General features: G+C 50.2%; 3 protein-coding genes across 3 annotated transcripts; all 3 read left to right on the top strand.

Annotated features, from left to right (window-relative positions):
- Positions 1–39,932: 39,932 nt before the first annotated feature.
- FHAD1 (forkhead associated phosphopeptide binding domain 1) lies at positions 39,933–59,079 on the top strand. The gene is made up of 28 exons (XM_059487627.1): positions 39,933–40,028; positions 40,239–40,445; positions 42,473–42,743; positions 43,763–43,854; positions 44,121–44,345; positions 46,051–46,174; positions 46,531–46,661; positions 47,383–47,448; positions 47,847–47,939; positions 48,349–48,456; positions 48,839–48,922; positions 49,636–49,788; positions 50,121–50,316; positions 50,635–50,705; positions 51,006–51,143; positions 51,966–52,073; positions 52,263–52,352; positions 52,531–52,756; positions 53,244–53,325; positions 53,724–53,839; positions 54,469–54,628; positions 54,956–55,064; positions 56,248–56,383; positions 56,652–56,779; positions 57,107–57,202; positions 57,799–58,019; positions 58,425–58,590; positions 58,867–59,079. The coding sequence occupies exons 1-28, from the start codon at positions 39,933–39,935 to the stop codon at positions 58,975–58,977; spliced, it is 3,804 nt and encodes a 1,267-aa protein (XP_059343610.1). The 3' UTR covers positions 58,978–59,079.
- A 1,482-nt stretch (positions 59,080–60,561) lies between these two features.
- EFHD2 (EF-hand domain family member D2) lies at positions 60,562–65,168 on the top strand. Its single transcript, XM_059487480.1, has 4 exons — positions 60,562–60,758; positions 63,613–63,760; positions 63,892–64,026; positions 64,165–65,168. The coding sequence occupies exons 1-4, from the start codon at positions 60,562–60,564 to the stop codon at positions 64,297–64,299; spliced, it is 615 nt and encodes a 204-aa protein (XP_059343463.1). The 3' UTR covers positions 64,300–65,168.
- A 688-nt stretch (positions 65,169–65,856) lies between these two features.
- On the top strand, positions 65,857–67,413 carry LOC132083024 (chymotrypsin-C-like). Its single transcript, XM_059487533.1, has 8 exons — positions 65,857–65,896; positions 66,006–66,097; positions 66,186–66,283; positions 66,366–66,491; positions 66,608–66,744; positions 66,828–66,973; positions 67,133–67,285; positions 67,380–67,413. The coding sequence occupies exons 1-8, from the start codon at positions 65,857–65,859 to the stop codon at positions 67,395–67,397; spliced, it is 810 nt and encodes a 269-aa protein (XP_059343516.1). The 3' UTR covers positions 67,398–67,413.
- Positions 67,414–69,167: the final 1,754 nt, after the last annotated feature.

Genomic DNA, 69,167 nt, shown 5'->3' with positions numbered 1-69,167 from the left:
ACCCCTCTGGGGATGGCGACTCCACCACCTCCCTGGGCAGCCCCTTCCAGGGCCCAGTCACTCTTTCTGTGAAGAATTTCTCCCTAATGCCCAGCCCAAACCTCCCCTGCTGCAGCTTTAAGGCTTTGTCCTCTGGATTTCCCAAGTGAGGATCTTCTGCTGCCCACAAAGACACAGATCTGCAGTCAGGGTGTGCTGGGCAGGGATGCAGGGTCAGCATCTCACCTCTCCGTGTTCTCCTGCTCCAGGAATGTCTGGCTGGAGGCTTCCAGAGCACTCAGGGGTCTAAAAAGGAGCAGCAACTCCAAGTCTGTGCTGTCCAGGGTCTGGGAGGGATCAGCAGATGAGACTGGGCAGCTTTCCACCAGAGAGCTGGGATGCAGCTGCACCTCAAATCCTGGAGCAGTTTTAGGATCCTCAGGACAAGAAAGACATGGAGAATGTCCAGGGAAGGGAATGGAGCTGGGGCAGGGTTTGGAGCCCCAGGAGAGGCTGAGGGAGCTGGGCAGGGGCTGAGCCTGGAGCAAAGGAGGCTCAGGGGGCCCTTGTGGCTCTGCACAGCTCCTGACAGGAGGGGACAGCCCAGGGGTCGGGCTGTGCTCCAGGGAACAGGGACAGGAGGAGAGGAACAGCCTCAGACTGGGCCAGGGGAGCTCAGGGTGGGCATCAGGGAAAGCTTCTCCACAGAAAGGGTTGGGCAGGCACTGGCACAGTCTGCCCAGGGCAGTGGTGGTGTCACCATCCCTGAGAGGGCTCAAAAACATCTGGGTGTGGCACTTGGGGACAGGGGTTAAGGGTGGACCTGGTACTGCTGAGTCAATGGCTGGACCTGATGATCTTGGAGGTCTTTTCCAACCTCAGAGATTCCTTGATTCTATTTAGGCCGGACACGTGAGGGGAAGGTCTTTTTTGGCAGCACATGACTGATGAAGATGATGAGTGAGATCCGTGAGGAAAGGATTCCAGAACCCGGATCATGGGAGGGCCCATCTGCCATTGAGTTGGGTGGGTCGTTATTCCAGAGCTCCTGCAGGACACGCCTGGAGATGGTTTTGTGATGTTCTCTTCCTTGATGAGGAGTGCCCACAAAGTGCAGAGAGGTTTCTGTTCGTTTGTTTTGCTTCCAGCAGGTGCCAGGGTGCTTTTGGCAAAGGTCAGCTAAAAAGCAGACACATAATTCCATAATGGCATAAAGAGGCACTGCTTGTGTTTTGCACGATTTTGATTTTTGAAAAATCCACAGTGGAGCTAAAAATCTCATTTTCCCAAAGACAGAGCAAGAACAAAATGTCATGTTTTCAACACCATTTCATTTTAAGTGGTCCCACTGAAAATTAAATATAGATTAATTTTTCCCTTTAACAAAGTAATTTTCAACATTAGTGGGACAGGTAGAACAAATAATTCTGCTTTCACATGTCTGCCCACGATGTGAGTCTGCAGCTCCTCTCTGCTGTTTCAGGAAGCTGAAATTATTTTTTCTTACCCCATTTTCAGTTGCACTGCATTGCACAGGGGGTTGGATCTCATTTTGTCCTGGACAGTTTGAGAGTTTTCACATCAATTTCTTCCTGCTGATCCACCCACAACCACTCCACCTGTGACAATCACCTATAATTGTACTCCTGTGTATGGTACAAAACAGGCTCACAATCTTCGTGACATTTTTTCATTTATTTGAGAGTTGCCCAATAAAAATAATAATTCTTTCAATAACTAATGAATATTATGGGTAACCAAATGGGTAACCAAAACCATCCAGTGAAACACAAGGCATGTGTTTATGCAGGTGCATTTATGTTTTGAATCCCCAAATATAAATTTATTTACTCCATCAAATCAAGTATGGAAATTCCTGAAAATCCTGAAAATCGCTTTTGTGGTAGTGCTAATGATAAGTATAAATTTCCTGGGATTTTGATCACTTGATGAACAGTTTATATCCAGAGTGGGACCACTATGGCTAACCTGGTGTGCACACAGACACTGGAACCATTTTCACTCCGTGGGTTTTCCACAATAACTGATTCCAAGTGAATTAGCACACAGATCTTTAGTCCTTCCCAGAAACAAACAACAAAAATGAAAGTGACATTGGAATTAAGGATTCTGCACTATGACAGAGGGAGGGGGTTTAGCACAGTGAGATGAACGAGCTGCTTGTGCAGGTGTTTCCATGGGATCCCAGACCTGCTCTACCCCAGGTTCCTGCTGGGGAGAATGTCATTAACCCCAGCTCCAGCAGAGGCTGATTCCTGCTGAAGGGAGAACCAGTTCCTGCCAATTGTCCTGCCAGACCTTTTTCCTGACCTTTGTTCCACATTTTCCCCTTCCACAACCCCATCAGCTGAGCTCAGGCTCCTCCCCGTGCGCATTTTATCTCCTCTGAAGGGAGGATGCTCTTCCACTCCACAGCAATTACATGAAGCCTCAGAGAATCCCGTGGCACATCCCCCCCCTGCACGCAGCTTTGACCTCTTACTCCAAGAAAATTGAAAGAATTTTAAGCTAAAAAAAAAAAAAATCTCCAAATTAAATCTAGAAACTTGTTTTTCTAAGCAGAAAATCCAAGTGACTGGTGACAGCAAGAGACAGAGATGGGCTCACAGGGAAAGATTTGACAAAATACTTCGATTCTGGTTTCTGAACACCACTTTCTGCTCCCTGCTGAACTGTTTCCAGTGAAAGTCTCCCCTAACAGGGACAGCAGCCAGGAAAAAAATAGCAAAAATTAATCAAAACATGTTTTAAAAGGGTCTATAAGCACATACAGAAAGAGGGTTTTCATTTCTAAGAGAAAACTATTATTTTTTATATATTAAGCAGTTTATATTTCAGTTGTCTTTGTTCCCCACTCAAAGATTCTCTTCACTGAGGTCTTTGGCTGATTGTTTCTCAGTAGGGATGCTGAGCCAGATGAACACAATTGTATTTTAAATTTCTTTACACTTAAGAACATTTTTAGCAGAGATTGATCTAGTTGTTGGTAAATTCTGTTAAATTCATGGTGCCTGTGGATGCTAATCATGTTCTGGAAGAAATATTCCGATGCAAAAGCCACACTCAATTGCACCTGAATCACGCAAATTGCAGCTTGAAAATACCAGAAATCTCTTTCTTCTCTTGGTTTTGGGTGTTGCTTTGATCTGGGAAAGGGTTTGTGGAGGTAACTTCATGGCTTATTCACCCTCACAGGCAATTAATGTTGAATTCCTAAATGCTTGAAGAAATTCCTAGGCAGAGCTAATGGGTAACTACAAAAATCCTTCACTACAGCATTTCAGGGTCAGAGACAGATTAATGTCCTTTTAGTAGTAATTTGGTTTCCACGGTAATCTTGGAAACAGTTACATAGTTTAGATTCTTGATCTGGCAAGTGAGATTTTTTTCCACACATGATCTTTATTTGCAGTGGTGTTATACTTCTCTATGACAAATGAGATGGAAGGTCTTTGTTAAAATGAAAGGGCAGCTGTTTATATACCTTGAAAGAAAAGAAATATTTTTGTATCATTCAGTGTGTGCCTTTTGCCTCTGATGTTCTGGAAAACTCTTGAATTCGTTAAATTCAGGCTCCAAGCAGAGGAAGGTATGCAAAGACCTCGGGGATGAAACAAAAGAAACATTTTTTTAAACAATAATGCAGCAGATAAGGTAACCTGGTTAAACCTTGACTTTTTAAAACAAAGAAACCACAGAGCAACTCCTGGGAGTGCAGATTTTATAGTGTGGGATAAAGGTTGGGTTGGCTCTTCCTCCATCACAGCCCCAGGGCAGGGCAGGGTTAAGGTCACAGGTGCCTGCTGAACTCTGCACTGGTCTAAAACATGCCCTTGGTGTTTGGGCTCCTAATTTTTGTTGGGGGTGTGTGAAATATCTGTAAGATCTGCAATATCAGGCTGAGCTCACTTTGGAAACTGCACAAGACAATTAAGTTGTTCAGATTCAGTCTTTGCTCCCCTGCACAAACCCCTTGAACAGCAGATCTAAGGCCTCTTACCATGAGCCTTTTCCTCTCCTGCCTCTTAAAGTTATTCAGCTTCCTATGAAGTAGTTAAATATTCATGGAGCTAAAGACTGCTCAGGCTGGTAGATCAGGAGCAACTTGCTGGGAAACAGCCTTGAGTTGCAGAGTGTGTGTGAGCAGGAAGGGGGACAGCTGGCTGAGGACACAGGGGGGATTGGATGAATCTCTTGCAGCAGAAAGGCTGCAGAAAAACACCCCAGAAAAGGGGGATGTCCCTGCCCGTGGTGTTGGCCATATAAAACACCTTTGGGTTATTGGCCATGTCACAGCTCCAGGGCTGGGCACGATGCTCTGCCACAGCTCCCTGGTGGATGAGGGAGGGCAGGGTTAGATGGGATTTTGGGAATGAATTCCTCCCTGTGAGGCTGGTGAGGCCCTGGCACAGGGTGCCCAGAGCAGCTGTGGCTGCCCCTGGATCCCTGGCAGTGCCCAAGGCCAGGCTGGATGGGGCTGGGAGCAGCCTGGGACAGTGGAAGGTGTCCCTGCCATGGCAGGGGGGGGCACTGGATGAGCTTTAAGGTTCCTTCCAACCCAAACCATTCTGGCACTCCATGAGCAGGCAGCCTGACGGCTGCCAGGTCCCTCCACGTCACATTCCAGGTGTCAGACCCGAGCTGGAGCAGCTCCAGCTCTCTCTCAGCCAGTCCAACACTCTGCCAGTGCTGCTGCCTGAAATCCCTGCTGTGCTCCACAGCCCCACCCCACACACAGCCAGGTGCAGGAGCTCTGTGGCTCCCTCCATCCCAGTTTCCACCCTCTCCCACCTACAGACTTATAAAATGTTATTATGGTGATCTCATTTTGAGGAATTCCGTCCTCCAGTCCCAGGCCTAACCTCAAACCTGACACTGCCATCCCATCACTCCTGCCCAGCATCTCCCCAGCAGTCACTGCAGCCCTTTCCACCCTCCTCTGCTTTCCCTTTGCTTCAGCCACAGGGACATGTGACACGAAACCCAGCCCTGACACATCAATGCGTGCAGAGCAGGAGAATTTACAGACAGCAGGAAAGGCCTTGGCTGTAAATCTGTAAGATTTTGATCATTTGGATCGGAGCTCAACAGCTCCCAGATTTTTCCCAGTGTTTAAACATCCATCATGCAGCAGTGCCTGTCCCTGGCCATCACTGGGGCTCTTCTGCCATCTCCTGGGAGAGGAGGATTTTTACATCAGTAAACCCAGAGTCACTAAAGGGAATTTGAATCTTCATTTCTGCCCTTTTCTTAAAATAAATAAATAGACCCACAAAACCACCACCAAAAAAAAAACAGGCAAAGTGCTCCTTAGTCTCTCTTCAAAGGGGTTCTAACACTTAAATAATTTATTTGTGCTTCTTGGGCTCAAGGAATTTGTTAGGTTTTGTTACTTTTGAGCACAAACCAATGCTTAGCTGTGCACCAAGTCCGGTCCAAACGTGTGAGCCACTCAGCAAGACAAAGAAAGTAAAATATGCTGGGAATTTTGTGGTTTTTCCTTTACCCCAAACCCATGGTAACAGCATGCCCATCACTGGCATAATGACTGCCAGGATGTCTTTAAGAAAACGAGTGAATTTCTTACAAATGAGTGAATTTCTTACATTTGAATCAATCTGCACTGAGAGCACAGTGGATTTTGGGCTCTCACCTCCAGGTTCCCAGCCTGGCATCTCCCAGGCTGCCCCGATGAGGAGGAAGGTTTGCAAAGCCATTAAACAGAAATAAGTGTTTGCTCCCAGGCAGTTCCTCCAGCTCCTGCTCAGGCACAGTGAGAAATTTGTGGCTGAGATGAAATTTCACACTTGTGCTGTAGAATCATGTCAGAGAATTATAAAGTGGTTTGGGTTGGGAGAGACCTTAAAGCTCACCCAGTGCCACCCCTGCCATGGCAGGGACACCTTCCACTGTCCCAGGCTGCTCCCAGCCCTGTCCAGCCTGGCCTTGGACACTGCCAGGCACAAACCCTTTATTGCTTCTGCCTTTCTGGCCAGTGCAGCAGTGACCAAACCCCACTTGCTGATCTTTGAGACCCCTTCCAACCCAAACAATTTGATGATTCCATGCAAAGGTCATTGACATCTCTTTTCCTGGTCCTTCCTTAGCTCTGTGATGCCCCAAAGCACCTTCCTGTAGGATCTGATGCCTCACTTCCATCTCCTGCTTCAGGCTGAAGGTGAAAAGGTTCCTGATCCAGCAAGTTAAAGGCAGGTCCTGCTTAGCCAGGCTATGATGACTCTGCATTCCCAGGACATCCTTGGCTTGGTGTCCATTTCATTGTTTTTCAAACAGGGATACATATCCATTCACAGAATCACAGAATCCCCAGGTTGGAAGAGACCTACAAGATCATGGAGTCCAACCCAGCCCCAACACCTCAACTAAACCCTGGCACCCAGTGCCACATCCAGGCTTTGTTAAACACATCCAGGGATGGTGACTCCACCACCTCCCCAGGCAGCCATTCCAGAACCTTAACACTCTTTGTGTGAAAAACTTTCTCCTAATATCCAACCTATATTTCCCTGATGCAGCTTGAGGCTGTGTCCTCTGGTTCTGTCAGTGCTGCTGGAGAAAGAGACCAACCCCACCTGAGCACAGGCACCTTTCAGGGAGTTATAGAGAGTGATAAGGTCACTCCTGAGTCTCCTTTTCTCCAGGCTGAGCACCCCCAGCTCCCTCAGTTGTTCCTCACAGGGCTTCTATCTATGGTCCATAGGATAAAAATGTGGTGATCACAGCAGAGCAGCACTTGCAAACCAAGGATTTTGGGATGTGTTTCCATGTTTATGAAGTGCAGAAGGGAAATAAAAAGGCTGATGGAAGTGGAGTTTATTTAAGCCAAAGGGCTTTGTTCAGAGATATCCCATTCCAGGAGTTTGTGAGCTCAGGGGCTGCTGCAGCAAAGAAAACTCCATCATACCTAGTCCCCAAACTTCAGACAGTCTCATAAGCAAACAGGGGTGCAAATATTCCTTAGATAGCAGGGACACACACAGGGGATGTCTGGGACATCCTGAGCACAGCACTGTTAATATTTAATGGCTTTAAATTGTATTTGCTCTATTGATCTGACTAACTGCCCGTCTGTACCCTCACATCCATCTGGGTGACTGAGCTCTGTGTGGAACCCACAGATAAAAACCTGCCTGGACATGGGTGTCATTGTCCAGAGGTGTTTCAGCCAAAGGAGAATCTCCCTGGGAATTTCCAGCTCTGGCAAAGTCAGGGCTTTCCAGCAGGGACTGGACAATTTCACAGCAAATGCAGCAACTTGTAACAGCCTGGGTCAGTGCTTACCCAAAGGGTTTGAAGAGTTATGGAATTCAACATTTAACCCCCTTCCATTAGGCACAGGAAGAGATCGTTAAAATGTCCAAATATCTCTTCCCATCTGCTTCTGCCTTTCCATAGACTTTCTTCAGCAAAACCCGTAATTAATGTGTGGAAAGGGAGTTTGTTCATGGGTTCACAGGCAGTGGAGCATCCTGTAGCACTCCCAGAGCTTCTCCAAGCTCCAGAAAATCTTCTGGAGCCCCGGACAGATGCAGCAGAGATGCTCCTTTCAGAGCACGGACAATTCCCTTGGGATGGAAGTGAAAGGAGGTGTGGGCTCGAGCTGCTGATGGGCAATGGATCCCCAAGGTCAACCTGCAGCTAATTCAGAGACCAACTCTGGATTCCCACTCTTCCTCCTGGCTCCAGCCATTTCTTTTACTCCACAATAATTATCACATTCCACATTTCCACCAACCATCCTTTAATTCCAAACTGATTTAAAAAATTAAGTGAAACTCAGCACAGCTATTTTCAGCCAGAACTTGGCAAGAAATTTGCAGTTTCTGGTTAAGACTCAAAGATGGTGAATTTTCAAAGCATTTCTCTTCTTTTTTCCAGTTTTATCAGTTGGTTTAATAAAATTACCTCACTCTGCAAATCTTCACTTACTGGCATGGGAATAGAGAAAGTGTAAAACTTCTCAGGGTATATGATATTTTTCCAAATACCATTAATCATTAAACACCTTCTATATGATCCATTGCTAAATATTATTGAGTGCCAGAGGGTCTCTGAAGGAATTCTGGGGCACTGAGCTTGCAGGAGAAGAGTCAGGTGTGAGCACCCATTTATGGAATCACAGATTCATGGAATACCCTGAGCTGAGGGGGCCCCCATGGATCGAGTTCCACTCCTGGATGCTACAGTTGCATTGAACAGAAGCAGGAAAATCGAGTCAAATTAGGGGGAGAAAGGGAAATGATTAATCCAGAGCTCAAGGCAGCATCTGGGAAGCTCTGAACATGTCACAGGACCCCTTTCTGGCACATCCACAGGGCTGTCTGGGGAATGTTGTTAAAAATGGGCTAAAATAACATTTCAGGGGTTGTTTGGCGTTCATTTGCTTTGTGATAGGAAATCTTTACCCTGGGCCCAGATAAGATGATGTTTAATGGCTTATTAACTAATAACTCCACAACTTCCTGGCAGGCTCTGCTTCCAGGGAACAAGGGGGATGAGAGGAAACACCCTCAAGCTGTGCCAGGGGAGGTTTAGGTTGGGTATTGGGAAAGTTTCATCACAGAACAGCTGGTCAGGCACTGGCAGAGGCTGCCCAGGGCAGGGGTGGAGTCACCATCCCTGGAAGTGTTCATAAATCATGTGGATGTGGCACCTGGGGACAGGGGTCAGGGTGAACATGACAGAGGCGCTGGGTGATGGCTGGACTTGATGATCTGAGAGGTTTTCCAGCCTAAATCACCCCATGATTCTGTGAGAAACACACTTCTGTGGACTAACCTGCCTGGTGTGAGGGCACAAACAATGCCAGGGGAATTCCTCACCCTTCCCTGCCAGAGATGGAAACCCTGCCTGGCTCTGGAGCTGCTGCTGCCCCTTCCCCATGCCCAGGGCAGCCACATGGATCATCCCTGCAGTGCCAGCCCAGCCTGCAGCTTTGCTTTGCCACATTCCCAGCAGTCTGGGGACATTCCCAGCAGTGTGGGGAGTGCCTCTCCAGGCACAGCTCCTCCACCCCAAAGTGCCACCGCTCCTCTCTCCCGGCCTCAGCCATGGCTTTGCCCTTTGCCACCATCCTCCATCCCCAGGTAGGAAGGATGCCACCCTGTCCCTTCCCACTGCTGCTCCACTGGAGAGGCTGCCCAGGGTGTGCAGGACACGGCTGGAGGGGAAATGTTTGGCCACTGCAGAAACTGAGAGAGGACAGGGAAGTGCCACAGCAGGGACCCCAAAGCTGCTGAGGGAGTGACTGCAATTGTGCCCTGGAGGGCTGCAGCAAAGGTCCCACCACTGCTGAGGGGGAGGGAAAGTGTCTCCCCCCTTATTCCAAGGCTGCCAGAACTCTACAGGGTAAATAGAAGGTTCAAACCTGCTGTCAGGTGGTTGTTGGAATGCAAAGGGGTTGATCCCAGATTTTGAAAGGGAACATAAAAAGCTGTGAATGTGATGCAGCAGCTTCTGAGGGTGATCAGGCTGGAGAAGACCGACGCAAGACTCACCTAAAGGTAAAAAAATAAAACACAAATTCAGAAATCCTGGTTAATGTGAAAACTGACCTCAGTGATGAATAAAAGAGCTTTGTAGAGATTTCAGCTGCCAAATCTGCTAGGTGCAGGGAGATCACCTTGAATGCACCTGCAGAACATTCTGATACTTCTGTAACCCTAACATTAACACAAAAGAAGCATTAACCTTAAACCTAATGTTGATCCTCACCAGAAAAATACCCCATAATGTAACCCATGAAAAAAATCCTAACCCAAACATTCGCCCAGACCTTGGCAGAAGCACAACCCTAATACCAACCTAGCTCCACCCCTAACCATAACCTTAACTCCACTCCTAACCCTCACTTGTCCTCCCAGAGGATGAGGGAGATGCCTGGGTTTAAGTTTGCAGAGTCCAAACCTCAGGTTACACTGAATGTTCACAGAAATCCTTTGGGGGACACGTCAGCAAAAATCCACCGAGCTGCCCATTAACCTCAAAAGCCAGGGGAAAAAAGGATTATCCAGCCAGAATATTAAAATCTGCTGTAATGGCATGGATCACTGTGCTATGAACCCTAAAAAAAATGCTTCATCTCATGAAACATAAGGGAAAAAAAATTAGAACTTTAACAATTGGAATAAGGCAAAGAAATTTAAGGTGTGGACTAGGTTAGACAGTCCCAAAGCAGGTTTTGGGATCACTGAGATGCAGTTGATGGGCTTTTTATAACAAGCACAAAATAAGGAATACTAATAATGACCTTGGGCTAAAATTACATTTCACTTTTATTTAGAAAGATGTTCCACTCTGGGCACATGAATAAATCAATGTGCAGCACATCTGCTTCACGTAAGTGTAACCTGACAGTTTGGAGTGGCAGCTCCCCCCAAATTAAGAGTTACTCCAAGCCCTGGTAATGGGTTCATCAACAGCCCATCGCCAGGTTGTGCATATTCAACCCACTGATTTTATGACAAACCATTTGTCAAGGTCTCCGAAGGTGAGAACAGATTCTGAGTTCTCAGCATTTCTGAAAATGTACACAGATGTCTTTTTTTTTTTTTTTAATAAGAAGAGTCTACTGGGGATGGTAATGATGTCACGGAAGTCAAAAAACAGTGAGCTGACAAGAGATGTTTAAAATTATTTTATCATGTGAATAACAACAAGCTCTGCCTCCAGAACTGGCAGCTGTGGAGTGGGTAAGCAGAGCAGGCACCACTGCCCTGCTCCCCAACACCCCCAGGGTCCCACGGCAGCAGTGGCTGGGTGCAATGGGAACCTTCCCCTCAGGGAGGACAAAAAGAGTTAAATTAATCCATTATCTCTCTGTGCCCAGCTGTAATGGGGCTGCATTCCAGGCACCCACCAAAGCCTCTCCATCACTGCCCTCCACAGCTGGACAGGGCAGAGAAAATAGGATGGAGGATTCCTGGGTTGAGATAAGGGCCAGGACAGACCCCTCAACCAACACCCTCATGGGCAGAACAGGCTGGAATTAGGGACATTAACTGAATGTATTTCTAACAAAATCAGAGCAGGATAATGACAAGAATAAGCTGACCTTAAAAACACCTTTCTCCCACCCCTCCCTCCTTACCAGTTCTGCCTCCTCCCTCCATCAGCACAGGGAATGGAGGTTATGTTCAGTTCATTGCATGTTATTCCACTGCTGCTCTACCACAAGGACCCTCCCAGGGGAGACAGTTCTCCATGGACTCCTCCAGCTTGAGTCTACCCCATGGGCAACAGCCCTCCACAAACTGCTGCAACGTGGGTCATTGCCACAGGGTCAGTCCTTCAGGAGCTGCTCCACTCCGGGTCCCCTGTGGGGTCACAGAAACCCAGGTACCAGGGCCACAGGTACTACCAGGAGCCTCCCCCAGCATGGGCTGCCCTCTCCATGGGTCTGCAGGTCCCTGCCAGGACCCAGCTCAGCACGGGTTTCCCACGGGCTCACAGCCCCTCTCAGGCACCCCCTGCTCGGGCCTGGGCTCCTCCAGTGGCTGCAGGTGCATCTCTGCTCCCCACAAGCCCTCCCCTGCAGGACGCGGACGTTCAGGGCCAACACACCATGACCAACATGATCCAGTGAAGCCAAATTTATTATCCTTAAAAAGACTATATTTATAATAAATCTCTACTGTCCACGTGTCTCTAGCTAATACATGATTGGCTAATCCTGGCTGTTCACGTGTCTAAATTAGAATGCTGATTGGATCGCCTAATTTTTCACGCATCTTGCTGTGCTTGTCAGGCCCACCCATGATTTACTTTTTTTTCCTGACTTTCCCAAACTTGCTGACAAACTTGCTGAGTCCTGATGATTCTTCTTCTTGTATCTCTTTCAAGGATATACCGATCCCATTTCTGAATATGTCCATTATTCATTGTTTGTGAATGTATCCATTGCCCATTAGTACAAGCAGGTTGGATTGTGCATTGGCTGAATATGGCCATTGTCTAACAAAAACTCCTCAATCTGCAAAAAACTCTCAACACCCCATGGGCTGCAGGGGCACAGCTGGCTCCCCATGGGCTTCCCCAGGGAATCCCAGAGCAATCTCTGCCTAGAGCAGCTCCTGCCCTCCTCCTGCCCTGCTCTGGTGTCTGCAGAGCTGTTCCCCTCCCATGGTTTCACCCTGCTCTTCTCTGGCCACAATTCCAGCTGTGCAATAACCTGGGGGCTTTTTACTCTCTGCTCAGTTATCCCCAGGGTGTCCCCACCATTTGTGCTGCCCTCTGCCTTGGTCAGTGGTGGCTCTGTCCTGGACACAGCTGGAATTGGCTCTGCCAGGCACGGGGGGAGCTTCTGGCAGCTGCTCACAGGAGCCACCTCTGCCACCGCCCTGGTACCCAAACCCAGCCAGGCCATCCCAACACCCCCTCACACACAGATGGCTGCAGAGTGACAGCTGAAGGGGCATGGAAAAGCCCAGGTGGCAACCAAGCACAAGACACGCATTCACTCACTCCTCTCCCTGGGGAGATGGGGGAGACAATGAAGAAATAAGGGTAAATCTCATGAGCTGAGATGAGAGCAGTTTAATGTCTGGAAGAAATAATAATAACAACAATAACAACAACAGCAACAAGAGACAGATAAATAAGCCCCAAATTAGATGTAATTTCAGCCCAATAAAGTTGCTCACCACCCATTAACTGTTGCCCAGCTAATCCTCAAGCAACAATGGATTCAATGGATCAGTGGATTCCAGCCCACTCTTCCCAGTTTATGTACTGGACATGACATTCTGTGCTCTGGAATATCCTTTGGCAGTTCAGGCAGCTGTCCTGGCCATGCCCCATCCCAGCTTCTTGTGCAGAGTATGGGACCCTGAAAAGTCCTTGAATTTAGGGAGCACAACTCAGCACCCACTGACACATCTGTGTGTGACCAACACTATTAGAGAGTCCCAGACTGGGCTTGAAGGAACCTTAAAGATCCCCTGGTCCAAGCTGCTGCCAAATGCTGGGACACTGCTCCCAGTCCCTGAGCCCTGTACCAGCTGCTCAGGAGAGGATTTAAACTCTACCCCAGCTGAAATCAGGGCTTAGTGTGAGTGGAATTCAGCTGTAGTGACCGCCCTGATCCCTTGCTGTGACAGCAAAATGTCCCAGCTGAAGGATCTCAGGCAGCTCTTGAGGGGCTCCTGGTGGAAAGGCGGTGATTGGAGCAGATCCCAGTGGAGCTGGTGCAGCCCTGGTGGCCCTGACACGGCACAGGGGCAGCCCTGCCCTGCTGAAACCTGTCCTCTGCCTGCAGGGAAGGCAGCCTGGCACTCCAGGAGCGTCCTCTGAAGGGATTGGGAACTATTGATGACTTCAGAACACAACTGAAGGGTTTTTCCTATCAATTCAGGTTCCCTCCAAATGAGAGAAAGACAATGTGTTGAACAAATACCTGTGAAAGCAGCTGAGCTTACAGCTACAACATTCCCTGCTCTTACAAGGGAAAATTCTGGTGGAGTTAAAACAACCTTAAGCATAAGGTTTGTGTTTCCCACCACCCACGGCAGCTTCTGCTCCTGTTCCCACATCACTGTGCAGGGTCCTTGGGCTTGTACTGACTCAGCCACCCCCTGAACTGGAACAGGAACTTTTCCTAAGATATTCAGACATATAAAGAGACATTTTGGACACAAAGTGTTCTCCAGCATGGACAGAGCACTGTGAGGCCCCACACCCACCATGTACCTTTGCTCCTGAGGCTTCTTCCCTGGCTTGTCAGGAAAACTGTCAGGTATTTATGGGGGGGTGTTCTGTTCTTTAGTCTTTGCCCAGTTACGACTAAAATACTTTCAAAGTGTCCTACATATATTACTATATTTTAAAACTTTAAATTCTAATGGTTTTTTTTTATTATGTAATACTACACATTTTAAATTAAATTACATATTTATATTTATAATTTAATTTTATTATTTAATTTTAAATGTTTTCTCCACAAGTTAAATGTAGTGGTTTTTTGAGAGTCTGTACCTTTCAGTATAGAAAGTCTAAAATTCTTAGTATCTAGAATTCTAACAGAAGTGTTTTAAAAGATTCTTCTTAGAAGTTGGTTCATCACTGGCCCTTGTGTGGTTAGTTTGTTCTATGCAAAACTTCATTTAGTGGGAAAGTCTCCTGTTCTAGGTCATTAGATGGTGATTTTTGGTTACCAGTTTAGTCCCTGGGGTTTTTTGCTTGTGTGGGTGGGCTTTTAGTTTGAGGCTTCTGTCCTTTTTGCCTTTTGGGTTTTTTGGGGGGTTGGAGCTTTTTCTTTTTGTTTTGGGGTCTGGGTTTTGTTTTGTGGAAAAGTTTTTTTTGTGCCTGAATCACTTATGGATCTAAAGCTTTTGCTTTCGTTACTCATATATACATTAAAAATGTGTGTGTGCATGTGAGTATTCCCACACACACACATATATAGAGTTCTTATATATATATAAAGTTATAGAATAAGTTATTCTCTTGTAACTTCCTCTCAACCACTGCAGTAATGGGCAGAAACTCTCATCCTTGGGCCCTGCACTCTGCAGGATGAGCTGTTTTTCTGATACTGCTCTGCTGTTCCCTATTCCCTGGTATCAGTCCCCATTCAGTGCCATTGGAATGATGGTGGCTGATGTCTCAGCTGGTAGAAATACGGTTTGTGAAGGTTCAGCATGTTGGGAAACATTATTGAGGTGGGGCTGGAAACCATCTGATGCATCAAGAAAAGATAAAGAACAGTACAAATGTATGGAGTTGATCCTGAGATCATTCTGACCATGGAATGTGCATTTTTCTCAGTGGCCTTTCAAGGACTGGTCTTCCATGAGCTCTTTCATTCCTTTTTTAAACCCCTACAAATATCTGCCATCTGACCCTGCACATGACAGATCCACAGCTAATTATCATTTGTGGGAAGAGAAAAATTCTTTAGTGTGTTCTGAACACACAGGTTTGTGTGGTGCTCTCCCATTCTTGTGTTAGAATTGAGACATCACATCCCATCAACCTTCCCCAAACTGGTTTTTCTGCCTCTTTCCCAGACCCTCTGGCCTTCTCTGTTCCAGTGAGTTTGTGCATGCCCAAAGCCCCACACAAAAATGCCATTTCATCTGTCAGTGTTTCATCTCCTGCTTGTTTTGTGAACCCTGGTTCCTCTGTTCTCTCAGTGCTTCTGGGTTAATGGCTGGACCCGATGATCTGAGAGGTCTTTCCAGCCTCAGAGATTCCATGATTCCTGCACAGCACAGTCACCTTGTGCTCAGGAGTCTAAGCAAATCCTTTCTAACCGGTTGTAGTTTTTTCCCCCCTCTTCTAGTAGTTTTTCTTTTTCTTATCCCATCAAAACTAGGTCTTAACCAATTTCCCACACTTTCTGAAGGGCCTCTGGATCAGGAGGGGCAGTTCCTCACTGAACTGATTTTCCCTCTGGGACCAGAGATCTGGCAGAACATCTTTTTAAAAGCCTTGAGCTACATTCTGAGGACATAGCTCCTTCTTTGCCTGTGGGATTTCTCCTACAGAAAGAACAACACCCCAGTGCTGCCTCCCCTGCATGTGGGAGCTGAGCTCTCCTTGCTGCTCTAACGATTCAGCAAGGTGCCAGTATTTTTGCAGTGATATTAATTAGAGCCCCTCAAATGATATCAGTGCCCAGGGCTCAGTGAACAGCAGTTTAAGCTGTGGGTGCTCAGAACCAGGTGCTCAAGTGCTCCTGGAGGTTTTACATCTGCAGGTGCTCAACATCAGCCCCTGAGCTCTTTCTTGAGCACTTTGATGGCCTCAGGAGCCTGTGCTGAGCTTCTGCTTTAGATCCCTGCTATCATATCCCAGTTTCCTTCTTTATCCCAGCAGTTCTGCCTGTCAGAGCTGCTTTCTCAGCAGTGGCTGGGACTGGCACTTGACTGTCAATCTCCAGTGCAAGCAGACCTTACTTCAGTCACAAAGCTCTACGTGGCACTGTTCAGTCTGGGCTGGAACTGGCCAAAAAACTCCTCCTGTGGGCACTGGATGCTGGGCAGGCACTGCCCAGGCTCCCCAGGGAATGAGCACAGCCCTGAGGCTGCCAGAGCTCCAGGAGCGCTCAGACAATGCTCCCAGGGATGCCCAGGGTGGGATTGTTGGGGTGTCTGTGTAGGCCCAGGAGCTGGGCTCTGATCCTTGTGGGTCCCTTCCAGCTCAGGATATTCCATGATTCTAATTCCTTCCCATGAGTGAATCTCCTTCACTGCACATGGGGAGAAGGATCCACTACCCAACTCAGTGCTTACACCTGAAAAAGTTTGTCCAGCTGCTCCTCAGTGAGGTTTGTGGAATGAAGGAAGACACTGATTGCATTTTCTTGCTGGCAGTGGACTATTATGGGCTGCATTTGCTGTCACAGAGGCTGGAAAGTTTCATTTGTTAAAGGATTGTTCACCCCTTTCACTCCTGTGAACAAATCTGGTCCCAGGAAAGGATGGGCTGAAGAGCAACACAAGTACAACACCTCATGGAATCATGGAATCATGGAACCATGGAACCATGGAATCATGGAATGGTTTGGGCTGGGAGGGTCCTTAAAGCTCATCCAGTTCCACCCTGGGGACACCTTCCACTAGACCAAGTTGCTCCACCCTGGCCTTGGACACTCCCAGGAAAAATGGATTCTAAGGCTGCTCTAATAAAAGACAACCTCATTTAAGAGGAGGAGGCACTGAAAAATTCCTTTCTAAATCCAGACCAGAAGTGAGGCTCCTTCATACTCAGATCCCAGCAGATTTAGGCTCCATTGGCACCTTCCTCTGGGCATGGAATCATTGTGCTGCATCATCCAGTGGCCTCTGGAAATAAAACGAGCCTGTGTGTGAAACCACTTATTCCACAGTGTCACAGGACATGGGGAAGGGTGAGGTGCTCCATGTGCTGGGCCCAGCTTTGCTGCTGAGCCTGCCCTGAACACTCCTGGCAGGATCTGTGGGAGTGCATCCCACAGTGGGGGAAGGCACAGCTGGGGATCTCTGGTGCCTGTGGGACACACAAGGCGCCGTGGGATGGACACACAGCTCCATGGGATGGACACACAGCTCCATGGGATGGGACAGGATGGACACACAGCTCCATGGGATGGACAAACAGCTCCATGGGATGGGACAGGATGGACACACAGCTCCATGGGATGGACACACAGCTCCGTGAGATGGGACAGGATGGACACACAGCTCCATGGGATGGACACACAGCTCCGTGAGATGGGACAGGATGGACACACAGCTCCATGGGATGGACACACAGCTCCGTGAGATGGGACAGACACATCCCAAGGCACAGGGAGAACCAGCTGGAATCATTGCAAGAATCTTTTCTGTCATTTTTGAAAGGTCACGGTGAAAAAGGAAGTTCCTGAAAAATGAACCGCAGCATCTCACTCATCTTCCAGAGGAAACTCAAGAGGAAGTCTGGGGACTACAAACAATTCAGCCTCACCTCAGTTTCTGGGAAAGTCCTGGAAAAGGATCCCCATGGAAGAATTTATAGCCATATACAGGAAAAGAAGGGGACTGGGGCAGCCAGCAGGGCTTTGTTAAGGAAACATGCAAGGGAAAGTGTAAAAAAAATCTTTTTTAATTATTTTCCTTTCAATTTTGAGTTCTGTTCTGCCCTTAAATGCATCTTAAGTCCAAGAGGAATGTTTCTGATTGCACTCTCTGGTAGGAAATAGCTCTTGAGAGCCTCTTTAACCTTTGTCTGGGAATTTCAGCTCATTTCCTACAAATGACAGGATAAGACTGCCCTCGTGTGGCTTACAAGAAAAAGAAAGGAACGGAAAAAATAAAATTAAAATTAAATAAAAGGCAATAAAATAAAATATTTATTAAATTAAATTAAATAGTTTGGCAAACTCTGGTTCCTGCTGTCCTTCTCACAGACATTACCCCTTCCATCATCTTATCCTTTTGTATTCATCAAGAGAGCTGCACCTCAGGGAAGACATACAACAGCTGCTGTAATTCCAGAGAGGACAAGTGTCCCTGGAGGGACAGACAAATAAGAAAGGACCAAAAAAAAAAGCAGAAAATAGATATGATTGAGGTAAGGATGAAAGCAGTCCTTGGGTTTTAGGGAGCTGATAAAAGATAACACAGCTGCCCCATCCCTGAGGGTGTCCAGGGCCAGGTTTGGACGGGGCTTGGAGCAGCCTGGGACAGTGGAAGGTGTCCCTGCCCAGGACAGGGGTAGAACAAGATGGGCTTTAAGGTGTTCCTTTCTACCCACCCATTCTGGGATTCTATGAACTGCAGTAAAGGGTTGATTCAAAGAGAAAATGTTTCAATAACAGACATGGTGAAGCTTTGGACATTTATGAGGAAATTGAAGAATTTCCCAGGTCTGTCAGCCTTAAGAATGAGTCAGACAAGCACCTCCCAGGAATGACCTGGAAAGAATTGCTTCTTCTTTTATAGAAAATGTAAATCTGTAGTTCAGTGTAAATCTGTGTGGATCAAAAGAGCACACAGACCTATCAATGGATGGATCTACCTACCCATAGACAGATCTGTAGATCACCACAAATCTGGATCAATAGATCTGCAGCTCACCAAATGTGAATCATTAGGTCTTTATCTCACTATAAATCTGCTTGGATCAATAGATTTGCAGCTCACTATGGATCTGTCTGGATCAGATGTGTGGCCCAGCAGCAGTGTGAGCTGCTCTGGTTTCCTAGGGACACATCTCCTGTGGCTCCTGGTGGCACCTGCACCCTCTGTTTCTGCCCTTTCACTTCTAACGCACTGAACCAAGAAAGCAAAACCCATCCACAGAGCTGCACATTCCAAATGTGAGCTCTGGAGTCAGAGCAGAGGATCCCAGTCCACAGCAGGGGCAGGAATGAGAGGGTCTTTAAGGTCCCTTCCAACCCAAAGCATTCCATGATTCTGTCTCTGCGTCCAGTGTACAAAGAATCACAGAATATCCTGAGCTGGAAGGGACCCACCAGGACCATCCAATCCCACTCCTGGCCCTGCACAGACACCCCAACAATCCCATCCTGTGCCTGAGAGCAGTGTCCAAACACTCCTGGAGCTCTGGCAGCCTTGGGGCCGTGCCCATTCCCTGGGGAGCCTGGGCAGTGCCTGCACCCTCTGGGGGAAGAACCTTGCCCTGATCTCCAGCCTAAACCCCCCTGGCAGAGCTCCAGCCGTTCCCTGGGAGCTGTCCCTGGTCACAGAGTAGAGACTGGAGCTGCCCCTCTCCACACTCCAATCTTTAATCTCACTGTACAAATCTCTTCTTTCACTTTCCTCTGCCTTAGGTGCCTCTGTCACCAACCCAGGGATTTTCTCTCTCCCAAGACTCCTTCTAGCTAGAGGTTCTTCTGATCCTCCCCTGACTTGTGTCCTGGAGAGACCCCTGTGACCCAGGTGTGGGACATGCCCTCCCACAGCAGGGAGGGATGGTGTCCATGGACTGCTGTGACCCACCTGGGGCAGCAGCGCAGCTTCTGGAACACCCAGAGAGTATGTCACAGTCCTGTGCAGAGCTTTATCAGGCAATAAACATTAACATTCCCCAGCCCAACTGCCAGAGTGTTGCTGGAATGGATCTGTTATTTTTATGAAGGAGAAGATGAAAGGCTGGTGGGAGAGAAGGCCCCAATAACCTGGATGCCACCTGACTGTACACCCATAAAACTTCACCACAAAGGAGAGTGTTTTGTACCTGGCCCTATGTTGGTTTTGAATGACACAGTCTCAGTAACCAGGATCTGCAATTGCCCCTATTTCACAGAGAACAAACATCATTCCTGCCATAAACTCTTTGAGGCAGGGCTCCTGTTTCATTTGCATTCATTTGCCCAGGCTCTTTTCCAAGCCAGCTCCTGCCATCCTGTACTCACAAACCCCACAAGTGACTCTCAGAGACAGTCCCTGACTAATTTAACTGAGGGCTCTTTTCTGATGCTGCTTCTCATGGGGAGCTGCAAATCTGGGACCCCAACAGAGGCAAGGCTGCCACAGGCCCACCAGGCTCAGCAACACAGAGTGTGTGTCTCCAGTAGCTGCACATGAACCCAGCAGCTGCTCCTGGATCTTCCCCACTGACCCCTCCAGACCCAAGACCTCTCCAACAATTGGCCAGAGCCCTCTGAGCCTCTGGCAGCCAAATCCCCTGGTTTTCACACCCTCACACACCTGCAGACTGCTGACCCCCAGGGCTCTTACCCAGCTGGTCACTCCCTGGGATCACATCCCCACACACCCACACAGCTCCAGCCCCTGGCACAGCAGCCCTGCAGCCACTGGCCCACTCCAGGGGGCTCTCAGACCTCCCTGCAGAGGGAATAAACAGTCCCTGACCCAGGGAAGGATTTAGGAATGGAGGTTAATGAGAAGCCACGTCACAGTGGCTGATCAGGATCAGAATCACACTACCCAGTAAGCTCTTTACACAGCACTGGCCACTCTTGTCCCCTTGGCCTTATTTTTCTTCCCTGTGTTTGTTTCTCTCCAAATTCCATCAACCCCTCCATTTCCCCACCTTTGCTTCCTCCCCTGAACATCCTCCAGTAAATCAAAAGGGATCCTGAACTTGCCTTCCCATGAACTTCAGAATGTTTCCTACATCTCTACACAGGGAGAGAGAGAAGAGAGAAAATTCTGTTGGACTCATGGCGATGAATTTCACACCTGGACTACAGAATAGTGGAATATCCTGAGCTGGAAGGGACACACAGGGACCATCCAGGCCATCTCCTGGTCCTGCACAGACCCCCCAGCAATCCCACCCTGTGTCTGAGAGCATTGTGCAAAGGATCTTACAGCTCATCCCATTCCACCCCTGCCATGGCAGGGACACCTTCCACTGTCCCAGGATGCTCTGAGCCCCATCCAGCCTGGCCTTGGGCACTGCCAGGGATCCAGGGGCAGCCACAGCTGCTCTGGGCACCCTGTGCCAGGGCCTGCCCACCCTCACAGGGAACAATTCCTGCCCAATGTCCCATCCATCCCTGCCCTCTGGCAGTGGAAGCCATTCCCTGTGTCCTGTCCTTACATCCCCTGTCCCCAGTCCCTCTCCAGCTCTCCTGGAGCCCCTTTAGGCCCTGGAAGAGGCTTTGAGCTCTCCCTGGAGCCTTCTCCTCTCCAGGTGAGCACCCCCAGCTCTCCCAGCCTGGCTCCAGAGCAGAGGGGCTCCAGCCCATGGAACATCCCCATGTCCCTCATGTCCCTCAGAGGCCTTTGTTGACTGGCAGTGACAAACAAGGTTTTGGTCACATCATCCACATGACACACCTGAGATGCCCAGAGTTACCATGTGACAGTCCCCTGGCACAATCTATTTTCTTCCTGGAACAAAGAAGATAATTCTCCATGTCATGTTCTGTGAATTCACCGCTCTCTGTGATGTTATCTCTGCTGTTGACTTATGAGGGTTCAGACCTTCCACCCTCCCCAAAATCAATCTGTTGGATCGCTGGAGTGGCGCCTTTGTTATTCCTGCAAGTTCCGTGTTGTTCTCTGTGCCTTTGTGTGCTCACTCAGCCACATCTGCTCCTGCTGACCTCATTCAGAGCCAGCACAAGAGCTCTATCAAGGTCTGAGTCAACAAGAGATCAAAGAGAAGGAGCAGCTTTAGAGCACACAAAGGCAAATTACACCAGACAGGGGGAAATTAGCAAAATGATTGCGCAGCAGGTTCAGAATAATCATAAATATTTCTTTTTCACCTACAAATACGCACCATACTTGGTACAAACTTTTTACTTTTTCTTAAATCTTCCAGAAGTATTAATAACCAAGCAGTTCATAAGCAAACTGAGACATGGATCCTTGAAGGTGTCAGAGAAGTGTCACTGGATGTGCCTTTCTGAAGGATCTGGAAAAACCAGACCCTCCCATGATTAACCTGTCCCTCACAGTTGTCCTCTTCACCCTTTTCTTCTCCCCTTTCCCAGATTAAAGAAGTTCATCTCCCTCCACTGATGTGCCACAGTCCCCTCACCACCTCAGTCACTCTGCATTGGATTTTCCAGGTTTTTTCCCCAGGTATCTCCCAGGAGAGGGGTTGGACTTCTATCATGAGTTACCAAAACTCAAAACTGCCTGGGCTAAATCACCTGAGTGACACTTCAGGCCCCTGCTGGGACACACCAAACTGTAGGGTATTTGCTATTTCAAGCAGCTGAATGCTAACAGGAATATTGGGATTCACTGTGTCACCTCATCCACTGGGAGAGCAAAGCAGAATATTTACTGATCTGGTCAAACAGGGTCTTATCATGACAGGACTGAAAACAGCAATAAAATACCTTTATCATTAATTCTGGTTAGTGAAATAGAGTGGAATATCCTTGACAGTGAAATATCCCAGGCAGAGGAGAACATAGGATTAGTCTCTCAGACTCATGGGAAAATTAAAAAAATTAAGATCCTGGAAAGATCTAAGAGTATTCCAATCCCATAATAGATATCCCTATCCTGTGATGATAGCTTTTATCAGAACATGGCAGAGATGCAAATTATTTAATGCAGATTTTCCTTGGCTCTGCTGTTGCTTTTATGGCCTTTTTATTGCTTTTAAACCAAATCACATAATCACTGGTACCTTCCCTGACCTTTTGGTTAAATGTTACCCCAAGGACAATCTCATCTTTGTGTGCTCAGTGCTTGCTGAGCACTCCAGGATCCCTGGATTTGCATGGGGTGGGAGCAGAGCCCCACCCAGGGGTGACACCAACCACATTAACAGGGCCTCTAATCCTGCTGCATTTTTTCCATGAAAAGCACTGAAATTTCCTGAAAATGAAAATAATAAAAAAAGCTTCATTTGAAATAGCAAAAGCTTCTGTTCTTCTGTCTCCTATGTGGGGGCAAGTCAGAAATTTACTGATATTGAACAAAAAGACAAAAAGAAGGGTGAGTGAGTGAGTGAGTGAGTGAGTGAGTGAGTGAGTGAGTGAGTGAGTGAGTACTGAAATGGGCTGCTCAGAGAGGTGGTGGAGTCTACATCCCTGGAGACATCCAAAAGTCATCTGGAAACAGCCCTGGGCACTCAGGTCACAGAGAGGTGGGACAGGATCACCCCCAGTGTCCCTTCCAACCTCAACCACTCCAGGATTCTGTGAAGAAATGGGTTTGAGCCTCCACATTTTTGAGCATTTTAAAGGAGGGAAATGTTTTTGATGGTAAAACAAGTTCTTCTCCTGCTTGCCTCAAATTCTGGATTTTTCAATCTAGGGAAAACAAAAAAGACAAAAAAAGAGGGGGGAAAATTAAGACTATGACCAAAAAAGAAAATTTCTGGATAGAAGGGATACAGGAATGGGACTAGAGGGTAATGTGGGTGGGAATTGGAAAGAAACTATGGAGTTAGGATTTTAAAAGGATCTAAAGCTGGTTGGTTGACAACACTGGTGACTAGAAGAGGAAGTCAAAACACAAAATATGAGAAATATGTAGAAATTATAACTTTTAAACTAAGAAAGAATTGTCAGTCCAGGGAATTTCGAGCTTCAGCAGAATAGAGGGAGATATGGGCATGGAAATCCCAAAAGGACCAAGAGAGTCATTGGGCAGGAATGAAAGAATAATGAAAGCTGGGGAAAGAGCCACATTATAGAATTAAGGAGGGGAAGAAAAGGCAGCCCAAACTCCAAAATTAAAGGAAAGAATCTGGGAGTGGTCACAGTAGGAAGGACCAGAACTGGCAGACAATAACTGAATACAAGGATGCATCAGGCAAGGCCTGGATGAGGCAGAAATTAGGAAGAGCTTAGCAGAGTGAGGAGAAAGGGAAGAGAAATCTGGGGGGAAAGATGAGGCAAATTTAAGGGAGAACAGGCACAAAAGTCTGTGCATCCAAAATAAGTGAGAAAAGGGGAAATCCCACCTTCCTGATGACTGTGGACATCAAAACACAGAATGACACAAAGGGACAAGGGGAATCAGGGGCTGGAAGTGTCCAGTGCTGGACAGAGGGAAGAGCTGTCAGTCTCTGCATTATCCAGCATTTCAAGAAGGTCTTGGAATTACAGAACTGATGGAATTTGTCATCTCAGTGCTCAACGGCTGGGGAAAAACTCCAGTGTTGGGAGTTGGTAATAAAGGAGTGTTATTTCTGCTGAGGTTCAGGCCTGGAGGTGTCAGGGCAGTATAGACCACACTGCTGTTCCTATGGGTCAGAAGGAAAGAGGGAATGATTCAGAAAGAATCCATAGATTATAAAGGCTAAAAACACCCTCTGCATGTGCCCAGTGTGAACTGGGATTTGCCATGTGCTAGAGAAAGCTGTGCATGTGTTAAGGAGGAATTCATGTGTGGTTAAAGGATGTGGATGTTAAGAAAGATAATTCAGGCAATATTTAATCAGCAGGTGTTCAATCTCCCTTCCAAGCTGCTCATTATTTAATCACACACTCTGAAAGGAAATGGTGTCTAAAACTCTGAATCTACCCACCTACCATTTTGTTACACCCCTGACATAAAATCCCCCTTCTTATCAATCAGCTTTCCCTCTGTGCATACTTCCCCCTGTGTCAGGGAGTTCTCTTGTCCTGGCTGAAGTAACTTGTGTAATTCCCACACACATTTCATGGGCAGGATCACCCAAGGAAGAGCAGCTTTGGGCAGAGCTGCCAGCTGTGGCTGCTGTCCTCTTGGACAGCCTCTTGCTCCTACCTCTGCTCAGTGCTTCTACTCCAGAATTTCCTCCAAAGATCCACTCTAAATTGCTGAAGTCATCCCCCCTCACCCTGTCACCACCTGCTCTTGTAAAAAGTTCAAGCTCTTCATCAGAAGAGCAAAAGGCTTTGTTCCAAAAATTAATATTTGCCACCATGATCACAAAAAGCCTTTGAAATCTCTAAGCCATTGTTTTCTTTGGAAGTCTGTGGAAACCCAGGGCACTGGGAATATTTCTGTGTCTGCTCTGGGGTGTCCTGACCCCTAGGGGAGCACTGACTGTGACCCTCATTCAGGGAGAAAGTTTCCCAGACTTCGAGATAGACTGGAATCCACAAAAGTGTGAAATAGACTATAGGGAGTAGTGTGGGTGTATCACTGGGTGAGAAATTGAGGTTTTGGGATTTTTAGTATGTTGTGGATGGAGGCAAGATAGAGGGCCCAGGGTGTTGTCCTGGGTTTCTTCTTCATGCTTCTTCTTCCTCCTTCTCCGTGGGTTTGGGTGGCATTTTGTAATTGGGCAGAAAAGTCTGCATTGGGGGCTCTGTGGGATCAGTTATTGGGTTAAAAGGGGAAAATAATCCAAGTGTCAGTTCTTAATTAGCAGCTTAGTCTTAAAAGACCTTGCAACAATAGATAATTAGCCATTTGTGCCTTGCTGCTGAACTCATGGCTGTGAGACTGTTTTACTGATAAGAAATAATAAACACCCGAGTCTGACAGGAACTACTGTCTCAAGTGCCTTCAATTCAGACCCAGAGAAACTGACAGAAATCTAAATCTCCTAAATCTCCTTTTAATTCCCCACCACACCTCACTGCTGTACCCAGGAATGGGGCAGTTTTAGTACACAGCAGCAGGAGAGCAGAAAGTTTCTTTTTCTCCCTTGCCAGCTGTACAATCTCTCTCCTGCAGCCCTGAGTTATCACCTCATATCAACAGAACTGGTTTGCACATGTTCTCATGAGCAAAGGTACAGATAAATTTGTGCTGCTCAGTAGGGGCACTGTTGTGCTACCAGAAGTACCCTATAAATTTCAGCAAATTCTCCCAAATAATTTAAAAAGACATCACAGAAAATTATACATTAGTGTTCTTTGTGGTTTTTCCCTATTAAAACCACGTTAGTCCCTTAAAGGAACAGAAATGTACAGAATAACAGGTATGGGCATGAACACAGGCAAGTCCCAAACTCCAAAATTACACTAAAACTGTCCTGGGTCAGCACAGCCTGTATGTGCTTAAAACCTGATTATGGAACTGCACACCTGGGCATTCCAGGACATTGGAAGAGAATTCAGAACCAAGGCCAGGACAGCTGGAGTGGTCAACAGACTCATGCAAGGAATCCCCTTCTACACCCTCACAGCTGTCCTGTCAAGTGAAATAGGGGTTTACACATTTAATGTTACTTTTCTAACATCAGTTCTGGATTTAGGCACCAGAGTCCTGGGATAAGGGTGCAGATTTGGAGCATTGGCAGCCTTGTAGAACTTGGTTGCTGAGTTGAGGGCCTCAGATGAAGATAATATTTCAAGAGTTACAAGTAGGAGGGGAAAACTTAAAATCTCTGATACAGACTTGTGTTCCTTACAGGGAGCTGGGAAGGGGCTGAGCCTGGAGCAAAGGAGGCTCAGGGGGCCCTTGTGGCTCTGCACAGCTCCTGACAGGAGGGGACAGCCCAGGGGTCGGGCTGTGCTCCAGGGAACAGGGACAGGAGGAGAGGGAACGGCCTCAGGCTGGGCCAGGGGAGCTCAGGGTGGATATCAGGAGGAATTTTCCCGTGGAAAGGGTGCTCAGGGCTTGGAACTGCTCAGGGAGGTTTGGAGTGCCCATCCCTGGAGGTGTCCAAGGAACACCTGGAGGTGGCACTCAGTGCTCTGGGCTGGGGACAAAGTGGGAATCAGACAGAGGGTGAACTCGATGTTCCTGAGGGGCTTTTCCAGCCTCAGTAATTCTGGGATTCTGTGACCAAAAACTGGTTTTAGTTCAGGACACTATTAAATGATATCTTTTATTCAAGGAAGCCCCAGACATGAAATAGCTTATATGAGCAAAAAGCAAGTAAGCAAGAAGAGTATCCTAAAACCAAATCTACCACAAAACCCAGCAATAACATAAAAAAAAATCCACATTATTCCTAGCTTTTATTTCCTATCCAGTATGTAAACATGTGCAGATTCTTTCTTCATATTCTTGCCACCAAAAAATAAAAAAAATAGGCAATGCTTTCATTTCAACATGATCCCAGCACTGCAGTTTGGAATTCCTTCCTCCTAAAGAGAGTTTAAAGAATCTCAATGCACAATGAGGGAAGACTTCCTTTGCTCCACTACATCCATTCCCTAATCAGTACAAGGAACAGGCTGGTTTCTGGCTGTCAAAGTGTCCCTGAACATCAGGAATTCATCTTGAGTTACTTGCTGCAGTTCTGCTGCAAACTCAGAGGTGCCACCTGCAGACAGGTGGAGGGGAAAGGAATCCAACCCACTGGGAATGAGGGCTGAAAAAGGGGATAACCTGGTGCTGCTTTTGTATGTATGGGAGGCCAAATCACAGACCGGTATTAAATATTAATTCTTAATTGCTAGACATTAAATATTAAATATTAATTATTAGATATTAAATATTAGGTATTAATATTGCCTACTAAAAGGCTGCAGGAGGTACTGAGTTTCACCCAGTGTGTTCAAACCCAGGCAAAATAGTGGGAAATGAAACCCAGGGCATTTCCATTCCAGTGTCACCTACCTCCTGCAGCACTGGAACCTCTCAGAGGAGTCCCAGCCTCCTTGCTGGCAGATCTGCTCTGCTGGTGGCACCTGACCCAGGTGCTCAGGACTGCAGGAATGTCCCCATGAGCTGGCAGCTGCAGTTTGGCTGCAGTAGGAGATGGAGCCCAGAAAAACTGATGGGTGCAAGTACATGATCCTGCTATAGAAATGCACAAACTTCCCAGCTGGACGTGCCTTGCGTGGGTTTTCCCACCTTCTCAGAAGCAGATGGTGCAGGCAGCATTGGCACAGATCTCACAAAGGTTGTCCTCAGCAGCCAGGCCTGTCTGGGAGGAAGGAGGGATTCAGTCAGATGCCAGGAGAGCAAAGCCACCTGCCAAAGCATTTGGACACCCCTTTCCACTCCTGTTTTATTATTTTGAAGTCCCTTGAAGGTACCTCTGCTCTAAGTAAAATTAGCTTGTGCTAAAACTGGCTGAAGGAATTAAATCAAAGCTGAATTCATTAGGATGGGAACATTTGAAGGCAAGAGGACAAGAGGACAGGGAGAATTTATTCCTAAATTGTCCCTTATACTGGACAATAGATAAATGCAATATAATAACATAAAAAGCAAATACTGCAGCAGCAACAGGCCATGGCACTTTGGACAAGGGGGAATGTCTTCAGCTGAAGGAATGTAAATTTAGATGGGATATTGGGAGGAAATTCCTCCCTGTGAGGGTGGTGAGGCCCAGAGCAGCTCCCAAAATCTGCTTCCAAGTGCATAAAATCTGCACCTACAAAAAGGTGCCAAGCACACTGCAGTTAAAGGTGCCAAGCACACTGCAGTTAAAGGTGCTTCAGGCACAGGCTCCCTGAGCTGCAGGGTAACTCTCCCAAGCCTGGCTTTGGGCTGCTCCCCCTGCACACTCTCCTGCACCCCAGCCATGCTGTGGGAAGGGTTTGGGAGCCCCCCTGGGACCCCCAGCCCCAGTGCCAGCGAGCAATGACACTGCCAGTGCCTGCAGCCCCCACACCAATCCGTGTCACTCAGCAGGTGGTTCCTGAAGTGGCACTTGGGGACATTCAGGGGTGGCCTCGCCTGTGCTGGGGCAGCAGCTGGATGTGATGGTCTCAAAGGGCTTTTCCAACCTCAGGGATTCCATGGGGCATTCAGGGACTGACCCAGCCATCCAGACAGGCATGAGAAGCAGTTACACATTGTGAAAAACACATTCACTCTCCTGTGAAAATTTAAAAAGTTTAATAAAGGACAATAGGAGACAAGGACCACAGAGTAAAGGTTATTATGGCCAGGTGCATCTTAGCACTCAGCCAAGAGCACACCTTCACCTTCAGGGATACCCCTTAAATACCTGTTCCCTTACATCAGCCTGTTGCATATAGACCCTTATGCATATGCATAAACTAGTTTACATATTCCAGGACCTCTTTTACATGGCCTTTCCTTGGGTCTGCACTTTTAGATCATGTGTGTGTCTTGGCTGTGGTTTTGGCTTCTTCTCCTTCTCACTTCCAGTTTAGGCCTTGGTCCACACTGTCTTCAGACAGTGAGTGCTGATAGTTGGCAGATCTGTACAGGTGTCCTCATCCTGTGTGCATTGGATGTTATCCCATCCAAGCAGGTATTTTAACACAAGCATAGCTATTTCACTACTATGTCTAAGCTTAATTAACAACAGAAATAAAAATTATATCTTTATAGCAAAGGTATTTTAACACCATACCTATAAAATCCATTTTAATATTTGCAAAAAGCCAGTATTATAATATGTATCTATGACACACATAGATTATACTGCCATGACCCAGAGCACCTCAGGGCATCATTAAGAGGGCACATAAAGCAGGAAAAACACACCCAGTTACACCACTCTGTGGCTTGCAAGTGGGGCATGAACACCACTTCATCCTGATCTTGGCAGCCCCAAGAAAAGCAACTAGTAAAGAGGCACTGACAATGCCATTTGTCTGACACGCCTGCCCCAGAGCCACAGCCCAGCAAGTCTCTGGTAGTCTGAAGTATTTATGTCATTCAGAAGCTGCACGCCCCTAAAGCAGTGCCTTGGGAACACACAGTTTCCCACGTGCCTTTTATAGTCCAAGCTGTACTTCCAGCACATTCCAAGATGGTTTAAATCAGAATGAGGTCACTGGGAGACAGCACAGCATTGGATCAGGCACATCAGGAGACTTGCCAGCCAACATTCTCTTGTGGGCCCTTGATGCCCAAAATCTAGGCAAGAACACAGTAGCCCAGAGGAGGCCTACAGAGCAGGTATTTGTTTACTGGACACTGGGAGTGACAGGGATGGCTCCACCACAAACTCACTCCTCCGTTCTTCGCACAGCACTAGCTTTTATACTTTTTTACTTATGTGCACATTATACTTTCCTAACCTTCATGATGTAACATATTTTCTGATCACATGAATATTATGTAAGTCCTTGCAGCACATGAGCAGTTTCTGCACGAGATGGTTGTCAGCCTTCTGTCGTTGTTTTTGATGAAGGCTCAGAAGTCTTCCTTGGGCTTGAACTTTTCACCTCTGTTTCTATACATGCTCTATAAGATTGTCTGTTCAGATGGCCAGTGGTTAGCTTTTTGTAATTAGCTTGTTCTGCTAAATTTGCTGATTTCTAAAAGTGCTTCATTCACATACCCATTGTTATAAATACATATCATGTTGTCAGCTTTTTGCAAATATTAGGAGGAATGTTATATGCATAATGTTAAAATAACTTTGCTTTTATTTCTGCTATTAACAAAAACTTAGACATAGTAGTAGTGGTAGCTGACATAGTTCTGAGTGAACTGTCTGTGGTCAGGATAACATCCAGCAAACATGTAATGAGAACCCTGCTATTGATATGCCAACTGTCAGCATCTGCCATCTGAAGACAGTGCGGACCAAGGCCTAAACTGGAAATGATAAAGAGACCAAAACCACAGCCAGGAAACACGCAAGCTCTAAAAAAGCAGACCCAAGGAGAGGCCAGGTAAAAGAGGTCCTGGAATATGTAAACTAGTTTATGAACATGCATAAGGGTCTATGAATATGCAACAGGCTGATGGATTAGAAAAGGTATTTAAGGGGTATCCCTAAAGGTGAAGGTGTGCTCTTGGCTGAGTGACAAGATGCACCTGGCCATAATCTTTGCTTTTACAGTCTTTGTTTCCTATTATCCTTTATTAAACTGTTTAAATTTTCACAGGAAAGTGGACATGTTTTATAGACCTGTTACAAAATAACTTCTTTCTGCATAGCTACAGCTTTTTGCATAGCTCAAGCATTATCTTGTTGCCTCGACATCGCTCTCCATTCCCATCACTCTGTCTGCAGAACCCTTGTTTCTTGCAAGCCTCGGTCTGTTCCATTTCTGCTCCCGTTAGAAATGGATCGCTGTGCCCAGGATAAATCCCATTCGCCTTTGGCCTGCAGGCCACACCACCGAGCAGCAGGGCTGTGGCCCTGCCACTGCCTGTCACGGCGTGTCACCCCCTGCCACTGGCTGAGCCATCGCCCTTAGCCCCAGGTCGGGAAGCACAGCAGCAAGACTGCGCTCCAAGATGGGGTCGGGGCTAGGTTCAAGGGAAAAGACGCCTTTCTGAGGAGACAGGCTCCTTTCTGAGGAGAGAGGGTCCTTTCTGAGGAGAGAAACTCCCTTCTGAGGAGAGAAACTCCCTTCTGAGGAGAGATGCTCCCTTCTGAGGAAACAGGCTCCTTTCTGAGGAGAGAGGCTCCTTTCTGAGAGGGTCCCTTCTGAGGAGACAGGCTCCTTTCTGAGGAGAGAAGCTCCTTTCTGAGGAGAGAGGCTCCTTTCTGAGGAGGCAGGTTCTACCGCGATTCTTTCGCCTCCCCGAAGAGCAAGCCTTCCCGCCATCTTGGGAAGGACGGCTTGGTTCGGCCGCCCGGGCCGCCATCCTGAGAGTGGTGTGGCGTCATTTCCTGTACACTGTCACCATCTTGAGTGTGGCGCCGCGAGGACTTTGGTTTGGTTTTTTTCTTTTCTGATCCGCCATCTTGAGTGCTGTGACATGTGATTGGTCTCGGGGTCGCCATTTTGAGAGTGGAATGACGCCAGTTCCATCCTGAGTGACTTTTCACGTGACTTCTGGCAGCCGCAGCCCAATGCCACCTTGCAACCGCGGCTCCGTGGGCTCCCTGCAATCCTCGCCCGACACTGCCACCACAGCCGGAACCCGCGCCTGGTGCTCCCCGGGGAGAGGCGGCGGCAGGCACGGAAAGCGCCACGGCGGCGGCCCGACGAGTCACTGCGCGTGCGCGCGTTTCGGAGTTGCTGTGCCGCTTTTGATCTGCGGGTGGGGCCAGAGAGCCGTTTGAGGCAGTGCGCATGCGCGCCGGCCTTGCGGCAATACGGATTTTGGCCTGCAGGTGGCGCCCCCCAACCGTCGAACGCGCCGCGCATGCGCAATGGCCCGCGCCCGGCGCAGGCGGCCGCGCTCCAGGCCCAGCCGAGATCCCAGAGCTGGTGATGCACAAAAAACTTCTGAGCACACAGAGCTGCTTCTGTTGCCTTCATAGAAGTCATCTTTTCTCCTTTTTCAGTCCCTTTAGTGTTTCATTCATATATACAAAGGTTATATTTGTATTTTCAAATCTTAAGTCTATCCGTGTTCAGAATGCCTTATGCTCTGAGATCCGTCATATAAAACGGCAGATACAGGATTGTTAAAAATAGGTTAGAAACTTTGATAGGTTGTTAAGTATGTACTGTTAGTTCGGTTGTTCTATTGTAAAAGGAGTTAAAATGGTAATTATAGGAAATCCAGTACTTAATGTACCATAACACACCTCAGTAAAGTGCACCACGAGCCAGCCTGGACAGAACTGTCATGGCCAACCAAGCACCTTAAACCCTCATGCAAATGAAGGATATAAAAATAAACCAATCCAAAGGGACTAAAAACAGGATAAAAAGGGGCATCTGACCCAGGGAAGCTGTGCTGTTCCCCTGGAGCATCGGGCACATCACTGCTGAGCAGCCCCAGCACCAGTGCTGCTCCATCCTCCATGGGAATGCTCCTGCTTGGCCCGGGCCCCCTTGCTTTGGGCCTTTCTTTTTCTTATAATAAATGCTGAAATCACTTTAGTACCAGGAGCCTGCTCTTGTTTTTAACAGGATTGTACCTGGAAATCAATTTTTATACTTTTTTTTTTCTGCATATATATAAAGAGATAAGAAAAGTTACCACTTTTATTATTTTTTGCGCAGAATTTGAGACAAACACCCACAGACAAACACGCTGTGCACAGACAAAACCAGTGGTGTGACCCAGAGACATAAAACCCCTGTCTGAACTGTGAGGGCAGCACTAGAGATGCCACTGGGGCCAGCAGGGGCTGGGATCACCCATCTCTGCTGGGCAAAGGCTGCCAGGAAGGATTAATTCTGTCACACGGGAGAAGTTCCTGCTGCTCTGTCACCTGGGGACACTGCAACTGGGACAAAGGAGAAGGAGAAGGAGAAGGAGAAGGAGAAGGAGAAGGAGAAGGAGAAGGAGAAGGAGAAGGAGAAGGAGAAGGAGAAGGAGAAGGAGAAGGAGAAGGAGAAGGAGAAGGAGAAGGAGAAGGAGAAGGAGAAGGAGAAGGAGAAGGAGAAGGAGAAGGAGAAGGAGAAGGAGAAGGAGAAGGAGAAGGAGAAGGAGAAGGAGAGAGAGGAAGGGAAGGGAAGGGAAGGGAAGGGAAGGGAAGGGAAGGGAAGGGAAGGGAAGGGAAGGGAAGGGAAGGGAAGGGAAGGGAAGGGAAGGGAAGGGAAGGGAAGGGAAGGGAAGGGAAGGGAAGGGAAGGGAAGGGAAGGGAAGGGAAGGGAAGGGAAGGGAAGGGAAGGGAAGGGAAGGGAAGGGAAGGGAAGGGAAGGGAAGGGAAGGGAAGGGAAGGGAAGGGAAGGGAAGGGAAGGGAAGGGAAGGGAAGGGAAGGGAAGGGAAGGGAAGGGAAGGGAAGGGGGATGCCAGCTGGATAAGAAGGTGCAGTGAGAAATCACAAGGCTGGGAATGAGACAGAGAAAGGTAGAAAAGACAAGGACAAGAAAAAGGAGAGAGGAACAGCAGTGAAAGGGAAGGGAAGGGAGTAGGAATGAGATAAAGAACCACAGAACCATTTAGGTTGAGGAAGACCTCTGAGATGATCCAAGTCCAAGCATTAACTCAGCACTGCCAAGTCCACCACCAAACCAGCTCACATGAAGGCAGCACCACCTGCCCCGCCTGTGGAATTGTGCCTGGAAGCACAGGAGGGAGCAGGAAAGGCAGAAAGAGGGAGTGGGAGCAGGCCAGAGAAAGGAAAATGAGGACAGGCTGCCAGGATGGAGATTAAGAAAATAAAATGAATGGGCAGCACAACAGAGAGATTAAAAATAATAGGGGCAGGGAACAGGACAGAAAGATACAGTAAGAAACAATGGTACAGAGAGCAGGACAGAGCAACAGAGAATAAAAAAGAGGGATCATGAAAGGGGCATGGAGGACAGGCAAAAGGGCAGAGCAGAAAAGAAGGACAGACAGATAAAAGGACAGAGCAACAGGGAGAGGGTGTCAGGGAGGAGGACCCTGAGCCAGAATGAGAACGTCAGGGGCAGTGAGCAGGACAGAGTGGTAAACACACACTATTTTTATTTCCTTCATATAGGTTATCTCTTACATTTTCAAGGCTTTTATTATTTAGTTTATATAAAGAAAAGTTATGTTTATATTTCCAAACCCTATCTAATCACATTGATAATTTCCTATATTCTAAAATATTGTATATAGTAGACATATTCTTATTTTGAAATCAATTAGTATATAAATTAATGGTACTTTTCTCTATATACAAAAATGAGAAACTTTACAGTTTTTAATGCATAAATTAATATGAGAAGAAATTTCATATTTTTTTAGGGCCTGATGATGTCCACAGCTACACAAGCATAGTGTGACAGTAGTATTTCATACTAGGTATTTATTACTAGTAAGTATTTAATACTAGGGAATTAGTAGTATTAGTATTTAATTAGTGTTAGTAATTCACATTAACTAGTATTAATTTCTTAGTTATTTTGTATTAAATACTAAATATTGAATATATATTGAATATTAAATTAATAATAAATTATTTAATTATTTTTGAATTTAATTAAATTTAGTATTAGTATTAAATACCCTAGTATTTAATACTAGGTATTAACAGTAGTAGTATTTAATACTAGGATTCTCTAAATGGCAACATGCACCAAACCAAGTGTGTCTCATAATCTGCTATTCAAAGATCAATATGAAGCCTATAACATGCAGTCTGGGATCTATCTGTGGTTAGCATACTCCTGGTTAAATTGCAGCTCTAAAACCTCTGATAAATCACAGCCTTAAAGAAATTATTCCTCAGGCTGAAATAATTGTGGCAACATAATAGCAGTCTCATTAAAATTATGTCCTTGCATATAGATGACACAGAACATTTTCAAATACCAAAATGTCTTGAAAAATCTATTTAGCTTGGTTTTGGGTATTCTGTGAAGTTACCATACTGTACTGGTGCTAAAATATAATTTTAATGTGTCCAGTTTCTAGAGAATATTTATGGGATAAGAACAAATACTTGCAAAGGTCTGGTTTCACTTCTGACCTCTTGCAAACAGTTGTCTCTGCTCAACTGCCTGTATTTTATTATTTTGAAGTGCTCATGTAAAAGTACATTTTTATTTGTACCTGCAGATTACTTGCTTCAATAAAATATTAAAAAAACTTTGCTTTTAATTCCTCAGAAAAAGGATTTTGTGAAGAACAGCTGTGTTACTTTCATATGACTGTGAGACATAGGGTTAGGAATTACAGGGGTATTGATTAAAAATAGATATTTAGATGAAATATTGTTTAATCAACTGCTCTGTATGATAATGTGTGTTTCAAGTGATTACAGAAGAATTTGTCTGTATTTATTGCAAGGCTGAGAGTTTCACACATATCTTGCATATCTTTAGTAAATGTATTTCCACAATTTTTTTTGATAGTTTTGAAATGGGTCTGTAATTCAGCACCAAAGAAAATTTGAGGGAGCACCTGCAAAGTTTTCAGCACACACCATCACTATTTTCAGGTCTCATTGTTATAAATCACAAAACATCCTACAACTTCAAAAAGCAACAAGTAACACGTATTAGTTCATTGTCTCTAATAATGCAGCACATAAAAACTCTCTGAGGGTCAATGCCATGATTGGGACTGTAAGTGCTGTTTACTTCTTTTTTTTTCTTTTTTGGTGTTGAGAGATTAGGAAAAATGGCTTTCCTACAGAAGAAAAAAACAAAAAAGAAAACAAAACCAGCCCTAGGCCATAGTAAACACACCACAATGCACACAAAGAACTGTACTGTTGAGACATAAACTTTAAGGAATTTAGAGATTTTAGAGGAGCTAAGATTTTAGTTAGAGATAAGCTTTATTGGAGTTAATTAAAATAAATGGGTAGGCCTTGATGAAGTTAAGAGTTAGTAGTTAAATAATAATTGATTGCTTGTCAGCACAATGTTTGGTTAGCTGGGTTTATAATGAAGAATATAGAAACTGATAAGTAGCTTTTAGGAACATAAGAATTATAGGACTCTTCTGTTCTGAAATCAATTGAAAATGGGGAATGACAGTTATACAAAGGGCTCATTTGTCATATTTGCATTGAAAAGGCAGAAAGGTCAGAATGAGGAAGACTTCATATACTTCCTCATTTTGGGACTCCTCCCCATGAAAGGGACCACCGACCCATTTCAAGGAACAAACTACCCATGCTTAATGGCTTTTGAACTAATTACCATGGGAAGTGGGGAATGGGATGTACCAAAATTATGAATATGCATTTGTATTTTATATATATAATATAGTATTTAATAATACATTTATATATACAATAGTACAGTATTCAATACTTGTATAGATAAAAGGACTCTGTAATCACCTGTAAATCACAGGGTGTATTTGGGAGCTATCCCACAATAAACATTCCCTTTCTGACTTTAAACTGTTAGAGAGTTTTTGTCCATCACAGTTGAATATTGGTACTAGATCAATATCCATATTTTTAATAGATCACTGTGACAAGGCAACACAAACCATGCTTCCATTTCAGGGTAAAAAATGTAACATAGCTGCATGTGGGCAGCACAGTGGGGTCCAAGCTGGTTTCTTGTCAAAATTTTTGCTGCAATATTTCCTATGCATCACGTGCCTGGGAGAAAAATGTCCATAATACAAGAAGTAATTATTTTTTTAAGTTAACAACAGAAAAGCAAATTCAAAGGCTCTAAAGATGCAGATAACCTCTAATTTTAGACATAGCAATGCATGTAATATCAATTTAAATCTTCTCCCTACTTATCCTACCTTCTAATTAACATCTCTTCTTGTCTTAATGTAGATTTTTAGGAAGGGTACTGTTGCTTGTGTGAAGTCAGAAGCCTTTTTGGAGTTGTATAAATGGAACACATTTTAAATCTTAGATTTATAATTTAATGTCAATAGACATCAAAAACAATCAAAATTTAGTACAGCTACTTGGGTGCTCTTGTCAATGTGAGGGGAAGGACAACAAACAATTTAAGGGAGGGAACACCTCTGCTATAGAAGCAGGACCAGAGAGTTGGTGTTGTTTAGCCTGGAGAAGGGAGCACTCCAGGACTTCTAATTGTGGCCTTCAAGTGCCCCATGGGGCTGTGAGAGAGTTGGAGAAGAGCTTCCAACGAGGGCAGGTAGTGATAAAACAAGGGAAATGGCTTTGGGATAGAAGAGGATTGGTTTCCATTAGATATTGGGAAGAAATCCTTTGGTGTGGTAGTGGTGAGGCACTGGCACAGGCTACCCAGGGAAGTGTGGCAAGAGAAACCCTGGAAGAGTTCAAGGCAAGGTTAGATGGGGCTTTGAGCAGCGTGGTCTAGTGGAAGCTGGAAATAGGCATAGTTCAGGTCCCTTCCAACCCAGGGATTCTCATGTGAAAAACACATTCGCTCTCCTCTGAAAATTTTAAAAGTTTAATAAAGGCCAACAGGAGACAAAGATAGTAAAGCAAGGATTATGGCCCAAGAGCACACTGTTATCTTTGGGGATACCCCTTAAATACCTTTTCCCTTACATCAGCCTGTTGCATATTCATAGACCCTTATGCATAATAAACTTTTTCCCAAACTAGTTTACATGTTCAAGAATTGTTTAGCATGGGTCCTCCTTGGATCCACTTTTTTAGAGCATGGGTATTCCTTGGGTGTGGTTTTAGTCCATTCTTATCACCTCCAGCTTTTGGGCCTTGCTCCACTCTGCCTTCAGACAGTGAGTGCTGATGGGTGGCAGATCTGTACACGTGTCCTCATCGTGTGTGCATTGGATATTATCCCATCCAGGCAGGCAGTTTAACACAAGCAGCTATTTCACTGAGCTTAATTAACAACAGAAATAAACACTATATCTTTATAGCAAAGTTACTTTAACACTACACATATAAAATAAATTTTAATATTTGCGAAAAGCCAATATTAAAATATGTATCTATAATACAGAATTTGCTGAACCTCTGACTGCCACCTGATGCTTAGATGCTGTCCAGGTGCACTACACACCTGCAGCTGGTGGCAAGCCTCTACTTCTGTGTGTGTGGATTTAACATTTGGAAAAGGTACAGGACAGAGTATCTGAGAGGGAGGGAAGAGAGCAAATGAGCAGAGAGACAAGAAAGAAGAGACAAAAGGGAGAGTAAAAGGGGAAAAGCAAAGAAGAAAGAGAAGAAAAGAGAGAGAGGTGGAGAGAGAGCCGGACAAAGATGGCCAAGAGAGAGGGAGAGAGACTGAGAGGCAGGGGAGTGAGCAAAAGAGAGACAAGGAGAGACCCAGACAAAGTCAAAACAAACAAAAAAGAGTAAATCACACCAAAGAAAGAAGGAACAAAAGGAAAAATATTACAACTTCACAGCATTACTTACTTTGTTACACTTCCTCAGATACACTTCTGTGCAGCTTAGTCACGTGAGGAACAGTTCACCATTTAAAAATTTTGTAGAAGTTTATTAAGGGATAAAAGGGATAAAATCCAATGCTGGGGTGCTTGGCTATTTGCCAAATACATATGGTTAACTTAGCACCATGTTCTCTATGTACTGTTACATTGCAATAATATTCATTAAAGAATTTATACCTATTCAAATATTCTTTTGAGTTTAGATGTTCTTCTGCTTGGTTTTAACCTTTGACTTGTCTTCATGCCATTTTGGAGATTAAACCAATATATTTTATTTCTTCTTGTGGTTCCGTCCTGTTGTATTTTCACTGCCTGATAACAAGGGTCAATAAGTTCTTTTTTTCAGTGCTCTGGTTTCTGTTATCTTGTCTTTTAGATTTCCTGAATGTGAGAAATCACCTAATTATTTCACACGATATTCTGAGTTAGTTACATGGAAAAGCATTTTAACATTTCACAGTCTTTATTATACTACAGTCTAAGATAGTACATATTACACTACTATTTATAAAAGCTATACAGTGTAAACATAAACTGACAGATTGTACTATATCGAAAGCAGTAATTACAAGTTGTACTATATCAGGATTTTTATGATCAATAATACCTTGCAAAAGTTGATACATAAATGAGAAAGCCAATAACTATATTTGTTATTTATATCAGTCATTTGAGAGTAAAATTTGACATCAGTTTCAACACAGATTAATACAAGAGCACAGAGTGACAGGACAAAAGGGAATGGCTTCAAACTGGTAGAAGTTTTCAGGGAAGCTCTGATTTGCCAAATGTGCCACTTCTACCTCAAAAAGGAGCACAATGAAATCTTGCAGGACTGGTGGGGGCAAACTGGGGGGAATTGGTGAGAAGTGGGGTTTTTTTCCTTTCTGCTCTGTTGAAAAGGGGAGTGTGGCAGCCTGGGACCAAGGAATATTGATGGCAAAGTGCTGGAGGGTGACAGCATCCACCTGACAGCAATGTTTATCCCCTTCCCTCAGGTTGCAAGTCCTGTTTCTGTGTGTGTGTTAGCATGACATGAAATAAAATATAAGGAAAATTAGGGCAAAAGGTTCTAGCAGGTGTGTGTGTGTGTGTGTGTGTGTGTGTGTGTGTGTGTGTGTGTGTTAACATGACATGAAATAAAATATGAGTAAAATGAGGGCAAAAGGTCCTAGCAGGTGGCCGGGCCCGTGTGGGGTTTGGGATACACATTCCCACGTGTGTCCCCAGCTGATGGGATCGGTGGCCACGCCGGCGCAGAGCTGTGTTGTGCTGCCGGGACAGTTGCTTGGAAAAAGAAGGAAAAAAAAAAAAACCTAAACAAATCGAAGAGGAAAAACTCACCCAGGCAGGCAGCAGCAGGCTCCGGCGTGGCCGAGGTTTCCAAGGCTACTGCAGCACACTGCCAGCTGGGGCACGGCCGCTTTTGGAGTCATTTTGTACAATTTTTACTGTTTGAGTTGGTGGAGCGACTCGTGGCTCAGGTTGTGTGTTGGGGGGGAAATTGCTGAGTGAGGATTTATTTGTTTGGTGCAAGCCTTTGCTAGGGGGGTTGGGCCATGCGAGCTTTCCTAAAGAGCTCTGAGGGGTGTTTCCAGCTGAAATCCTACACCACGACCGTCGGGAGCCGCAGAGGGGCCGACATCGTCCTGCAGGTAGGGCTGAGGCAGCTGAGCATCCTAAAATGGGAAGGGGAAGGGGAAGGGGAAGGGGAAGGGGAAGGGGAGGTGATGGAGCCCTCCATGCAAAGTGTGGAGGTACCAGTTTGTGCTGGAATTGATGGCCAGAAAAGGGGCTTGGCAAAGCAGGGATGAACCTGGAGCCACCTCCAGCAGCATTCCCTGTCTGTCCCTTGCCTGTCCCAGTCTGCAGGGGTAGCAGAGCGCCATGCAGCCCTGGAATTCTCCGCGTCAGACAACAGCTTCATCCTTCAGGACTTCAACTCCCCCCACGGCACCTTTGTCAACAGCTGCCAGGTGCAGAACGCGGCTGTCAGGGTGAGGCCGGGGGACATCCTGAGCTTCGGCACTGCCGGAGCCTCCTTCGAACTGGTGCTGGATGGGGCTGCCCAGGTAGGGCTGGGGGTGCCCGGGGAAGGGTGGGTGCTATGGCCCATGGAAGGATGCCCATGGGCAAGGGTGGGTGGGGATGTCCAGGGAAAGGTGCCCGGGGAAATTGGTTGGGTAGGTGCTGCTGTCCAGGGAAGGCTTCAGAAGCAGGAACTCACTCCCAGCTCATCTGGAGATCCTGAGGAAAGGTGCCAAAGCTGAGTGTCAGGAAAATCCACAAACGCCAGAGGTTTATGTCCAAAAAGGAGACAGAGGAGTCCTTCACCTTTATTCAGGTAAATAATTCTCCCAATTTATCTCCCAGATAAATTATTCTCCCAGTAAAGGGAGAGAGTCCACTGGGGCACATGCCCCTGGGGTTTTCTCTCTCTCAGGGTTTCAGAGGGCACAGCCTCCTCTTATCCTCACTCCTGGCCACATGGTGCCTGTTTCCTTTTCCCCCTGGCCGAGCTCCTAGGAAGGTACAGCCTTCCCGAACCACCTACCACATATTCCCCCCTTGAACCTACTGTTTTACCCCAAAGTTCAGGAGTTCAGGCTTATGCAGACCCTTGCCTATCTCAGGAGCCAAGCTATCTGGGCTCTACAACAAACCTGCTGCCCAAAGTCAGTAGAGACATTAAGACCCCTTTCAAAGACATCAACACCCATACCTTGACCCATCAAATTATTTGTAAAGACAGTAGCTCACATCTTTCCTATCACGGGGGAGGAGGAAATGAAAAGCTGGAGCTCCCTCTGCTGAAGAAACTCAGGCAGTTCGGTAGGAAAATGGAAAAGCGCAGGACAGAGATGCATTAGCAAAGGAAGACCTGGAAAATGTCCTTTCCCTCTGTTTGCATTTTATGTTTCCTCCCAAGCCACTTAACAAGAGAGAAGCTGGGTTTCAAATAAAGCATAGAGCAACTGATAATCCTCAGTAATATTTTTATTATTTTGGCTCTTGAAGAATCCAAGATGCTGCCTAGGTAAAGCTAGATTGTGCTGGAGCAGTGAGCAGTTGAATTCCCAAGGACAGGTGAGCAGTTGGATTCCCAAGGACAGGTGAGGGGCTCAATTCCCAAGGACAGGTGAGGGGCTCAATTCCCAAGGGCAGGTGAGCACAGGACCGGATCTGCACAGCCTTGCAGAGCCTGTCCATGGGGTGCCTTTTCCTCACTCTGGGATCCTCCTTTGGAGGGGCAGCTTTGGAGCCTGACCCTGCTGCCTGCAGGGAGGGAACCCCTTGCTGTGAAGTGTCTGACGAGGGAAGGGATCTCTGCTCTGAGTCTGAGAGGAGGTGCTGTGCAGAGGAGCACACCTGATGGGAATCATGTCCTGCCATGCCCACACAGGGACCCTGTCAGGTTTTTGTGCCATCTCGCTGGGAGCCAGCGCTGTGGGCAGCAGCAGGAGCAAAGCAGCAGGGCTGGGATGTGCCCTGGGAGAAGGGAAAGTGCTGGAGGTGCAGGGAGCCTGCACTGGGTTCTGGGGCTCTGTTAACAGCTGGGGGTTGAAAGACCCACACCCAGGTCTGACCCCCTGGCAGATGTTTAATGCAGCCCTTGTCACTGAGACCTTAGTGGTGGCTTGTCCCCACTGCCCTGGAAAGCTCTGCTCTTTAGGAGAGCAGCACACAGTGTCCTAATTCCCAGTCTGACAGGCCCAGCTGATAGGAAAGCAGGAACACAATGAGGGGCTTTGGTTTGCCTGGGAGAATGGGAGAAACAAATGGGATAGGACCATGTGTGAGCCAGGAGAGCTGTGAAAGGAGTGCTCCTCGATTGTGCAAATGATGTGCAGAATTAGGGCAGTCAGATGCAGAGGGAAAAGCTCAAAAAGCAGAAAACCCCAATAATTTCCTTCTGTTTCAGCAAAGCATCTGGATGCCCTGATTAAAATCTGATCCTCGCATAATGGAAATGGGAAAAAACTAAAATTGTGCTTCTGCTTAGATCTGTGCCTGGGTTTTCCATGACACAGTGCATGTGAATCCAGGGCTAAAATACTTCCTAAAATCTTGCAGATAACTTGGTGCTTTCCCACTGTAGATGTCCTGCCCCCCCTTGAAACGTCACGTGGGGTGGAGTGGGCAGCTCCAGGCTGTTGCAGAGCCCAAACTCCAGACTCCTGTATCTCCTCTGTGCCTGCCCTCGCTGCAGGGGCAGCTTCCCCCCGACTCCCTGGGCAGAGGGGCCCCCAGAGCCCCTGGCCATGTGCCCCATCTGGTGCTGCCAAGGCGACCTGCAAGTGCCCGGGACAGGAGCGCAGCCAGTGCCACCTCTATGGACACCTCCAGCAGGACCTCTGCCCTGAGGCCAGGTACTCCATCGTGCCAAAAACAGCCATTTCTGTCCTGGTGGCCTCACAGAGCCACTTGATTGATTGGAGCAGAGCAGTGACAAGCGTTGAGCAACTGGGTGTGAGTCATTGTCCCCTGGAGCTGATCAAAATCCATGTGTGGTGCTGGGTGGCATTTGGGTCAGGGAAGAAATGAGCTGTGCCATCACAAGGGGAATGCTGTTGCCCTTGCAGAGAGACATTTCCTCTTCCTTTTTCCTGGTGTGGGACCCAGAAGGGCCATGACTGACTTTATCTGCACTACCAACTCCTGTGCCTGTTTCTGACTCCTGTGTAAAGTGGGTTTTTTTCCACCCTTGAAGTGGCTGTCTCAAGTGAAAACACTTGAAAATAGGTCTGTATCCAGTGCACCTCTGGAAATAAAGTATGTGATAGAGCAGGGCAGAGGTGAGGGTTTGGGCTGGAGAAGGTGACATTTGCCATGGATGTTGTGGCCTGGTGCACAGTGCTGGCTTTTCCTGCTGTGGGCTTGGGATTTTTGAGCTGTCATAAGCAACACAAAGTGAGCAGTGAGGCAGCACCATGCAGTCCCAGTGAGCAGGAAACCTCAATGTGGGCAAAAGCAGGGACAAACACAGCCAGGGTAGCACAAACTCCTTTTTTTGAGAACAACCCAAAGGATCTCCATGCCCTAATGGCAGTGAGCAGCGCTGATCCCATGAGGAAAGACAAAAAAGCAGAGCTTTCTGGGGGGCTGGCCAGTGCTGAAAAATACGGGCAGCCTCTCTCTGCTGTGTCTCTGCTGCTTTTAGGCTGTTTTGGTTCCCAGAGGTGAATTAACTCTCTCTTCTGTGCAGACTGTTTGCAGTCTAAGTTTTTTGCAGTTGGTTTTCTTTTTCTCTGCTGGTTGTGAGGTGAGCTCATGCCCTGAATAGTGGCCACTGCCTTGGAGTAGTTTTGGGACAAGGGAAAAGGGTGCTGCAGGGAGCATTTTTTCTGCCTGCAGCCACCTCTCGTGCTGATGATTTGCTCTCTTCCAGTCTCAGCCAGCTTCTCAGGTGATGGTGCAAGCAGTGTGGGGAGAGCCCCTTCCCTGGGGCCTCACAAGGTGGATCTCCTACTGCAGAGGAAGGTAATGCTGGGGAAGGAGCAGGGAGGGAGGACCCTGTCCTGGTCCTTGGAGGAGCAGATGAATCCTGCCCAATGTCTGTGTCCCACCAGGAGTACCAGCAGGGTGTGGGGGCTGCCACCAGAGTGGGTGGATGGGGACAGGGGGTGGCTGGAGGATGTGCCAAGCCAGGGACAGAGGGTCCCTTGCTGATGGTTGGTACCCCTGGGCAGGGGGTCTGGAGCTTCTGTGGCTGCAGAGTGACCAGTGGAACCTGGATCTGCCAGCAGGGTGAGAAGCTACTGGAGAAGGAAGTGGGCCACCTTTTTGGTTTGGAAACAGAGTTAAAGGGGAAGGATGTGGTGATGAGAGACCTACAGGAGGAGATCGCAGCCATGGCAAAGAAACTGGCCCAGGCAGCCATGAGGAACGAGGCCGAGCTGACCCAGAAGCTGCTCACCTTCAACCAAGAGCTGGGAGCCCAAACAGAGGAGATCAAAGCCCTGAGGGAACAGGTACTGGAGGCACCAAGCAGGGAAAACACCTCTCAGGTACAGGTGTGTTTGTGGGCTAACAGCCATGTTTGAGCAGGAGAGGTTTGTGGGTCTGAAATCAAGGGAAATGAGGGGGAGAGCCTTCCTTCCTTCCTTCCTTCCTTCCTTCCTTCCTTCCTTCCTTCCTTCCTTCCTTCCTTCCTTCCTTCCTTCCGCCACTTCCTTCCTTCCGCCACTTCCTTCCTTCCTTCCTTCCTTCCTTCCTTCCTTCCTTCCTTCCTTCCTTCCTTCCTTCCTTCCTTCCGCCACTTCCTTCCTTCCTTCCGCCACTTCCTTCCGCCACTTCCTTCCGCCACTTCCTTCCGCCACTTCCTTCCGCCACTTCCTTCCTTCCGCCACTTCCTTCCTTCCTTCCGCCACTTCCTTCCTTCCGCCACTTCCTTCCTTCCGCCACTTCCTTCCTTCCTTCCTTCCTTCCTTCCTTCCTTCCTTCCTTCCTTCCTTCCTTCCTTCCTTCCTTCCGCCACTTCCTTCCGCCACTTCCTTCCGCCACTTCCTTCCGCCACTTCCTTCCTTCCGCCACTTCCTTCCTTCCTTCCTTCCTTCCTTCCTTCCTTCCTTCCTTCCTTCCTTCCTTCCTTCCTTCCGCCACTTCCTTCCTTCCGCCACTTCCTTCCTTCCGCCACTTCCTTCCTTCCGCCACTTCCTTCCTTCCTTCCACCACTTCCTTCTTCCTTCCTTCCTTCCTTCCTTCCTTCCTTCCTTCCTTCCTTCCTTCCTTCCGCCACTTCCTTCCTTCCTTCCGCCACTTCCTTCCTTCCTTCCTTCCTTCCTTCCTTCCTTCCTTCCTTCCTTCCTTCCTTCCTTCCTTCCTTCCTTCCTTCCTTCCTTCCTTCCTTCCTTCCGCCACTTCCTTCCGCCACTTCCTTCCGCCACTTCCTTCCGCCACTTCCTTCCGCCACTTCCTTCCGCCACTTCCTTCCTTCCTTCCGCCACTTCCTTACTTCCTTCCGCCACTTCCTTCCGCCACTTCCTTCCGCCACTTCCTTCCGCCACTTCCTTCCTTCCTTCCTTCCTTCCTTCCTTCCTTCCTTCCTTCCTTCCTTCCTTCCGCCACTTCCTTCCTTCCTTCCTTCCGCCACTTCCTTCCTTCCGCCACTTCCTTCCTTCCGCCACTTCCTTCCTTCCGCCACTTCCTTCCTTCCGCCACTTCCTTCCTTCCGCCACTTCCTTCCTTCCGCCACTTCCTTCCGCCACTTCCTTCCTTCCTTCCGCCACTTCCTTCCTTCCTTCCTTGCTTCCTTCCTTCCTTCCTTCCTTCCTTCCTTCCTTCCTTCCTTCCTTCCTTCCTTCCTTCCGCCACTTCCTTCCTTCCTTCCTTCCTTCCTTCCTTCCTTCCTTCCTTCCTTCCGCCACTTCCTTCCGCCACTTCCTTCCGCCACTTCCTTCCGCCACTTCCTTCCGCCACTTCCTTCCTTCCGCCACTTCCTTCCTTCCGCCACTTCCTTCCTTCCCTCCCTCCCTCCCTCCCCTGGCATTAGATTTCAGCAGGAACAGCCAGATGCTGTTCCTGCTCTTTAGCATCTTCAAATACCACATTTAGGATGGTATTTGAAGTTGCTAAAGAGCAGTCCAGCCAAACCACAAGTGCCAGCTGACCCTCCCTGAAGGGGTAGCAGTCAGTGAACGTTCTGCTGAGGAGCACAGGTAAATCTGTGTTTTGCAGATCAATGACCTGCAGAAAGGCTCAAACCAAGTTTTCAGCCATTCCCTCCACGAGAGAGACCTGGAGATCGGGAGGCTGCAGAGGGAAAGTGAGAAGTTGAAGAAGGACCAGGCTTTGACTGCAGGTGTTGTATCCCTGGAGCTTTGGGACAGGGCATGAAGCAGATTGGGACTGGCTCTGGATAAGGAGCAAGCATTGGCCAAACTGTACAGGCAACAAATTATTCCTAGTGCCTTGTGGGAAGGGACCCTAAAGAGCACCTCATTCCACCCCTGCCATGGGCAGGAACTCCTTCCACTGTCCCAGGTTTCTCCAAGCCCTGTCCAACCTGGCCTTGGGCATTTCCAGAGATGGGGCAGCCACAGCTGCTCTGGGCACACTGTGCCAGAACCTCCCCACCCTCACATGGAAAATTTTCTTCCCAATATCTCATCCAAATGTCACACCTGGGTGACCTCTGACCAGAGTTGTTTTCCTCAGGTCTAGTGAGCAACATGCAAAGAGAACTCCTGCAAAAGGAGCAGAAAATCCAGCAGCTCCAGCAAGAGACTGAAAAACTGAGTAAGGAAAACCGAGAGAAGGGCAAGCAGCTGGCCGTGGTTTCAGCCAAGGTTGGTAGCACTAATTAGGGGCTCAGTAATTTATGAGCCCCTGCTTGACATGGGGATAAGGTGGGAAAGCAGGTGAGAAGGGTGGTGCTTCTCTCTGGTGAGGATGGTAGCAGTTGTATCACTGGGTGATGGTCCATGACCACGTCTGGGTGTGGCAGGATGCCCATGGATCAGGGTCTCCTTCCCCAGCTGGATCTCCCTCCTTGCTCTGCATCAGGTACTGTGTGCCCTGGGCTCCTGAGCACAGCAGCTGTTTGTACACACAAAATATTCCTGCCAAGGTCCTCCCGAGGAGCCATGGCACTGTGCCATGGGGCTCCCTGTGGCCCAGCCTGGATCTGTCCTTAAAGAAGGTGGCTTGTGCAGTAGCAGGTTGTTCCTCTGCATGGGCAGCTCCTCCTCGACTGGCAGAGCTGCACTGGGAGCATGATAAGGGCAGAGACTGTGTTGGCTGCAGTGCACCTACCAGGAGATCACAAGGATTGACTTGTGAATACCAGAATTGCTGAGGTTGGAAATGACCTAAGGATCACTGAGTCCAGCCATTACCCCAGCACCACCAAGGCCACCCCTAAACCATGTCCCCAAGTGTCTTCTAAATTCTTGCAGGGATGTCAACTCAACCACTGCCCTGGGCAGCCTGTGCCAGTGTCCCGTTCACAGCAGGAGCAATGGTATCACTGCCCTCATGGTTATTTTCCTTGGTTGCCATTCCTTCTAGTGCTTGAGAATTAAAGAAGAAACAAAGCACGAACTCAGAGAGCAAGAACTAATCTCCTGCAGAAATGTGAGTCAAAAGTCACTTTGGGTAAGCAGTGGCTGTAGGAACACATCAGTGAGGGAATAATTAGCTGGGCATTGTAAGGGAGCTGTTTGGAACTCAGCTCCCGTCCTGAAAGGCACATAATGGGCATAACACCTGGGGCAGTCCTGGATCTGCAGCTCTGGTTTACACTGTGAAGGAGAGGGTGGGGAGAGGGGGCTTGCGGGGGGGGGGGGTGATCAGAAATCAGATTGACTTCCACTTGTAAGCTGATGGAACCACAGTAAATGCAGGTTAGAAGAGAATTCCAGTAAACAGAGTGAGTTAGATGGGCAGAAAATCTTGCTGATCAGTGGAGGTCATCCAGAGGGGCAGTGCCCAGCTGCCCTGGTGAGACCCCCACCCTCGCTGGGCTCTTACAGCGCATCAAGGAGCTGCAGCGGGACCTGCAGGGGCTGCAGGGGGAGATCCAGAAGCATGAGAGTGTCCAGAAGCAACTGGCTGAGAAAGCCAAGGTACTGCAAGGAACACACTGAATGCAGAGGACACACAGAGGGCAGGTGCCATCATCCCAGGGGGGTGGGATGGGGACCAGCAATCCCTGGGAGGACAGGCTGGGTGAGCAGGGCATCCAACTGTCCTGAGCTCTACCATGGACCCTGATGGAAGAATTAAAATATATGACAGAGTGCCCTGTGTGGGTGTTGGGTGAGGAAGTCAAGGCTGGACAATGTCCCAGGGATGAAACCCAGACAAAAAGTGCCGTGAAGGGTCCATGCTGCAACCCCACTCCCTGCACCAGGACTGCTGTGTGTCTCCTGGTGTTCCAAAAGCACATTTGGATTTGTCTGATGGGAACAGTGGTTGGAATGCCCATGGCATGGTTTTGGATGTCACTCTGAGGTGCCAAAGCTCTTGTTGCAGGCAGAGGAGGAGCTGAAGGCAGCATGGTCCCAGCAGGCGCAGCAGCTGCGGGAGATGGAGCGCAGGGAGCGCCTGCTGCAGTCTGACATGCAGAGAGCTGGGGAGCAGGTAGGGATGGGAACATCACCACTGGGCCGTGGGCAGCACAGGGATGCAGCTTCCCATGGGGAAGATGTGCTGTGGAAACAGAAACCCAGAGCCCTGAGCACCAAACCCTGGCACGGAACTTACCTTGTCATTGGGTGAATATAAAAGGCTTATCCAGAATTGGTGTGGGCAGCGTAGACAATGTAGCAGTCTATTAGCATACAGAAAAGGAATCTCTAAGCTTAGTTGTGCTGTCTGGGAGCCACACCAACCTTCCTCAGTGCCTGGGTAATGCTGCTCTGAGCAGGGACAGCCCTTTGCAGATAACATCACCATCAGTGATCAGCAGAGTGGCTGTCAATGATTGGTGGTGTTTGTTTCCATGTGTGGGTCCCTGCTGCAGCTGGAGTCCTTCAAGACCCGAGTGATGCAAGCCTGTTCTCCATCAGCAGCTGGCAGCACAGGGAAAGCTGTAACAGAGCAGCAGGTGAGTTTGGGCAGCAGCTCACAGAGACGTTCAGAGTGGCTCACGGCAGCTGCTGCAGAACAGCTGTGGTGCCTGCTCCATGTGCAGCTGGGCTGCAGCACCTAGCCTTCTCCAGAGGAGGATTTGGGCTGTGGCTGTCCCAGGTCAATGGCACTGCTCCACTGTTAGAGCAAACCAGCCCCTGGCCAGGTAATAATTGGCACAGACTCCATGAATTCACAGAAGACTGATCAATAATCTTTATTAAGAAACCCATTGCTCTTTTTATATCCTAGTTCCCTGCAGGTAGAATTGATTGGTCTTTAATTAAAACACCATCACCACTGCTAATTAAGAAACTCCCCTTTGGTAACAAATCTCCATAACGCATTCCACGTGTTCACAATACCAGGTGCAGCAGGTTAAGATAAGAATTGTTTCTCATTCTTTTCTCTGATCTTCTCCCAGACTTTCCCAGAATGATGCCTGGGAAAGTTGTGTGTTTCTGTGGCCAGACCTGCTGCCACACTCCATGACATGAAGGGGACACAGTTCTTTTTGTCTCCTAAAGCTTGGAGGGAGTCAGTGGTCTGTGACAGGGACAAGCCCAGGAGTCTGATGTGGCTGCCAGATTGCAGGAAGCCTCAGATGTTGCTCTCTGAAACAATCCCTGGCCCCTCAGCTGGAAAACAGCATGAGCCTTATCCTCCTCTTTCTCCACCCACTTTTACCAGGTGATAGAGAAGGTCAGGCAGATCTCTGATGAGAACCAACAAAGTCATGAGAGAGAGAAGAGTCTGCAGAAGGAATTAAGCTCCAGGCTTGCAAAGGAGAAGGAGGTGTCTGCAAACATCGAGGTGTTCAAGAATTCCCTCCAGAAGCTCCAGGTCAGCCCTTTAAATACTGAGGACCAAATAGCAGCTGGGAGATAGTGGCACAGGGTGTTTTTTTGGCCTGAGGAAAGGTCAGAGTAAAGATACACCCCTGAAACAAAGCATCATCCCTAAGTGTTGATGTTCCCTGGAGTTTGTCACAGATTCTCCATAAAGCCCATCCTGTTCCACCCCTTGCAATGTGCTGAGACGCCTTCCACTGGACAAGGCTGCTCCAAGCCCCATCCAGCCTGGCCTGGGATGTTCAGAAATGTGTCATTTGCCAGTCCCTGAAGGCCACTGACAGTGGACACTGCCTTGTTCCCCTCTGGTTCCATTTGTTCCAGGCATGCCTGAGGAGCCCCTGCAGCAGTGCCAGCCTGCGGGGGGAGCTGGGGCAGCTGGAGCTGGTGTGCCTGGATCCCTCTGTCTCAGCCATCAGGACAGCAGTGGTGGACATGGCACGTGGTCCCCTGTCCTGGCTGGAGGGTGCAGAGCAGCTCCTGGACAGCGTGGGGATGGACCTGCACACCTCTGGCAAAGGTCTGTGTCCCTGGGAATGTGGGATGTCCTGGCAAGCCAGATGTAGAGGAGAAATTCCAGCGTGAGCCACTCCTTGGGGAGAAAAATCACAGAATCATGGAAATTTTAAGGCTGGAAAATATCTCCAAGGCACCAAGTACAACCATTAAGCCAGCACGGTTCCCAAGTGCCACCGCCTCACACTTTTTTGAACACTTACAAGGATGTGTTCAGGCCCATTCCAAAGCCTGACCATCCTTTTCATGAAGAAATTGTCCTGGATATCCCTAATATGGTGTATGAGCACCCCACACAGTGAGGCTCCATTGACTTTTGCAGGGCTGTTGGCTGCTCTCGGGAGCTTGTTGGAAAAGAGCCAAGAGATGGCACAGAGGAATCAGATGCTACAGGTACAGAAATATTTATGCACATAAACCAGGTGGATTTGGACTCTTTCTATGGGTAAATATGATGGCAGTCCCAAGCAAGCCAGTGCAGCACCTGGACTGGGGATGTGCAATGTCTGAGGTCCCTGAGTGTACAGGAAATGTAAGGTAAGGACGACAGAGCCCACTGGCAGTGTGTCCTTATCCTAATGCAGCAGGATGGAGAGGAAATCTCTTTTGTGAATTTTTTGTGAGTTTTTGTGAGGTTTATTTCTTGCCCTGCTGCTGACACACTTCCTTTAATACCTCCATGTCTCCCTGCAGGAGCAATTAGAGAAGCTCCAGGAGCTGCAGGCAGAGCTGCTGCAGGAGCACACAAAGGAGCTGGAAGTAAAGCATGAGCAAGACTTACAGATAAAAATCCAGCAAATTGTCCTGGAAAAGGACAAGGAGAGCAAACAGGTACAGTGGCATGGTTGGTGTTTCAGAAGAGGAATGTTATGCAGGAAAAATGGATGTCTATAGGAGTGTTGGATAACAGGAGGAGGAACCTCTAACTCCAAACTGAATGCAGTCCCAAGGGACTGGATATCCTCCCATATGGATCCAGGAGGTGTAAACTCACAAAAATATCCATGGTGGAATGGGGAAGCACCTGCAGGTAACATCAGGATGCACAGCCTCCAGTCAGTCACCAGGGGACAGCGGAAAGCAAGGAGCATCGTGATCCACGAGCTTAGGGAAACATTGCACTGCTGCTTCTCAAGCCTTCTCTGCCTCCCTCCCCCTGCTGGGGTCCTGTGGGCTCCTTTTTGGCAGGAAAAGGATATTGCTGTGGAGCAGGGGGCAGCAGTCCCCCTCAGCCCCAGGGAGGCCCAGGCCATTGCACCAGTGGCTCTGGTGTGGGGTGCAGTGTCAGTCAGGGCGTGAATGGGTGTTTTGCCATGTGTGTGTTGTGATCATGGTGGCCTTGTGGGACAGTTTCCAGTCTGCTTCTGTGCCTGGCACCTTGGGAGTGGTGATTTCCTGGTGTTCAGTTTTCTGAGGATTCAGGCAAGGAGCAGCCAAACAGCTCCTACTCTGTCTCTCAGCTGTGCTTTTCCCCATGTGCTCTCATCCTCTCCTTCACTGAGTTACCTCGTGTCCTGGCAAGCTTTTCTCCCATCATCTGCCCCTGCTCTGGAGCAATGACCCTCCCTGGAGCAATGACCCTCCCTGCTGCTTTCCTCCTTGGAGCTGAGGTCTTTTTTTCCTGAAGTGAACCTGTGGTCTCTTGATTCACAGATTGTGGAAAGTGCCATCACTGAGGAGAAGGAAAAGTGCAAGAAATCTGTGGAGGAAGAACAGAGGAAGATCCAAGAGTTGGAAAGCCACCTTAGAAGCATGGCTGAGGTGAGCATGGGAGATGTAGCAGAACAGTTCACTCTTGGAATGAAGAAAAGGGAAAGTGTAGTGTGACTCCAGGGGCTCAAATCAGTGGAAGAAGGGGTTTCCCTGCCCCCCCAAATACACAGAGAGCAGCTCTGCACAAAGAAAGGTGGATTCCTGGCTAAGCTAATTACTGATAATTTCCTCTGGTAGGAAACAGCAAAGAGGGCAGAGGAGCAGGAACTGACAGAGGGAAAGCTGAGAGAAGCTTTGCACGAGCTGAAGAAAATCACTGCACAAGAGGTACTTGCACTCACCTGTGCAGGTGGAGGATGCAGTGCTGGAGAAGAAGGCTTCCCCCATCCCTGAAATCCTTCCCTTCCCTCCATTCTTGTGATCACCATCCAGGAGAGATGATGCTGATGGTGATCCCAAAAGAAACCCAGTGCTCCCAACCAAGCTCCCACGTCTTGTTTCCCAGGCTGTGTTACAGCAGCAGGTGCTCCAGCAGAGCCAACAGCTCAGGGCTGTGCAGGAGGAAAATGAGCTGCAGAGGCAGAAACTGCAAGAAGAGGTGGCAGGATATAGGGAGCAAAGCAGGCAGCATTCCCTGACCATCCTGGCTTTAGAGGACAGGCTGCTCGAGGCCACTCAGCAGCAGAAGGTGCTGGAGGAGGAAAAGGCAGCGCTTGTGGAAAAGATGGAAGGTAGGTGAGGGTTGTATGGGATGTGCCTGTACCAGGAACTGACTGGGTTAACATGAAATGTGTGTGGAGATGGAACAGTGAACAGCTGCTGTAGAAAACATTGGGAAGATGTTGAATGAAGGTTATTTCCCTGCAGGACAAGCTGTGTGAGGCCCTGCAGAAGCCATTTCATTGTTTGGTGGGTTTGGAGAACATTTTTTCATTGTTTGGTGGTTTTGTCAGGGCTTTGCCACTGGAGAAGGGCTCTTTGCCCTCTAAAATTACAGACTGGTATGCTTTGGGCTTCTCCAAGACAGAAGCAACCCCAATAAGGCTGGATGTCAAGAATTGTCCAGTTGGCCTTGGAACTGGGCTCTCAGGGACATGGTTTCCCAAACAGACACTCCTCAGAGCTGCCACATGAAGGAAATTATTTGTGTAGCAGAAGCAACAAGCATGTAAGTGTTTCAAAGAAGTAATAGGCCTTTTTTGTGTGTGTGTCCTTTAGGACTTCAGTGTGATGCCCACAGCCCAGCACTGGGAGCTTGGCTGGAGATTTGTCCTGCCATGGAGTCTCATGCTTGTCTGAGGTGAGCAGCAGTTGCTGATGGTGATCAGAGATGCTTAGAGAAGGGCAGGGACCACTTGGGAGAGCCTAAGGAAGTCCAACGCCACCTGTCCCAAGATCTTTTCAGTCTGGCACAGGACTTGAGTCCCTTTGCTAGGCTGAAGTGATCCTAAGGGCAAAGAGCATCAAAGTGATGCCAAACAGCACATGACAATCTGCCATCCCCTCTGGATGGCTCCAGGTGACAGCAAGTGGTGTGGCCAATCCCACACCACAGGGTGACCCCCGGGGACCAAAAGGGAGGTTAAAAAATAATTAAATAATAAAATATTAAGCAGGAATGCAGCACAGGAAGGCATGCATGGGCTCCCTGCAATGAGGTTTCCCGATGGCTGTGAGATCTGCACTGATCTTTCCCAGGAAACTGCGGGAGGAGCTGGCAGTGGTGCAGGGCACACTCCTGGAAAAGAAGGCAGTTATCAGCAGGCTCAGCAGGGAGCTGTCAGAAACAAGAGCCAGGATGTCGGACATGAGAGGTGGGTGATGTGCACTGTGTGCCTGCCATCGTCCCCATCCTCCTCCAAGCATGCACAGATCACATGAAATTGATGGCACAACTCTCAGGCAATGCTGTGTCCTGCTGGGGTCAAAGCAGGCAGTCTGTTCCCTTTGGGAAGGTGAATTTCTCCCCATCCTTGGCTAAGTAATAGCAGTGACAATGAGAGAGCAGAGTAATCAGGGGGAGAGCAGGTAGACAAAAGTGAGCTCAAAATCACACTGGTGAACTTCTTGGAGCTGAAGATGTTCTAAGCCAGTGGACTGGGAAAGCCTTACCTGAAATTCCTCTATGAGCAGGGCTGTGAACACGAGGAATGTGTGGAGTCAAAAACTGCAAGTCAGAAAATGCTGGTGACGTGTCCTCCTTCAATCTGAAGGAAAATTGCCACAGCAAGGAATTGCCCTGGCTGGTACCTCCACAAAGAGACTGGGATTTAGTAAAGCACGATGTCCTGTTGGTGTGGCTCAGGATCTGAGGGCAGCTGCCAAGGGCAGGACTCTGCAGGGATGAGCCCCATTGTTGCTCCCATGAGGGTGCACCAGCTGCAGATCCCCCAGGACTGGGTGGTGAGTCAGCCAGCATCCCACGAGGCTGTTCTGTGCTTAGGGGAGCTGAGTGAAGAGCAGAAGGTGGAGCTGGAGCACAGCCAGAGGCAGCTGAAACACCGGGAGTGGGAAGTCAACCAGCTCCGGGAGAAGCTCTCTGAGATGTCCAGCCTTGTGGAGGAGAAGGATCAGGCCCTGAGAGCAGCAGCTGAAGAATTAAGGTACACCCTGACATCACCCAAGGCTTCACAGACGCCACTCTGTGTGTCCCCAGCAGCTGATGGTGTTTAGGGTTCTCCTCAGAGCAAAAGGCACGTGTGAGAGTATCAGGATGGAGCTCAGCTCTGAATCCATGACACATGAACTGAAATGGGGGTTTAGTGGAGCTCATGCCAGTAGATCTGTTACTCAGGCACTTGTATCTAAGCAAGTGTTCCCACCCACACCATGGTAGTCATCAGTGGGTGCCCAGGGTGCTGCTCTCCACAAGCTGTTTGGGTCACCTTCATCCATCATGGGGTCCCACAACTTCTTGTCTCTCCACACAGCCAAGCCCAAAGGCGCTGCCAGGTGCTGAGGGATGCCTCCCAGCAAACGCTGGAGAACGCAGAGGATGCTCCAAGGACACCAGTGCAGCTGAGTGAAGCCTCCCAGAGGGTGAGTGCTCGTGGAGAGCCCCGAGGTGTGGGTTTGCCAAGAGCACTGATGGGATCACGGTGGGAGCCAGGGCTGGAGCTGCCCTGCACTGGCCCGAGGCTGGGATGGCCGGGCACCCTCTCCGAGCCAGGGCTGCCTGTGCTGCCTCTAATCCAGGGAACCCTCAGCCCCCACCAGGCTGCTGCTGGTTAATGAGCTGATGTTTGCACAGCACTTTGGAACCACCAAGTGTTGTGCGCGCTAATGGCTGCGTTAATTGCCAATTAGAGGGAATAGCAACATGCAAGCATTCCTTCCTTTTCCCAGCTTGCCAGGCTGTGGATGCTGGCTGTGCAGGTAGTGCAGAACCAGTTCTAGGGTTGGATATGCAGAAGTAGGGGCAGCTTGTTGCACAGGACAGGAAGAAATGCTCCTCATTCTCCTGTGCCAAATCCCTGTTTGATTTTCCCGAGGCTGGAAAAGGGAAGAAGTGGCAGGTGGTGGCGGCAGCAGATGGAGGGGCTGTGGGAATTGAACGTTCTGTACAGCGAAGGTGGCAGCCAGCAGCGTGCCAGCGGGGCCGGCTGGCTGCGGGGGCGCGGTGACTCACTGCCAGCTGAGGAGGGGCGGGAGGCACTGCCCGTCCTGCTCCGCATGCCCTGATGGGGAGGGAGATCCCAGTGCTGGGGGTGCCACTCAGGAGCGGGATGGGCTGAGATGTGGGGTGACAGCAGCCAGACCGGAGCTGGGGGTCTGCAGCCATCATCAGCCCTGTGGCCCTAGCCCCATCGCAGGGTTTTGGATGTTTGTCATAATGTGGCGATCTGGATGGGGCTGGGAGAGGCAAGCACATGTAGAGAGTGATGTCCAAGTCTGTGTAGGGACAATCTCTGAAGTGCACCAGTGTTTGTGTGTCAATGGCAAATGCTCTCTGGTGGTGCAAAGGACAAGGGGAAAACGCCAACGTGGCTGTTCAGAGCTGTGCACCAACCTCTCCTGGCTCTCCAGAGCATTTTGCAGGGTTCTTATCCTGACCATAGCAGGAAGGAGGTCTCTGACAAGTTGTCTATACACCCCCAATCCATGGAGATGCTCCCCAGGCTTTGCTCTTGTGCCAAGTGCCCGGTGTCTGGCAGCGGGGCTGTGTTTGCATTGAGCTTGTGCTGTGCCAGCTGCAGACTGGGCAGAAGCTGTCTTCTTTCAGGAGCCACCATCAGCCTTGGCTGAGCTTGGTGCCAAGTGCCAAGGCCTCAGGCACGAGGAAACAATCCAGCGCCAGAAAGAAGGTTTGGCTGAGCTCCGGGAGAGAGTGAAGATGCTGGAGAAGAGACAGTGCTCAGGTGAGCAGGGCTCTCCTAGAACTATGGAATGCTTTGGGTTGGAAGAGACTTTAAGGACCAACTTGTTCTGCTCCCTGCCATGGGACACCTGCCACTGTCCCAGGTTTCTCCAAGCCCCATCCAGCCTGGCCCTGGGCACTTCCAGGGATGATGCAGCCACAGCTGCTCTGAGCAACCTGTGCCAGGGCCTGCCCACCCTCACAGGGAGGCTGGGAAAGCTGGGCAGCCTCAAAGTTGTGTGGAGAGTGGAACAATTTGTCACCTCCAGGTGCTGTGAAGAGCGATTCAGAGCCACTGGTGGTCTGGATGGAAGACTTACCAGAGAAAATAGTCCAACAAAGAGGTCTTGAGCTGGAACCTGTTCCTGTGTCGGGAGAAAAGCTGAGGGCTGGCAAGGTAGGGAGACAGTGTGTGGTTTGTAATGCCTGTGACTTTGTTTGGAAAATACACTCTGGGAAAGGGAGAAATAGGTTTTCAGAGCTGCTACAAAAGGAGTCAGGGTAGGAGATACAGCTGATGGATGGCAGGCAGTGCTCCTGCAGGGGTGGCAGCTCCATCAGGACCAGCACATTGCCTGGGATGCCATGGGCTGAGCAGGGTGGGAGGCTTGGCACCACAGCAATACTGGAGTGGTTTTCCCATGGGGCGAAAGGGAGGCACAAGGCCCCTTGACCAAAAACCAGGCCCAACATGGGCTCCATGGGTCTTTCCCTGTCTTTGCAGGTTCCTGACCATGTTCTTAATGGGAGCTCATTCAGGATCACCAACAGCACAGTGAGCTTGGAAATGGCTGAGGCGACAGACTTGGGTGAGAAGATGGTATGTCAGGGATAGATGTGGTAAATGGTGTAGAGTGTGTGTACATGCCCAGAGTTTGTGTAGAGTTTAGATGTTTTTTGAAAACATTTCAGAGGCATGTCACATCAGGATGCTGCAGGAATTTGAAGATTAACTGCTCTGTGGTCCAGTTAAAGACACCCCTGTCCATGGCAGGGGGGATTGGTTGATGACCTTTAAATTTCCTTTCCAATCTAAACTATTCTATGGCCCAGAGCACATTGTGTGTCTGCCAGGACATCCTGGGACCCCAGAACATGCCACGGTACATCAGAGAGGCTGGGGAGCAGTGGAGGGAGCTGCCAGGGAAGGGGTCCATGGGTAGCACAACTGGTGGGTTGTGCAAGGGGGTTCCTTCCCTCCAAAAAATGCAGGGAAGTACCCAGCAGGGAAAACTATAATCTTAGGAAAGGAAGCAATCCAATTCCAGTGAGCTGTGCAGGTGTGAATGAGATGCAAACCTACTTTCCTTGGGACACTGTCATGTCCTCAGGAAAGCAGACAGAAAGCAGATGGCTGAGCAGCGTGATGGAATGCAGCAGACCTGGTAAATAATGCATTGCCTCTTCTTCCCACAGTACCTTGATGTAATCGGTGCTCTGGGAAGCCTGGTGGAGATGAAGGAGCTGTCAGGAATGCAGCCTCTGCAGCACCTTCCTCAGGAGAGAAGGGCAGAAGTGGGACTGCAGAGACAGAAGGCCCTGGAGCTGTTGTACAAAAAGATCAGGAACCTCCAGGTTCGCCTGGAAAGGAAAGAAAAAGTGCTGAAAGATTATGAGGGAAGTGTGGAGCAACTCAGGTATGGAAAGCCAGGGTTCTGAACAAGACCTGCTCCTTGGATGCCAAGTGACAGGGAGCCTGGGGCAAGAAGTGACATGGCACTGCTGAGTCCTGTCTCTGTCTGGGACCAGTCTGTGTCTATGGCCACGGTACAAAAGTCAAATGTCAAGAGGAGTGGGGAAACATCCTCCCCACTCTGCAGTGCTACCTTCTGCAGCCTCACACAGTTGAGCAGTGTCAGAGCCAGGAAAGCCTTGACAGGTTCCCTTGTCCTGGGTGGCTGGAGCAGCAGTGGCAGTGGCAGCAGCTGGGACATAGGGACGGTGTCAGCAGGACCAAGGAAGGCATGGGAGAGCACAACTGAGGGTCAGGGCGTTGGTAAGGGCAAAAGACCAACAGAATCCTCCCCTCCTGTTTGGCACAGGCAGAGCCAAGCTTCCCTGCGAAGGTGCCAGGAGGAGATGTCCAACCTGGAAGATGAGGCCCACAGGGAGGCAGAAGAAAAGGCCCTGCTGAGAGAGGCTCTGGAGAGGATGCAGCTCCAGCTGGACCAGGAGAAGAGGCTGCGACAAGCGGCCAAAAGGCACAAGGTGAGAAGGCAACACCCAACTCCTGCTCTTTGTACAACAGGCAACTCCACCTGTTGGGAACCATCCACAGAGTGGTCAGTCAGACCATCCCAAGAAGCTGGAGGTTCCAGGCCCCCAGTGCTCAGCCACAGCATCGTGGCCACATCCCTTGATGAGGCTGGAGGAGGTGCTGACACCTGTAGCGATGGGTTTGCACCATGTATGAGAGCGAGGGAGAGGACCAGGTCATGCTGAGCTCTCGAGGTCAACGCTGTGTCTGTTGTCTCTGTTCTGCAGCCTGGAGCCACAAAGACTCTCTGCTCGGGCAAGCTGAAGGCCAAGGGGTGCATGGCAGGTGCTGCCAGATTGGGAAGATCATGGGAGCAGCACCACAGGGACCTTCACTAGGCGGTGGTCTGCAGTAGGAACAGTCATTGCTGTGGACTCTGTCAGAGTGGGGGTGGCACGAGGTGAGGGTGCATTTTGAGGAGCTCCAGTTTGTATCCCGTAGCTCCTGGGCACACTGGTGTGACTGTAAAATGTAGGACCTGACTTTCCCACATTCTGTGTCCCATAGAGTGTGGTGGGTTTTCTGGCAATGGAAAAGGTGGTGAGGATATATCCAGTGTACATGTGTGTGTGTGAATGCAGCCCAGTGACGTGTGAATTCAGTTGTGGGGGGCATGTCCTGTCCTTGCTGAAGTGGCCTCAAGCACATGAAGCCAACATGGCTTGAAATATCCCTTGCAATCCTGTGTCCTCCAGTCTCCATCGTGTCACGGGGAAACTGGAACGTAAGGCACGATGCAGTACGGAATTCTGGAGTTCCTGGAACTCCCCAAGAATGCTGGACCTGCCACCTGGGAAGGGGGAAGAAGAGGACCTGTGCCAGCCACACCAGTACTGCAGCAGCATGAGGCCGAGCTGGGGAGATGAGAGCGACATGCTGGTGGGGTGGGGTGATGGCACAGGCACTCACTGATTCTGATCCTTAGCAAAGGTGAGAACAGACCCTGGATTTTGTGGGGCAGCAGTGTTTTGGGGAGGGGGTCCCTGCAGGCAATAGGCAGCTCCAGCACATCATCCCTGCAGCTGCTGTGCCTCAGCACCACTCGGAGCAGTCCCTGTGCCGAGTCCTCTGCAGACCCCTTCAGCTGAGGATAATTTGGATGTGAACAAAGCCCCACTGCGGTTTCTTGGTCTTTATTTTTAAATAGGATAAAAAAGGTCTGGAAGCAGAGGGCTGCAGCAGGCTGAGGCAGGGCTGCATCGTCTCTGGGCATGCAAAGCACCCATGTGTGGTCAGTGGCCAATCCCTAGTGGGGCTCTGGGCATTGGTGTGGCCTGGTTTTCCTGCTCCCTGTGCTGGGAGAAGCTGGATGCTTCCCTGTCTGAATGCCTGGGTTTACTTTGGGACAGAGCATGACCTTGTGCCCTTGAGTAGGTTAAAGGTGCTGCCGTGGGCATCCTCTGCAGATGTATCTGGAGATGCTGGGCTGCTCCATGACTCTCTGTGTCCTCTCCATGCCACCCTTGGCAAACTCTGGGTCAGGAATGGATGGAGATGGCAAGAGCACGGGTGGTTGTGAGTGCACCAGACTCCCCGTACCCTCCTTCGAGCCTACTGACTCATAGAATCATGGGTTGGTTTGGGTTGAAAGGGACCCTAAAGATGGTCCGGGGGGATCCCGCCGGGGTATGGTGATGCCGGGCCCCAAGGATCATCCCAGGCCGGTCCCGCCGGGGGATTGATGAGCCCTGCGGATGCTGCCGGCGGAGGGGAGGGGGTCTGAAGGGCCGGTGATGGCTGATGGAGGGCTGCGGGGAGGGGACGCCCGGGGCCGGTGCGGGGCCGGGCGGGCGCAGCGGGGCCGGCCGTGCTGGCGGGGGCGGGCAGCCGGAGCCCCCCGGGGCGGGCGCGGAGCCGGGGAGCCGCAGCCCGGCCCCGGGGCGGAGCGGGGCGGAGCGGCGCGGCCATCCGGGCACCGCACCATGGCGGCGGCGGCGGAGGAGCCGGAGGGGCGGCGGGGCCGGGGGCCGCGGCCGGGGCCGGCGCCGGGCAGCCCCGCGGGGCGGGCGGTGGGCGAGGGCTCGCCCGGGGGCGGCGGCCGCCGCGTCTTCAGCCCGGCCGGGGAGTTCCGCGAGTTCTCCCGGCGGCAGCTCCGCGACATGGAACGGCTCTTCCGACAGTGAGTGTGGGGCACAGGGAGAGGGGGCTCCCCGGATGGCAGCGCCGGGGGGGACGGGGGACCCGGGACATCCCGGTTCCTGCATCCCGGCTTCTGGCAGGGTGGATGTCCCAGCGCCTCCCGCCCCGTGCTTGCGGGCGGGACCCCCCTATTCCTTTTGAGAGGGACCCCCATGCACCCCAGCCTCTTGCGGGAGGGATCCCCCCGGCTCCTTGTCGGAGACTCCCCCCGCCCCAGCTCTGTGCAGCAGGGATGCCAAGGCACCTCCAATTCCTTGCCGGAGGGATCCCCCTCCTGCCCCTCTCAGGAGGGATGCTAGGACACCCCTCTCCTCCCAAAACCCCTGCAGGACTGGTGCCGGGGACACCTTCCACAGCTCCTTGCCGGACGCGTTCCTGTGCGCCCCGAAATTCTCGCAGAAGGAGCTCCTGTCCCCCATGGAGGGGTGCACTGGTGCTGAGGCCAGAGAAAGGGGTCTGAAAGAGGGGACCGGGGACCTTCACATTCCTTCTGCCGCATCACCGAGGGATCCCACATCCCTGCAGCTGCAGAGGCCAGGCTGGCGTGTCCTCAGCATCCCTGCCCGCGCTGCGTGCCACCACGCGTGGCGGAGCGTGACTCGGAGCACGAGCTCGGCCCCTGGGAACGGGGGGAGCTGGCAGCGAGCCTCCAGCCCTGGAAATTTCCAGGGGAAGGCAGAAATCGGGGTGACTCCAGCCGTGGTCACGCTGGAATGCGCGGGAGTAGCCAGGGGCGAACGGGACAGCCCGGAGCATCCCCGTGGATCCCGCGCTGGGTGCTTTGTGCAGGAGGCGTGGACACAGCGCGACTCCGGGAAGGCGCGGAGATACAGCACAGGCGATGGCATGGCTGCGACATGCCAGTACCCTCAGCCCGTCTGGCACCGCGGGAGGATCCGCAACCGCGTCCGGGGTGGTCTCACTCGGACCCGAGCGGGGAGGCGGAGTAGCCGGGGAGCCGGAGGCGGTGACCCCCGTAACGCAGGGCTGGGGGCTGCGTGGGGTGCGGGCACACCCTGTCAGCAGCCTGGCGGGGCGCGGAGCCTCCCCGTGCCCTCCTGGGGGGCTCTCACCGCCGGCAGCACACGGCAGCGAGCCCAGGCTGCAGCAGGGCAGGAGGGAGCCTGCGGGGCACAGCGCGCTCGGGCCCTGCGGGGACACAGGGCCGGGGCGATGGTGGCCGTGCCCGTGCTCCGGGCGCAGATGGCGGGGCGGGAGCGGCGGTCGGAGCCGACTGCTCGGTGTGTGCTCTGACAGCTGCGGCGTCTCGCTGCAGCGAAAGGAGCAGCGCCGGGGCTGCGAGCCACTGGGAGGTTCGGTAGCTGGGGCTTTCCCAAGGGAAGGATGCTCTGGAGCAGAGCCCTGCCACGCTGTCCTCGCTGCTGCTGTCCTCGGGATGTGACAATCCGGCTGTAGAGGATAAAGTGAGGCAGGGAAGGGTTTTGGCTCTCCACAGGGGAGATGGTGCCCTTTGGGAGATGCAGGATGCTGGTATCCCAAAAAAATAGAGAAGGGGATTGAGAAAAAGGAAGGGCCCTGCATCTGGGGAGGTGGCATGCATGGGATGAAGTGGCAAAGTCAGGCCAGCTGACCTTGCAGAAAAACTCTGTGTGATGCAGGATGGAGAAGGACTTTGGACAAGGCCATGGAGTGATAGGACAAGGAGGAAAGTCTTCAAAAGTGACAGAGGGCAGGATTATTTTGGATACCAGGAGGACATTCATCCCTATGAGGGTGGTGAGGCCCTGGCGCAGGTTGTCCAGAGAAGCTGTGGCTGCCCTATCCATGGAAGTGTCCAAGGCCCAGTTGAACAGGGCTTGGAACAATCTGGGAAGGTGTCCCTGTCCATGGCACGGGGTTGGAATGAGGTGGCCTTTAAAGTCTGTTCTAACCCAAACCACTCCATGATTCTATGATCCTGTGCTCCAGGTAGGGTACTAGAGGCAAAAATCACGTGGGATCTGTACCCACAGCGTCACTCTGAGGGTGCTGGCATCAGGAGGCAGGGATGAGCAGGACCAGCCCCATTTTGGGGCCCCTGGCAGATCAGGAGGGTGCTGCTGGAGACACGGACGGAGCCGGCAGCAGCAGAGGAGGTACAGATGAGTCACGGACCTGCAGCATGGGGAGCCGGGGCTCTGCGTGGCTGCTGCAGTGACAAGATACCAAAAAAAAGCCTTGTCACAACGGGTGCAGTGTGTAGCTGCCCACCTACAGCGTGTGGAGCTGTACAAAGCGTGGCTGTGTGCTGGCTCCCCATGGAGATCCTGCTGTGCCACGCCAGCACGCTGCTGGCACAGCCCACGGTGCACAGGCAGTGGGCAGGGAAGGAACAGCAGGGTGGCTGTGGGGAAGCCAGAGGGGACTGTGGCATGGCCACAGGCAGGAGTCTGAGAAGGGGCATTCCTGACAGGTCTGTAGGTAGCATCAGTGAGCAGAGCTCACTGTGACCTGGGGAGCAGTGCCCAGTGAGCTAAGCCCCATGGCTTGTTATCCCATGCTGCAGCCAAGGGGAGCGTGTGCTCAGGCTCCTGGCACAGGGAGTGGGCAGCAGGCTTGGCAGCATCCTGGCAGGTTCTCCTGCCAAGTGCCACGTGGAAACAGGCACGATCCTGGATAATGCTCCAGGGGGTTGTTAGCAGTTCAGAAGCTTGTGGTCTTGTGGTCTGGAGAGCTGCCGGAGACCGTCAGTGCCCAAGTCCTTGCTCAGCCCTCTTTGCTTCCCAGCCAGTGTGAGAGCACACAGGGGTCTGCTGCTGGGGGGGTCAGTATGGGGGGCTGTGTGGGCTCTGCACCCCGTGGTGATGTGTCAGGATTGTGCCACCATCCTGCAGGTACGACGCAGGGAAAGACGGCTTCATTGACCTGATGGAGCTGAAGCTGATGATGGAGAAGCTGGGGGCTCCACAGACACACCTGGGACTGAAGAACATGATCAAGGAGGTGGATGAAGACCTAGACAGCAAGCTCAGTTTTCGAGAGGTGAGGTGTTAGGAGGCTCCACACTGGCCCAGAGATGTCCCCAGCCACTGTTCAGGCTGGTGAGAACTTGGGCAGTGGCTGTGGTGTCTTTGAGGTCTTCAGGGAGCCAATGCTGCCATCTCCCCTCACAGTTCCTGCTGATTTTCCGGAAGGCAGCAGCAGGTGAGCTGCAGGAGGACAGCGGGCTGCACGCCCTGGCCCGGCTCTCTGAGATTGATGTCTCCACAGAGGGGGTGAAAGGTGCCAAGAACTTCTTTGAGGCCAAGGTGAGACAGGGCTCAGGAGGTCCCATTGCAAGATGGCAATTCACCAGGGCAGTTTGGTGATGGGTAGGCAGGAGATAGAGATGTTGGGGTGGGCAGGAAAGCTTGGTGGAGATCACAGCTGAACATTTCCATCCACAGGCACAAGCCATCAACGAAGCCAGCAGGTTTGAGGAGGAGATCAAAGCAGAGCAGGAGGAGAAGAAGAAGCAGGCAGAGGAGCTGAAGCAGAGGAAGGCAGCCTTCAAGGAGCTGCAGTCCACCTTCACGCAGTGACAGGGCCAGGCAGGACTGGTCAGCGGTGCCCAGAGTGGCAGCGCTGCCTGTGCCAGGTGCCAGCCATGCCAGGGGTGATGCCCGAGCCGTGCGCCGCCCCGGCTGCCGGCAGGATCCCGGCGCGGGCTCGGCACGGCGCCCACCTTGCTGGCAGAGCCCGGCCAGCCCCGGCTCCCCCCTCCCCTCTTGCTGTGGTGTCTGTAGGTGTTGTTTGTGCCCCCACATCCCCAGCGTGCCCCCCACCCTGAACAGCACCCTGTTCTCTGCCTGCAGCTGCACTGGGGGTTGCTGCTGCTGAGTCCCAGGGGAGCTATGTCCTGAATGTCTGACCCTGGGACACCTGTGCCCCGACTGTTTTATGTTGTGAGTGCATTGGGAGATTTGCAGGATGGGGCTTGTGCAGGTGGCCGTGGTGGGTGTTTTGGTGGCCATGCTGGCCCAGTGTCTTTTGGTATTCCTATGTCTGACACCAGTGACAAAAGCTGTGGCAAGGGCCAGGTTCTGGTAGAGGGGCTCTGTGTTTGTGTGTGTGTGTGTGTGTGTGTGTGTGTGTGTGTGTGATGCTGGGGATGTGTGCCCACCCAGCTGAAATGGAGCCCCTCAGGAGCTGTGTCTCTCTTTATTTTGGTCAAAGACATACAGAAAGGCAGCTGCTGGCTCATGGGGCTGTATTATGGTTTTTTTTATGTTGTATTCAGCCTGGCAGGATGAGTGTGGTGGCCACAAGTGGTTGCCATTGGTCACTGAGACTCTCGTGTTTGTGGGTGGCTGTAAAAACCCACATCTGTCCCAGTGTCCCCCGAGTGGCGGTATAGGGGGTGTGTTATGTTTTTTTTAATTTAATCCCAAATAAATATTATATTTCTAAAGTGCTGGTTGCTGGTTGCTGGTTGGGTGGGGAAAGGAATCTGGGGACTGGGGTGTGACTGTGGGCACGCAGTTCCCACTGGAGGTGGTGGCAGTGAAGAGGAATGAGCCATGGCTCATTGTGCCAATGGTTTGGGAAGCAGCAGGGGCCTGATGCAGGTGTGGGGGTGTGTACTGAAGGCCATCAGCAGCGCTGCTGCTACCTGCGCCCGTCCCACCCTATGGCACCTGTGGGGTTGTGGCTGTTCTTGACCATATCAAGAGTGAGATAAGGAGACCGTGTGCCTAGGGAGTGGTGGGGTGAGAGGGCAGTGTCCTGGGGAAGTGAGTGCTTAGGGGTGGGGGACAGCAGGGCTGCTCAGCCCCTCATTGAGAGCATTATGGGTGGGGGGCTGCCCCAGGAGGGAGTGACCCTGTGCCCCAGCAGGGACCCTGCCCCTTCCCAGAGCAGGGCCAGGTGTCCCCACCATGTCCCAGCATGGTGCCAACACGAGGGGCAGATGTGGCCATTCCCAGGCAGGACCATGAGTGTGATAAGAGCAGGTGATGGGGCTGAGGAGCCCCTGTGCCCTCAGGGTGGGACAGTCCCCATGTGTCAGCAGCAGGCAGGGACACTCCAAGGTCCCCAGCAGTCCAGACACTATAAGAGGGGTGAGCAGCCCCACCACTTCTTCTTTCCTCTGCACAGCCATGCTGGGAGCCGTCTGTCTCGTTGTGCTGCTGGGCTACGGTAGGTGCATGGGGAAGGGTCAGGGCAGGGAGCAGGACTGTGGCTCCTGCCCTGGCCCTGGGCACGGGCACAGGCGGCCTCTGATGTCCCTTTGCCGGGTGTCCCACAGCCTACGGATGCGGTCAGCCGGCCGTGCCACCACAGCTGAGCTCCCGCGTGGTGGGCGGTGAAGACGCTGTAGCCCACAGCTGGCCATGGCAGGTGAGGGGCACAGGGACCGGGATGGGGACAGGGATGGGGACAGGGATGGGGGCATTCCTGCTCTGACCCTGTGCCTCTGCCCTCACAGATCTCGCTGCAGTACAGCCGCTCTGGATCCTGGAACCACTATTGCGGTGGGAGCCTCATTGCCCCCCGGTGGGTGATGACAGCTGCCCACTGCATCAGGTGGGTGTTGGGGTGCTGGAGGGCATCTGTGCCATGCAGGTAAGATATCTGTGGGGACTGACACTCCCTCTCTCCCTGGCAGCTCCTCCCTGAACTACCGCGTGGCGCTGGGCAGGCAGGATGTGTCAGAGGCTGACGAGCCTGGTTCTGTGGCCGTGGCTGTGGAGAAGATCATCGTCCATGAGGATTGGGACGACTATTACGTTCGGTAGGGGTTGGGGTGCATTAGGGCTGGGTCATGGGTGGTGTGGCCATGGTGCCTTGTTGCCCTGGCCAGGGACCCTGTTCCCATGGCCAGGAACCCTGGTTCATGTCTCCTTGCAGCAACGACATTGCCCTGATCAAGCTGGCAGAGGAGGTGCAGGAGACTGACACCATCCGTATTGCCTGCCTGCCGGCTGCTGGCAAGATCCTGCCGAACAACTTCCCCTGCTATGTCACCGGCTGGGGAAGCATGAGGAGTAAGTGGGATGTACCTGGGAGAGTCTCCAGAAAGGAGATGCAGGCAGAGGGTGTGAGGTACAAGCTTTGTCTCTCATTGCAGCCAACGGGCCCCTGGCCACCATCCTGCAGCAGGCTCTGCTGCCTGTGGTGGACTATGAGACCTGCTCCAAGTGGGACTGGTGGGGCAGCACTGTAAAGAAGACCATGGTGTGCGCCGGCGGCGATGATGTCAGATCTGCATGCAATGTGAGTGTGGGCACTGCATGTGGTGGGTGCCCCAATGGTGGGGTACCGTGAGCACTGGGAGGAGAGGGGATGGAGCCATGGTGGTGGATGGCCAGGAGGGATGAGGGGAGTGTTGGCAGGGTGCCCAGGAGCAATGGCCCTCACTGTCTCTCCGCACAGGGCGATTCTGGGGGCCCCCTGAACTGCCAGCGCGACGATGGGATCTGGGAGGTCGAGGGCATCGCCAGCTTTGTCTCCAGCCGGGGCTGCAACACGAACAAGAAGCCGACAGTCTTCACCCGGGTGTCTGCCTACATCGACTGGATCAACGAGGTGGGTGCCTCTTCCTCTGCGCCCCACCCCCACACAGGGGCTGTTCTTGCCCCACTGAGAGTCTTACCATGCCCCCCCTGTGTCTTTTTGGCAGAAAATGAGCACAAACTGAGGACGCAGCACTGTGGAGATACCACTCTTGATCAAAATAAAAGCAAAAAATGCTGAGCTGGTCTTGCTGGTTTTTTGGCGGAGGGGATTTGGTGGAGCTGGGGACACTCATGCATGGCTGTGCCTGCTGATGCCAAGGCCCTGCTTGTGTGCTGGGGAAGGTGTCCTTGTTGTGCATTGGGGCTGGGCAGGACTCTGCAGAGGCTGTTGGGCACATCCTGCAAGATGCTTCCGCTCCTCAAGCTGTGGCTGAGGCAGGGGTCTTGAGGGTTGGCAATTACTTTGATGGGACGGGGGCTGGGCTTTGTCCAGGTTATTCAACGGAGCTCCAGGGAACCCAACTGGCCCTTGGGGATGATCTGGAACACTTGGTAGCTCCCACGTCGCTTTCAGGGACCTCAATGGCACTGCCTAGATGAGGACTGACTTTCAAATGGGGCTCTTGAGGGAACTGGGTTGGCCTTGGGGAGCTTGAGAGAATCTGACTAGTTTGGGAGGCGTCAGGGGTGCCTGCAGGAGCTCTCTTGGAGACAGAGCCCTTGGCAGCTGCATGGCACTGCCGGCTACAACAACAGGACCTGTGACATGGCCCAGGAGCAGAGCCTCTAACCATGGATGTCCTTCTGTGGTGGCTGGAGGAACAAGGTGGGTGATGGGCAGCGTGCAGAAACCCCAGCTCTGGGGTTCCCAGGAGGAGCCCGGGCTGCCCTGGAGGAGACAGGGATGTTTTCCAGGAAGAGGGCAGCGTGTTGGTGGGAGCAGGTGTGAAGGAGCTGTCCAGGAAGTGGAGGTGGGTGCCGCACCATCAGCCCCTGAGCAGAGCCATCCATCACACCATCATCCCATCACGGCTGCTGCAGCCCAGTCAGGATCCTCACGGTGTGAGGAGGAGGAGCAGAGCGAGCAGGGATGGACGGCAGCAGCTCAGGCTGGGTGGGGGACGTGGTGGACGGTGCCGGGTTTAGGAGTCATGGTGCCACAGGACCATTGAGCAGCACCATCACCAGCCCACAGAGCGGCACTGGCACCTGCACCGTGGCCCAAGAGCACTGGCACGAGCCCTGGCACCATGGGATCCACCTGGGGACTCTCCAGAGATTCCTGGCACTTGTCAGCCTGACCAAAGCTTTAGCAGGTGAGGAGGGATGCAGGGTGGGAAATGGTTTGGATGGACAGGAAATGTGCTATGGCAAAGGAACTGTAGGGATCACCCCAAAGGCAATGAAAGGCCTGCCAGTCAGATGATGTGTGGAGGTGGCTACTCTGCACAGCAGGATGGGGCCAGGTGCTTGGGACAATGGTGTGGCATTGGCAGCATGATCTGCTGGCTTGGATGGAGATCTGTAGGCTGTCCATGGGAAGCTGGCCAATGTGGGGCCCCCTGTCCCCTCTGTGTGTACCCACATGTGCCATGAGGACAGTTGTTTGGGCTGGGAGTGCAAAACACTGGGGTCCTGGGGACATTACCTCTACAGGTTAACCTACTGTGTAAACTTTCTTTTTATTAAATGGCTAATATCTAATGTACACTCTATAGTATGTGTCCATTATTAAGTATTTAACAATATGGGAGAAAAAGGGGAAGTTTAAAAGAATACAACTAAACTTTGTGAAATTCATTACTTTTACTTCACTGTTGAAATATAAGTACTCATACAATCCCTTACATAAAAATTTCATGTTATCAGTGATCTTTACACACTCCTGGAAATGAGAGCTCGGGACACCCAGGGACACATGAACAAACTCCCCTGACACTGAGCAGCATCCC

Source organism: Ammospiza nelsoni, chromosome 22, assembly GCF_027579445.1.
Source record: "Ammospiza nelsoni isolate bAmmNel1 chromosome 22, bAmmNel1.pri, whole genome shotgun sequence".
NCBI lineage: Eukaryota > Metazoa > Chordata > Aves > Passeriformes > Passerellidae > Ammospiza > Ammospiza nelsoni.
This window is presented reverse-complemented; position numbering and strand designations above follow the sequence as displayed.

What these genes read in the sequence shown, in the direction of transcription:
- FHAD1 (XM_059487627.1), top strand. Translation starts at nt 39,933, where the DNA reads ATGCGAGCTTTCCTAAAGAGCTCTGAGGGGTGTTTCCAGCTGAAATCC. An exon ending in AGAAAATCACTGCACAAGAG is followed by an intron (nt 52,353 to 52,530) that starts GTACTTGCACTC and finishes CTTGTTTCCCAG; the next exon opens with GCTGTGTTACAGCAGCAGGT. An exon ending in CAGGATGTCGGACATGAGAG is followed by an intron (nt 53,840 to 54,468) that starts GTGGGTGATGTG and finishes TTCTGTGCTTAG; the next exon opens with GGGAGCTGAGTGAAGAGCAG.
- EFHD2 (XM_059487480.1), top strand. Translation starts at nt 60,562, where the DNA reads ATGGCGGCGGCGGCGGAGGAGCCGGAGGGGCGGCGGGGCCGGGGGCCG. An exon ending in ATGGAACGGCTCTTCCGACA is followed by an intron (nt 60,759 to 63,612) that starts GTGAGTGTGGGG and finishes ACCATCCTGCAG; the next exon opens with GTACGACGCAGGGAAAGACG. An exon ending in GCAAGCTCAGTTTTCGAGAG is followed by an intron (nt 63,761 to 63,891) that starts GTGAGGTGTTAG and finishes CTCCCCTCACAG; the next exon opens with TTCCTGCTGATTTTCCGGAA.
- LOC132083024 (XM_059487533.1), top strand. Translation starts at nt 65,857, where the DNA reads ATGCTGGGAGCCGTCTGTCTCGTTGTGCTGCTGGGCTACG. An exon ending in CCCACAGCTGGCCATGGCAG is followed by an intron (nt 66,098 to 66,185) that starts GTGAGGGGCACA and finishes CTGCCCTCACAG; the next exon opens with ATCTCGCTGCAGTACAGCCG. An exon ending in TGGGACGACTATTACGTTCG is followed by an intron (nt 66,492 to 66,607) that starts GTAGGGGTTGGG and finishes GTCTCCTTGCAG; the next exon opens with CAACGACATTGCCCTGATCA.